This window comes from Eleutherodactylus coqui, chromosome 9, assembly GCF_035609145.1.
Source record: "Eleutherodactylus coqui strain aEleCoq1 chromosome 9, aEleCoq1.hap1, whole genome shotgun sequence".
In the NCBI taxonomy this organism is placed as follows: Eukaryota; Metazoa; Chordata; class Amphibia; order Anura; family Eleutherodactylidae; genus Eleutherodactylus; species Eleutherodactylus coqui.
In genome coordinates, this window is record NC_089845.1 from 84,043,373 (window position 1) to 84,115,461 (window position 72,089).

General features: G+C 43.7%; 1 protein-coding gene across 1 annotated transcript; it reads right to left on the reverse strand.

Moving 5' to 3' along the window:
* Positions 1-13,013: 13,013 nt before the first annotated feature.
* Positions 13,014-59,136, reverse strand: DSG2 (desmoglein 2). The gene is made up of 16 exons (XM_066579642.1): positions 59,071-59,136; positions 58,680-58,807; positions 42,253-42,288; positions 41,708-41,836; positions 40,946-41,107; positions 40,203-40,347; positions 34,970-35,127; positions 31,309-31,449; positions 28,859-29,044; positions 27,622-27,926; positions 25,660-25,802; positions 23,163-23,390; positions 21,560-21,790; positions 19,935-20,059; positions 18,794-19,141; positions 13,014-17,166 (listed from the first exon to the last, which is right to left on the reverse strand). The coding sequence occupies exons 1-16, from the start codon at positions 59,090-59,092 to the stop codon at positions 16,162-16,164; spliced, it is 3,492 nt and encodes a 1,163-aa protein (XP_066435739.1). The 5' UTR covers positions 59,093-59,136; the 3' UTR covers positions 13,014-16,161.
* Positions 59,137-72,089: the final 12,953 nt, after the last annotated feature.

The window sequence follows — 72,089 nt, forward strand, 5'->3', positions numbered from 1 at the left end:
GAGGACTGTCAGAGGCAGGCCAAATAGAATTTTTTCCCCCTTTTTTTAAAAAGGAAAGGCCCACTGACTATATTCAATCAAGTAACAAATGTGTTCTTTGGCCCTGCTGTGTGTCACAGAAGTGCAGTGTTATTAACTGCAGCAGAGCGGTGATTTCCCAGCCAGGAAATAAATTGGCGCAAGCCTGCAGGCCAAATAGAATTTTTGCCCTTTTTTTTAAAGGAAAGGCCCACTGACTATATTCAATCAAGTAACAAATGTGTTCTGTGGCCCTGCTGTGTGTCACAGAACTGCAGTGCTATTAACTGCAGCAGAGCGGTGATTTCGCAGCCAGGAAATAAATTGGCGCAAGCCTGCAGGCCAAATAGAATTTTTGCCCTTTTTTTTTTAAGGAAAGGCCCACTGACTATATTCAATCAATAATATATGTCTTCTGGCCCTGCCTACACAATTCTGTCCCTGTAGTATTACTGCAGGGCGCAATGCTCTGCACGGCAGATTTGGAAAAAAAAAAAGTGCAACACTGCTAACAGCAGCCTGCACAGTACTGCACACGGTTAGATGTGGCCCTAAGAAGGACCGTTGGGGTTCTTGAAGCCTACACTCACTCCTAACACTCTCCCTGCCTAACCACTTCTGTCCCTGTAGTATTACTGCAGGGCGCAATGCTCTGCACGGCCGATTTGGAAAAAAAAAAAAGTGCACCACTGCAAAAGGCAGCCTCCACAATACTGCACACGGTTAAATGTGGCCCTAAGAAGGACCGTTGGGGTTCTTGAAGCCTACACTCACTCCTAACACTCTCCCTACAGCAGCTCCAACACTATAGCACTTTCCCTCAGCTAACTCACAACGCATCTGAGGCGAGCCGCGGGAGGGGCCGATTTTTATACTCGGGTGACATCTGATCTCGCCAGCCACTCACAGCAGGGGGGTGGTATAGGGCTTGAACGTCGCAGGGGGAAGTTGTAATGCCTTCCCTGTCATTCTATTGGCCAGAAAAGCGCGCTAACGTCTTAGAGATGAAAGTAAAAGTAACCCGAACATCGCGTGGTGCTCGTTAAGAGTAATGAGCATCCCGAACACCCTAATATTCGCCCGAGCATCAAGCAGACTGGATTTATTGCCCTCCCACACAAATTTAATATTCAATGTACGTATGCAAGTTAAAAAGGATCTATGTAACTTTCAAGACAGAGTTTAAAATACACTCTTTGTAAAAAAATCAAGATGCTAGAAGGAGTTGTCGTTTTGCTTCAAAACTCATTATGCAGTTACATCTTAGGCAGATATGCAAATGTTGTGATGGGATTAGATGAACGGTCTTGCCACCTGAAGCCTTAAATGTGCTTCCACCCTGTGCGTAGTGGACCTCTTTTTCCACTTGTGTAGAGCTTGTTGACCACTAGATATGCCTTTACGATGCAATCAAAGACATTTTGCCCAGTTAACAGAGTTTGAGAGGGGGCACATTATTGGATTGTGAGACGCTGGATGTTTGTATCAACAAATTGCTTGCCAACTCAGGACGCCATTGACAGACCACAAGTAGAGGATCGTCTAACTGCCCAACAAGCACGAGCACCCTTAACTGGACACTGTTCGAAATGACAACAGTAAAAGATGCAAGCATAAAATTAGGACTGATAAGGACCGTGGGCAAAGCACGAGTATGGCTGAATCCCATGACATCTTGTTAAGTGCTCAGTAGAAGAAGTTCTTCAAATAGCATTTGCATGATGTTGGCAAGTCTGCCTCTGCAACTTCGTGCTAACCAAGTGCCACAGCTCTCTGGGTGGTGGAATGGGAAGAGAATGAAAGAAGGCCAGTCTGGGATAGCTATCATGAGTAGATCAAATGTATCCAGGAATTTTTAGAGATCTTCAAGATGTTTGAACGTAGCTGACTTGCCATCTTTCCTGGCTGTGAGTTGGAAATAGTACCCACATCGGTATGGAATGTCTTTCTCCTGGAGAGCTGTAAGAAGTGGTTTCAGAGTCTTGTGTAAGAGCATGGTATGCCTTGCCAGATCTGAAAGTATAAATGTAGGAGATTCATTGAAGGAGAGCCCCTCCGCCTTGCGAGCCTATTTAAAAATGGCTTTCTTGTAAAAATGAATTTTGCAGATAATGTCTCTAGGACGGGTGGGATTTGTGTATTCTGCCCATTACAATGAGCGGATTCAGTGAACACTTAAGTAAAGGCCCTTTTTTACACAATTATTGCTCAAACGAATGAAAGTGAGTAATAATCATTCAGTTTGAAAGTGAAACTATCGCCCACTTGTTGTTAGCGGTTTATTAAGCTGACTTTTCTATCCGCTTAAACAACCTCGTTGGCACTCGCTGGTTCGCAGGCTTCTCATGTTGTCTGAAAGCTCCCTGTACAGCGTTTCTCATTGGAATCGCTGAGCGGGAAGTGAGAAGCAGACGAGAAGCCCACGAGCGGCCACAGGACTTTCAATCTAAAAGCACTGCATGAGCATTAATGACCCTAGCGCTGACATCAGCGCTCGTGCAGTTACTGAAACGACTGTTGGCCCCAGAGGCGTAACTTGAAGCTTCTGGGCCCCAATGCAAAAGATGTAACAGGGCCCCCAACTATAATGCTTTATTCATAGTACTGGGCTCCCTTTACGAGAAGAGAGGCCTTATTGGCCCCCTAAGACTCCTGTGCAACCTCATCCCCTGCATCCCCTATAGTTACGCTCCTGGTCGGCCCGTCCTCAAGCTGAGAGTTGCTGACATCTTCACTAAGGCCCCGACTACGAAGGTTATTCCTTCTGTGCTGACTCTTAATATCATCTATGTTCGATATATCAGATATTTGAGAAGCTAGTTCCTGTATACTTCGTCTATAGCTTCTAAAGTTTTTTCTTGCTCCTTTTTTAAGTCCACAACCCTATGACCAATATGCTGCAGGTCTTTTTGCAAGGCCGCTATGTCTGTCTTATGGGAGGCCTTTAAGTTATAGACTAGGTCAGACACCTCAGACTTAGTAGAGATGGCCATTATATGGGCCTTCCAATACTAGTCCACATTGGAATTTTCTCCCAAGGATGATACTTACCCAGAGGGTGCAGGAGGAGGAATTGAGGAGTAGCAATAAGGTGGAGGGCTATGTGGCTGCTGCATCATATTCCCTGCCCAAAATGATGGTGCATCAGAAGAGTCTGCAGAAAAAAATGGCTGCATTGTCCTTTCCCAGGCATGTCAGTATATCAGCACGTGGCTCACAAGGAGAAGATAGTGGACTCTCCCCATGTGGATAGAAGGAGGACTATGACTGCTGCCGTTCTCCGTATCAGACGCCTGCTCTGTCTGAGGCTTCTGGCGCCTATTGCTCTCTCTCGAGTTTAATGGCTGGTGAGCCACCACTTTATGGTGGGAGATACTTGTCTGGGCCACCTGCTGATCTGCCCAAGCTAGGCTGAAAGGGGAGAAGCCTCTCAATGCAACCAGTGTTGTATCCAGAAGCTGGTCCAGCTTTTGCTTGGATTTTCTTGCATCCCATTCAGAGATGAATAATGGCAGCTGCCATTTTTTAATGCACGTATGAGGCAAGGATGTTCAGGAGCTCCTGCATAGTGCATCTCACTCTGCCATTAGCCTGACACCCCCTCTGCCCCTCCCACACACGCAAACAGTCTGGGGGGGGCTTTGGCTGCATTGGGGACTTTCTGGAGGGCAAATTAGTGAAACCGATTTTTATTGCCATTGACTCTAATGGGAGTCGGAATCGGTCATATCGATTCATGATGATTTTGATAAAATCACCCTATCCCAACATGAACGATTATTTCACTAATTTCTCATCACTAGTCATGTGTCCTTTTTATTTTTATATGATTCCTTGTACCATTGGTGCAAGTTCGTTTGAACAGAACTGTGGAGAATTGACTGAATCCCACCCGAGTACACAGGGATGTAACTAAAAAGTTCAGTATTCCTGCAGTGAGCACACTTGCCGGCCAAAGCACAGTAAAAAGCTCAACTTGTGAAATGATCAGAACATGCTAGCATAATGCTATCACACACAGTGACATGGGTAGAAAATACAGGATGGGGCATAGTAGACATCTAAGTCCAGATCCCAAAACAAATTTACACTAGCTCTTGCTTCTAGGGAACTTAGATGTGGCACAGCTAGATGTGTACGTCTTTAGATTTGTTCCATTAAGCCTGAGGAAGGACCCTGAGTGGTTTGAAAGCTCGTCATTAAAAAATCATGACAAACACCATTATATGCCAGCCATAGACGCCCTCACATTAGATTGTTATTGATATTTCTAATTAGTACGACCAACTTTATACTATATACAGTTGCAGAACTATTCAACCCCCACTGCAAATTAGCTTTATTTGCCAAATTTACAACATTTCAGCTAAATTGCAAAAAACAAACAAGAACAATTTAAATAGCTCAACACAAAGCATTTTCTCCAAATTCAACATAAACTGTCACTTTTTTTAAACAATAGATTTTTATTATAATTGAGACATTTTTTAACAAATGCAAGACAAAATGTAAACCTTGACATATGAGCTCATAACCTCGTAGGCATCATGACTTGAACTGTTACAAACATAACAATATATTTAGAGGTAGATATGATTATCGGTATATGACTTCTGAACTGTAAAATGACACTTTTATGAACTACTGCAGATTCTGAATTATTCCACCCTTTCATGAGGAGCATCTTTAGTACCCCGTAGAGCACCTTTTACTGTTATGACCCACTGCTGTTAGCTGCTGACATCATTCCTGAGGAAACTTATAATCTTGGGATATGTGCTGCAGCTGCCTTCTTCAAATCCTACCAAAGATTTTCTATAAGGTTTAAGTCAAGTGACTGTAATGACCACTCCAGAATCTGGTGATGGTGCACCTGCTGTAGTGCCACTAAGTAACAGTCCCCCCATTTTGCTCCCACTAAGTAACAGTGTTCCTGCTGTGATCCCACTAAGTAATAGTCCCCGTGTTGTGGTCCCACCAATTAATGGTGCCCTTGCTTTGATGCAGCTACATTATAGTCCCCCCGCTGTGGTCCAACTAAGTAATAGGACCTCTCTTTAGCCCACTTAGTAGTAAGACCCTTCTGTGGCCACAATTAATAATGGTACTCCGCTGTAGCCTCAATTACTGATATTTCCCTTCAATGCTTTAATTTCTCTCTCTCTCTCTCTCTCTCTCTCTCTCTCTCTCTCTCTCTCTCTCTCTCTCTCTCGAGAGAGAGAGAGAGAGAGAGAGAGAGAGAGAGAGAGAGAGAGAGAGAGAAAGAAATGAAAGCATTAAGGGAAATATCAGTTAAATATATATACATACGTACAAGTTTTTGGGGCTGCTCTTACCTGTTCCTAAGGGACTGGACGCTTCCAGAATTTACTGTACCTTCTAAATACACTCCCACTTGTAGGACCTGATGTCTGATGGAAAGCAGCCCCAGAGCATCACCCAGCCACCATCATGCTTCATTGTAGGCAAGGTGTTCTTTTCAGTTTATACATTCTTCTTCTTCTTCCAGACATGTTGCTGGTCCTTGATTAAGACCCATTTAGACACAATGATTATCACTCAAAATTCGCTCAAAAGCCCTCTTATAAGCGATAATCTTTGTGTCTAAACATGCCCATCTTTCAGTTTTCTGACGAACGACGATTCTCAGTTCGGTTTGAAATCCGTCTTTCAGCAGAACAGCAGATAAGCAGGACTGCACACTGTGCTCTGCCCGGGGAGAGCTGATTACAGCTGATTGCATTGTCTCAGCTATTCTCAGCTGTCAGCCCCACTGGCAGAACAAAAGGAATTTATTCAGAGAACAGCGGGCGGTCCTCTAAATTAATTCAGCTGCCAGCGGCTCACATGCTGCTAATTGGTACTGATAGGCATTAGTACCAATTAGTAGATTATGCAAAATGATCATTTAAAAGCCATCTTTTAAGCAATTATCTGTGTGTCTAAACGCACCTTTAGTTGCATCAGGTGTGCTTGAGACAACACCTAATTTGAAATACGGAGGGATTGTATTCAGGAGGTTGAATAACTCTGAGATTGTAGTTGAATTTGGATAAACCAGTTTATTAGATTGGTTGTGCTGAGATATTCAAATTGTTCTTGTTTGATACTTTTCATGCAAACAGCTGAAAATTTGTAAGTGTGGCAAATAAACCTAATTTGCAATGGAGGTTGAGTAATTGCAGCTGTATTGGCCAGACTCAATACTGATCCGTTATTAGCTAGTGAGACACCTTTTCATTTTTGCCTCCTTTTGAATCATATCAAGAATGCTCCGTAATGGAGTGGATTGGAGAACATAAGAACACATTAGTTTGCAGCATATAGATTCACAGATTACGTTTATTTATCTAAATGTAATCTGCTAAACCCATCAAAAGTACTTCTGTTCAAAGGTCTGCTAGAAATCAAACAATTGCCTGTTTTTGTGTGTGGATTAATACTAAAGCGTATATTTTAGAAGATTATATTGCAGGAGAAAGATAATATCTTTGCTCTAGGATTTGGTAACAAACAAGATATCAAAGTTCACTGCAGATAGTGAAACTTTATTATGTAATTACACAGATAATTTTATACACCATGCATATTAGATTTTTCTCAATGGACCATGGTAATTTGAATTCGATTTGCCCACACTATTGTCAAAGGAATGCATAAATTAACATCCATTAATAGAGATAAATGCTAATATTAATTAAGGCTGATGGAGTCCCTTAGGCACAACATTTGGTGAGGGGCCCCATGCCACCTGTAGGATTCAGATACCACTGATATCTACTGAAATTGTAAGATATTTTACAGAAGTTAAGAAGACAGCCAAGCCAGCTATTCCCATAGAGCTGTCTCAAACTGATCAGAAGTGGATCCTGTGTTATACTTTAAGGAAGGAGGGGATTACATAGGGGCGGAGAACTTTAGCTATTGCCTACTGCAGGCCCACTGCCTAGCAGCAGAAACTGAGTATGGCTGGCACTTACATTATAAGCATAAAGATGTTCTGCCTCCTAAAGAGGTGGCTGACGGGGCTCGGGAGTCTGAAGGGAAGAAAACGATCAACACAGCCATTACCTTATTAACCGCTTGATTCTGGAGGAACCTAGAGGCCCATTTACACGGGATGAATGTCAGGCAAACAATGCCTGACACCCGTCCCCGCACATACTCGCTCTCATGCTTCTGCATAAGAGCGAGTAATGCTGGCTCACCGCGGGGCAGCAGGAGGAAACTTCTCTCCTTGCTTTCCCCTGACCTTATCCATTCAGCTGAACGATGAGCGTTCAGTGTAAATAGCAGCAGTTCAGTATTGAACAGCCGCTACGTTAAGTGAATGGAGAGGGGTGGGGGAGAGTAAGGAGAAAAATCTCCTCCTGCTGCCACGCTGTGAGCCAATGATACTCGCTCTTGTGCAGCAGAACAGGAGCGAGTATGTGCAGGGATGAGTGTCGGGCATTGTTTGCCCGACATTCATCCCCTGTAAATGGGCCTTAAGTGAGCAGCTGCATGGGTTGGGCAGTGAGTAGAAAGAAAGTCTGAGACTCAGCAGTGCAAAAGGACCATACACAAGTGCAGACAGGATGTTAGGAGAGGTAAGCAGACATTATACTGGATTGTTTAGCTAAAGGCTAAAGCCCCATTTATACACAAAGATGATCGCTCAAAATTCGCTCAGAAGACAGTTTGAGTGACAGTTTTCTGATCCTTTTGCACAGCTACTAATGGGCACTAGTGCCCATTATTAGCTTATTAGCTTCATTTGCATTTAAATGAAGCTCCCTTTGCTGTATTCAGATAACAGCGGGTGGTCAGTTATCTGTGCACGGCTCCATTGTTCTCCCTTGGGACATTGTTATCAGCGCTCACGTGGGGAATCACAGCGTGCTGTCCCTGCTATCAGCTGGCCGGCCGAACAATAGTTTTTATGCTGAACTAAAAATCATCGTTCGGCTGAAAAGCAAATGATGGTAGCATTTACACGCAACGATTATAGCTCAAAAGACATCGTTTGAACAAATTTTGAGTGATTATCGTTGCGTGTAAATGGGCCTTTAGTCTTATGGCCATAGTGCAAAAGGTCAGTTTTCACCCCCTCCCCTATCAAATAATTTCTCTTTACTACTGTGACTCAGCTGTAAACTTCAGCATCATTGCTAGGATTGTTAAGTGACCCATCGATGCACCACTAGCAGCCACAGGTATTGCTACAGTCTCAAAAGATCAGTGGAACAAGCCTCAAAATCTCAAAATATAAGAGAGAGCCTATATATGCATCGGGGACAGCATATCTAGACAACTTTCATACCATGGCAGTCTCAGATACAGCTTCCTAACTCTAGTATACCCTGAAATAATACCAGTTATACACAATGATAGTGATTACAGTGCAGTTACCTCCAGTGATCACAGGGGATGTATTTGTTCACTTTTGCTTTTCTTTATCTGAGTCTAGGCAACCATGAAGACATCTTTCACCCATGACTTGTTTCACTCTCGGCTCTCTGCCACAAACTACCTACCCTGCAGCATCGTATGCCCCGCTCAGTGCCCCCTACACAGTGCTAATGTTCCATTTACACTGTACTAAGTAATAGTGTCCACACATAGTAATAATTTTCGCTCGGTTCGTACCACAAAATATTAATGCCTCTTTTGTGCACCCACACAGTAACAATACCATTGTTCTTATACCAGTAATAATTCCCCATTTATGTGCCCACCAAGTAATAATGGCCCCTCAATGCTGCAAAGCTAGTGTCCTTTTTTTCTCTGGAGAGTAATAATCTTCCTTTGTCCTCCTCAGAATAAAAATTTCTCCTTAGTGCTTCCCAGTTATAGTGCTGACACAAGTTTATAGTGCCTCCTTTGTTCCCCTATAAAGTAATAGTGCCCTCATAAGGTAATAGTACCTCCTTTATTTACCCATAAGCTAATAGTGTCTTCTTTGCGCCCAAATAAAGCAGTAGCGCCACTTTGTGCATTCATAAAGTAATAGTATCCACCGAAAGGTAATATTGCATCCTTTGTGCTCCTTATATGGTAACAATGTCCCTTTATGCTCCCCATAAGACAATACTGCTTTTGTAGTGTCCTATAGATTAATAGTGCCTCCTTTGTGTCTCCATAAGGTAAAAGTCCTTTCTTTTTGCCTCTGTAAGGTAATATTGCTCCTCTGTATCCCTATAAGGTAAGTCTCCCTTTCTTGTGTCACCCATAAAGTAATAAGGGGTTTAATGTATAAGTGCCTCCCCTTAAAGATTTGATGTTAGGATGTACCAGAAGAGCTACAGGCCATGGGCCAGATTATGCCTGCCACCTCATTTTATGTGGCCTGGCGGGTATGCAGCAACTTAACAGGCATTCAACTTACCCAGCTGAGGTTTGGTGGTGGCAGTGCAGAGTCTGTGATCGTTGAACTTTCCCTTGCCAATGTGTGTGTGTGCCATTCTGTATGCTGTGTAATGCCTGTAGGGATGCTGCCTGGCCAGAGGCCAATAGGGGTGGGGGATGCTATTGCTACTAGGACTACTATGAGGGTCACTTGTTATTATTGGGCCCAATATAGGGGACACTATTGCCTCCCCCGGCTCACTGTTATTACTGAGATCACTATTGGGAATGCTTACTACTGGAGCCATTATGTGGGACCACCACTGGCATAACTATGGGGGATGCAGTTGCACCCAGGCCCAGAGGCCTTAGGGGGGCAATAAGGTCTCTCTTCTCCATATAGGGAGCGGAGTACTATGAATAAAGGATTATAGCTGGGGACCCATTACAGCTTTTGTATTGGGGCCTAGGAGCTTCAAGTTACACCTCTGCATTAAGGAGTTGAGAAGTTTGGGGGCCCCCCCAAGATAAACTTTTGCACTCGCATCCATGAGCCTTTAGCTACACCCCTGGGGAACACTATTACCACTGCGGCCACTATTGGGGCCACTATTACTATACAGTCTTAAAATTACAATCGACCCTTTGAACGCAACTGTAAGGTTGATGTGGCCCTCAGCAAAAATGAGTTTGATACCCCTGGTCTAGGGGACTTGAGAGTTCTTTACCATAGCATCCCCACAAACAGACGTGGACTTTTCCACAAGGAATCCCCAAGCTGCTACCCCTGAAGTAGTCCCTGTGAGCAATAGCTAACATGTAGATGACCTGGAGACACAGTTTCGTGCTACCAAGGCAGCAGGCACAAATTTTAGTTGGATGGGCAAGGGTCATTGCAGGCATAGTACCCAAGTACTCCTCTCTATGGTAGACAGGCCTACGTCAGGGCAGGGTGAGCTACAATATGGTAGAAAGGCAGAAAGTCATCACATGGATAGATGAGGTCAGAACACAACATGGGTTAGAACCATTAACAGCTAACAGATACTTTATTTTATATCCCATCAAACTTGTCTTCCAGGATGCTATATTGACGGCCTTCCCTTAGTAAAGATCACCCATAAACACTACATGGCCAAATATACGTGAATGTGGCTCCTTCTAAAGTTTTAGTGTTTCAGCCACACTCAGCAAAAAGCTCGCATCCTTGCGATCTGTATAGACAAGCGGTAGTAGTATAGCTTATAAGGAATAGCTTAGTGCCTTTAAGAGTCACTTTCATAGAATTTCACCTTAACCACAAGTTAGACTGCAAAGATCCAGCAGATCAGTAATTTTGCAGTCAACTGTGCCATTATTGTGAAGTGGAATCATCTAGGACTAACTGCTCAGCCATGAAGTGATAGACCACACAAACTCAGAGCAGGGCTGCTGAGTCCCGAAGCGTGTAGCATGTAAAGATCCTGTTCTGTCGTATCAATCACTACAGAGTTATAAACTGCCTGTGGACATTAGCGCAAGGACTGTGCATTGGGAGCTTCAGATATACAAGGTTAAAAGCAACATGCGCATTGCAAAGCCTCAGCTGGAGTGGTGTAAAACACATCATCACTGGACTCTGGAGCATAAAAGCTCATTTACACACACCGATTATCGCTCACAATTCGTTCAAACGATGTCTTTTGAGCAATAATCATTGCGTGTAAATGCTACTATCGTTGGCTTTTCGAACGATGATTTTTAGTTCAGCATAAATACCATCATTCAGCCCGCCGATAGCAGGGACCGCAAGCTTCGATTCTCCGTGAGAGCATTGATAACATTGTTTTCAGCTGCTGTCCCACTGAGGAACATGGAGCTGTATGCAGATAACAGGCCACCCGCTGTTATCTGCATACAGCAAAGGGAGCTTCATGTAAATGCAAATGAAGCTAATAAGCTAGTAGCTATCAAAACTGTCACTCAAACTGTCTTTTGAGCGCATTTTGAGCAATCATCTTTGCATATAAATGGGGCTTTAAAATCATGTCCTGTGAAGTGATGTCACATTTCACTATCTGGCAGTCTGGTGGATAAATCTGGGTTTGGTGAATGCAGTCTAACGGAATGCATAGTGTCTACTGTAACATTTGTGGGAGGAGGAATAATGACATGGGGATAGTTTTCAGGGTTTGGGCTAGGTTCCATAAAGCATACTGTTAATTCTATACCATGCAGAGGCATTTTAAACAATTGTATACTTCTAACTTTGGGGCAACTGCACAAAGGGTGGTCCATAAATACAAGGTTTGACAAGTTTGGTGTGAAGGAAATCAAGGACTACACAGAGCTTTGTAAAGATAGGAGGCGCTTCATGTACAGGACTGGACAGAACATTCTATTGCTGAAATGAGTGTTAACTGCACTCCCCTATACTGGTTGAGTAATAGCGGTGTAATAGCGATATATCCAGGATGCAGCCGAGGTGGGTTTCAAGCTGTCCTACAGGGCTATCCAGCCTGTAATAAAGGCCACTATACATATTGTAATCAACAGTTGTCCAAACTCGCTAATTTCACTGAGACTGGCTGACTGTCAGATGTTATTGGGACCTCCTGGACTTTTTTGACAGATGAAATTTGACATGTTCATGTTTCCCTAACATCAACGACTGTTCCTTTTGTCTCCCCCTGGAGATAAGCCGCTGCCAGAGCTATACAGTTGCGGCTTTTTCCAGTGTCCCCAAGTAAAACAAATAAAGGGCTCATTCACACAGGTATATGAAATCTGCTGCCTTTTTACCGTGTGTATGTATTTGGTGTGTATGCTTTTTGCGCATGTATTTCATTTTTGTTTGCGAGTGTGAGGCAAAAAAAAAAAAAAAAAAGGCAAGGACCAATTGCGGTCCCCCCTTTTTTTTTCTACGCTGTCTCCTGGTTTCATGCATAAAAACCACAATGAATATGCATGTAACTGATTAGTGTCTGTAATGTGGACCAAAATAGGGCTTGCTGCTATTTTTATTCCCCGGCTGCACATGGGAGGGTCAGATTCTGCTTGGGGAATCCTGCAGCAAGATCTGACCCCATGCTCAGCCGGCATCCGCACGTACCCATCCTTTTATCTTCTCTGTACTGCGGATGGTTGGCACAGTGAGCCGTCAGACATGCGCAGTACAGATTTTTTTTAAACCTCTAGGCAATGACGCGGAATCCATGACCTTTACGCAATGTCATTGTGGAAGGGCCACGCATTGGACGGCTTCCATTAACTTCAATGGAAGCCGTCTGCGCGGATTCAGCGCAAAAATAGAGCATACTGTGATTTTTCCTCTGTGAGCGGAAAATCGCAATTGATTTCCGCTTGTGTAGAGAAAAAAGAAAGCATTTTTCAATAGCATGTTATGGACAGAATTTGCTACGGAATCCGAATGTGGATGCCCGCTCTGGATTCCACAATGCAAATCCGCTGGTGTGCAGTCGTAATGTGTTGTGGGCCTCCTGGGGAAAATATTTGAGGGTGGAGAAATAAAAAATGTTGGGTCATCATAAATGCTTGCAATATGAGCCATTTTCCCAAACACAAGCTTTTCCTTTAATTGTAGTAAAAGTAGTGAATTAAAAGCTAAAGCATACCTGTTAACCAATCTCAAAGTACAAGGAAAGAATATAAAAAAAAACAAAAACAACTTTTTTTTTTATAAGAAACTTTATTTGCTGACCAGAAATACAGAAAGGTGCAAGACCAGCTCAAAACATTATTTACATATAAGAATAAAATGTAGCCATTTTACAATCCTTTGTAATAAAAGTGTAGCTCAAGCTGTTAAAAGATTACTTATAAACACAGAGTCTCAAAGTCCAACATTGTATTATTCAGCAAGGCACCACTACTAATGCGGAGTTCTAAACGGAGTAGAAAAATGTTCAGACAGCAATAGTTAACTAATAGGGATGAGCGAGCGTACTCGGAAAAGCACTACTCGCTCGAGTAATTTGCTTTATCCGAGTATCGCTGTGCTCGTCCCTGAAGATTCGGGTGCCGGCACAGAGCGGAGAGCTGCAGGGGAGAGCGGGGAGGAACGGAGGGGAGATCTTTCTCTCCCTCTCGCTCTCCCCTGCTCCCCGCTGCGACTCACCTGTCAGCCGCAGCAGCACCCGAATCTTCAGGGACGAGCACAGCGATACTCGGATAAAGCAAATTACTCGAGCGAGTAGTGCTTTTCCGAGTACGCTCGCTCATCTCTATTAACTAACCATTCTAAAATTCACTCAACCCCTTTACATGTGTCTGATAAGCCTGGCTATTTTTGTTTTGGTGAAGATCCCATATAAAATGCAAAGTTTTAGCATTAGGGTGCCCACCCACTAGCGTTTTTTTACTGCGAAATTTGCAGCGTTTTTTTTCTGCAGGGGTCTTTGGGCTATGGGACATGCAAAGCTAAAATCGCGATATCGCGGTAAATCACGATTTTGCGCGATCGCGATTTTTACATTACAAGTCCCATAGACCCCCTGCAGAAAAAAAAAACCTGCGAATTTCGCAGTGAAAAAAAAACGCCAGTGGGTGGGCGCCCTTACACAGATGCAAAGAAAGAAATTGAAGAAAGCATTCAAATCTGAACAATGAAAAGTACCCATTAAGTACAGAACTCTCCCCCCCCCCCCCCCCCAGCTCCCTCCTGCTCACTCTCGCAACACAGCGCTCACCCCCGCCGGCACCCAAATCTTCTCACGAGTGGGCAGGTACTCGAAAAGGACAATACTCACTCTAGTATTTGTCCTTAACGAGTATGCTCGCTCATCTCTAATTACAACCCACTCAGCAGCTGTTACTGTTGGTCCTACCAAACAAGCATATCTGTCATGCTAGGGGTTAGTGGTCAATTTATACTGTATCCTATATTCCGTACCACTACTCAGGTTTTAATCCTAGTAAGCTTTTGAAAGGTGAGGTTTATTTGAATTTGTTTTCAGAAACAATACTATTCTAAAAAAAAATAAAAAATAAAAATAAAAATAAAAAATTAAAATGTATAAAAAAAAAACTCAAAAAGATAACTTCTAAAGCCATTATCACTCGGTTTCCCTCATTTTTTTAAATTTTTTTTTACAAAATTCATAGGTAAAAGATCTTTCTATACGATCATAGTTTCTAAAAGTCAAAGACAGTTTATGTCATATATGTACATCGTATGCATAGAGCCATTTTTGTAAAATTACAGTTAGTAGAGTTACCTTTTACAAATAAAGGTCTAGGCTTAAAAAAGTAATAAAGTGATACAAAAGTTACTAGAAGAAGCTGATGTAAACATGAAACAAACGCCTTTCACTTCTATTAACTCAATAAGTACTTATTGAACGTTTGAACATATATTTATTACAGCCATCATAGTTTTGGCAGACCTTGGCCTAAACAGAAATATGTGAACATGGCCCGCTTTGCAGATTTGTCAAGCCATTAGTTCCAAGAAGTAGGGTATAGTTTCACAGAGTGGAAGCCGTGTGGCTGAGACAATATATGGCTGAAAACAACAACATCAACATGAAAGTCTACCGTGGCTTCGAAGTTTGTTCTTTGCAATAAGCGTTCCGGCCATTAATAAACAATTTCTAACAGCTGAAAACCATGCCAGGCAGAGAGATAGTGTGATGTTTAGCCACGTCTTGGCTGCCGGGTTCCCACTCTGGAATTAGTTTTGCTGGGTGGTGCATTCAGGGTGATCGTTACACAACAAAAAAAATCATGTAAATGGTTCAATTGAATACAATATGTGAAATTATCATAATGCAGCATATTTACAGATCAGTGGCTTTATACATCCTGGAATACAACAATGTAGTTCATAAAAAAAGGCAGAAATCAAATTAAAAAAATAATAAAAAAAAGAATTGTACTGTTTTATTTGTCCTAAGTAAATCTAAGATAAAGCTTTGCTGCAGTAGTTATGAGGTGGTAACCAGAAAATATGTAGAATAAGAGCCAAGGATAAATCACTGTCCTACCAATAATGTATGCAAACAGTCGAAGATTAATATTAATTTTTTACTTTTCTGCTTGAAAATGTTGCATTGAGTCCTCAGTTGTTGATACCTGCTAGTTGTTGATACCTGCTTGGATTTAGGGGAGTCAATATTGATTTCCATATTTGCCCCACTCATTGCTTATTTATGGTTGGTCCATTGCGCTACATGTTACCTATTTTTTCTTCCTGTTTTGCCCATTACATGCCTTTACCAATTTAAAAGTCCTCTGCTTTATGTGACTGAGGATTATGACTGCAACCATAGCTCAAGGTTCCTGGGCCCGGGTGCAACCGCATCCCCTATAGTTACACCAGTGCCTGTGCATATATATTTTATGCAGGAGGAAAGCGTAGCGGTCATAGATTTCATTTTAACTCACTTTAGTTACCTCCTTTAGTTACCATCCGTGGTAGTACACATGGACATTTGTATATTGAATTTGAGAGCGATTTCACAGCATAAGCTTATTGAGTTTTATTAGAAAGTCTGAATTATTATACGCAATGAACTAGATACCATTTTGTGATATAACTGAGGATAGCGATGCAGCTGCAGTCTGTGCAAGAATGCATGCCTTGCAGTTAGGTAAGCAGCAAGAGTCTCAACCGAATGTCTCAGGAAGAGCCAGATCACTCAGTGGTAAAATTAGCATCATTAAAAGACATGTAGAAGGATGGAAAAAAAAGAAACCAAGACACACTTTCCTGAACTAGGTCTAATATACACCTACAGCTGTCTAAGGATGGGATGCAATTTTTTATTTCTTATTTAACGAAAAAGTTTCACTTTCACAAAGAAAGCGTTTTCCCCATTAGGAACGTGTATACTGTACAGTGCTGTATTTTGTCACCCTACTTGAGGACTTCTCTACATTATTATTATTAGCTGGGTGTAGCTGCTCCATTAAATAACCTCCCTGTTTGAAGTGTGTTTGTCCCTGCAGCCCACCATCTACGATGGAGACAGTTTCTTTTACTAGTTGTGGCCCCCCCGACACTTCTACTGGAATCACTGGGCTCCCATTAATTGCAGTTATAGGGGTGTAATGCCTCTCGGTCACTACTACATTCTGCCCCATTGACTGATCAGGAATGCTTATGGGGGCATTTAAAGTGGAGCTAGGGGCAAGAAGCCGCTCTGTTACCAGCATGTACTGCGAGTCACGAGGCTCACTCACAAAGCCAGAAAACCCTTTGTCAGACTTAATCACCCTCTCCGTTACCATAACATTATCTCCCTCAGCAACGTCAACCAAGTTATTTATGCTCGAGGCAGGACGAATGATCCGCTCTGTCACTAAAACATTCTGTTGACGTACTGGCTCAAGAATTATTGTGGGAGCAGTGGTGTATGATTTTTCGGTCACAAGCACATTACCTCGCATTACCGGTTCTTGTACGTATCTAGAAGACACATAAGACCCCTCAGTCACCATATTCTCTCTAACCACACTTTCAGGTTCTACCCTCTGAACCTGGGATTCTGAAGACATATGAGACCTGTCCTGGTAACGTTCTTCCACAGTCCCTATATTTTGGATTGCACTGAAATCTGCGGTGGCTTCGGCAACTTTGTTAAACTCCTCGTAGGATTCATTCTGTGAAAACTGCATGCCACTAGCTGCACCTTGACAAATATCTGCCAGGGTCTTGAACTTCAGGCCTAAATCATCCAGGTAGTCCTCTTCAAATTCACTTTCAATTATACTGCAGCAGCCAACGGAACCAGCAATTGAGCCCGTCCCTTCCTGTGAGTAAATAAGTAGGCAATCCTTTGATGCCTGGGCCAAGTCTTCATCGGCAATCCCCATGACTTTCTATATAAATGATAAAGAGCAAAGGATTGTTAACTGTAATGTTGATGTATTAAGAAACTTAAATCACGTCTAGAACTTTTTTTTTCTGACAGAGCTACATATCTCATTGTATAGCATAGCCCTTTAACAGAGTAGACCTAAATATAAAAACTAAGTTTTATTAGGATAAATACTTAAAAACACATATTCAGGGCACAGGTGGCAAGTGGTAGGCGCACTGTCACAACTGGTGACTAGATACACTAAAGACAGGACATATCTAGGATGAACTAGTTCTCTGTGTGGTTGCTACTAATAAAATGTAAGTTTCTCCCAAACTACTGCAGAGATAGACCAGGCTCACCCGAGCAGGTTGTAAAACGCTGCGTGTATAACGTAATGTTTTACTGCTGTGTAAGCCGGCGTATTGCTGCGTATGGCAGCAATTTTTCACTGCATATGACATCGTATCTCAGGCATACTGTCATGCGCGTCTGGCTTTTTTCTTATTTCCTGCTCGGTAGCTTAGCGACATTGCATATAAATGCCACACATACACAGTGTACTTGTGTATTGTAGAGGGGCAGTACAGAGAATGGCCTGTAGGGGGCTATAGAGATGCATTCTGGTGCCTGAGATGAAGGAAAACACCCTGGGTGTGACAGGAGGTAGAATAAAGGTGTCAGTTCCTGTGACATGCAGGGGAGAACGTGGGCTGAAAGCCAGAGAGAGATGTCCAGAGAAGGGACCTGGATATTGAAAGACACCTCGAGTGCCTCAGGAAAGCTGGGTGAAGTTGCCCTGGAAAGCTGAGTGGGACCTGAACTAAGGACAGCTGTGTGAGAACCACAGTTGGACCTTTTAGCATTGAAGCCTGAAGTAAAGGACATTTGAGTTAGTTGCTGAGAACTGTGCTGAAGCAAGCAGATATTGCTGTGAAGGTGTAAATAAATGAGAATTGGGATTTTAACCTGCCGGTGTCTACCTGTGATGTGAGCGAATGATCCCAAATTATTACAGTATATACAGCGATTATTATATGCCAATAGAAAACAATAGGGCTACATCGTGCGCAATACTTGGTAAAGTAGAACATGCTGCGTTCTCTTTTATGCACATATACTCAATGACTATACACAGGTGTGAGTGGCTCAATGAAAATCAATGTACTTTAGTTGACTCCATCTGCCGTATATGTGTGGATAATACGCTACTACATTACGCTCGTGTGAGCCTGTCACTACCTTATAGTGTGTTCAGTCAGGGCTACCAAAAAAATAAAATAAATGGTGACAGATTTCCTCTAGACTCAGCAGCATGATCATCATCTTACAGAAGTGCTCTGTATTATTTCTGCCACATGTATGTTGTCTTTATTAAAGGCTTTAAAAACACCCCTACGACAATGTCCTAGAGATCATACAACACGTATATTAACAGAATAAGCTAAGCTGACCTCTTTGTGTAGGGAGGCTAAAGATAATGAGAAGTACAAAAACATTTAACTATATGGCTGTGTGACTCAAAGTAGTTATTTCTATCCTGTACATAAATTAAGAAGTTAATCAGAACATCATTTTGGACATTTTTCAAGTTGTAAACCTCTTAATTCAGAAGCTAGAAAGTAACACAACATTCGTTTACTTACATTGTAAAAATAATCACCAATGAATTCTTCATTCAGAGCTGCTAGATTCTCAGCGGTACCACCAGCACTGCCATAACCATATCCCGCTCCTGCTGCAGCGCCGGCGGCTGCGCCCCCAATGCTGATCATTTTCAGGTTGCCACCACCACCATCAGCTCCAGTTGTCATTTCTCTTCCACTCAGAAAAGTCCGATTTTCTTCATAATGTCCATTCATCACAACATTAGAATGGTACATATCGTTGTAACCATAGCCATAGTCATCTCTTGTGCCAACCCCGCCTCCAGCACCGGCTCCAGCTTTAACTCCTGCAGAGCCAACTGTTCCAATTGCAGATGGAATAGCAGCCTGTGGCAGTAAAAGAAATTCTACATAAATTTATCGAAATTGTATTTTCTATCTGCTAAGGCAGAATTAGTAAAAAGGTAAAAACAAGTTAAAAACTACATTTTTCATTATTTTGAAAGTTCATAAAAACAAAAAGATACTTTTTCATATATTTGAGGCATCTTCAAAGAAGAATATTTGTACTATAATGTATAGAACATCATCAAAACTATTAACTAAAACTTTTGCTTGCTACCACTAGTTTGCCCTAATGATATTGGCAACTGGGCTATTAACTGCCTTGCTACAAATGGAAAAAGCAGTTGATCCAGTGGTAGTGATGGCGAGCAGAGGTCGACATCGCTGCATGACAAATAGTTAACCATCAGGCTTTCAAGAGCAATATGAAGACTCTGTTACCAGGCATCGTTCTCACTAATTTGTCATTACTGAGCACTGGCATACATAACAGGTAAATACGAAGATGTACCCCCATTGGGGTGCTTCGTTGTCCAAGTGTCAGAGCCACAAAAACAATTTTTGAACGTCTTGTTTGTGAATAATGCCATTCCTGCGGAAGGGGTGGTCCTGCACTGGCCGTCACCATGTAGTTGTGCAAGGGACTGGAAAGAACCAGAGCTGAGCCCCATACCAGGTCCATGGATTTTGCTTATGATATGTGCATTTAGTAGTGGGTTAACAAAGGATTAGCACATAGTTGTTAATAGCAGGCCTTAGGGTAGTGTAAACATTAACTAATTAGATTACTGGTTAAACACAATTTTCTAAAAAATTGACTTAAAATAATACTCACTGCATCCACAGGTTCTGGCCCTTCTTTATTGTGTATGAGCATGGACTGCTCAGGGCCATCTACAGCCAAAAATCCCTTTTCTCCTCCTGAACCACAGAAGCATATGAGCAACAAGAGGGGCAGCACTAGTGAAACAAAAGAAAAGTGATATGCTTATACAGAATTTGTGATTTATGCAATAACACTAAATTGCTTGATTGGTCATTTATGTGTAAAACAGTAATGGAAGACAACAAGGACTGCAAAAAAGTCATCCATATTAGCCCCTTAAACATCAAGCCTGTTTGTGCCTTAAAGGGAATCAGTCACCTACTTTTTGCCCTATAAGCTAAGCTTATGGACTGTTAGGGCCAATTTACATGGGACGATTATTGCTCAGATTCCGGCGCTATAGGGCTAAAAGTAGGTGACAGATTCCCTTTAATGACACCATCCTAGTAATTAGATTAGCGTTTTATATCACCTACTGTACTTTATTGAAAAAAAAAACAACAAAATTCACACCAAATATGCTCTAGATATGCACCAAAATTGGCTACACGTGAACATACCCTTATGAATTTATTTCTAGATAAAATTATTTAAAAAAAATTATACAAATGACCTATACTAACCAAATGGTATAGGTCATTGTAATAGAAGGAGTTAATTTGGGACTAATATGGAGTTTCACAGTACTTCAGCTTCTCTCTCCTCCGATCTCACACAGACATGAGAGCAGGGAAGAGAGACTATTGCAGTGCCTAAATGCCAGGAAAGTTTGTTACAACAACAAACTTTCCCTGCCAGTGCTACCGGTAGCAGTGGTTGCTACTCTGATTACACCATTGGGACCTGAACCAAACAGGTCGTTATAGCGGCACCAGAACCACAGGCTATTAGTAACAGCCTATTTTGGACGTATCACCCTTTTTGGGGTATGATATTACCCAAAGAGTGAACATAAATTTATATGTCACTGCTGCAGAGCCCAGAAGCAGCAATGTAAATTGACAGTGGGTGGTCATGAAGTAGTTAATCTCATGGTAAACATATGTTGCCACATGAAAATACAGAATTAATCTTATGAAAAGGCATGCATAATGTAAATTTATATCCGTCTCAGCACTATTCTTTTCAGTGTAAAGTGTAGTTCCATTTTAGGCATTTATAGCATATCCACAGGATGTGCCATAAATGCCTGATATGTCATGGGCCCTCCTCTAGGCCCTGTATCTATTTTGTGATCAGGGAGTCCACTAACCCCCCATTCTCTGCTTGCTTCTGTAACCCTCAGACTTTGATTGAGGAGGCTACACACACATACAATGCAGTGTCAGGGAATTGACATATGTGGGTCACTGCATCCCTCATTCACGATAGGCGGGATCCCAAAAAAGTTAGACTAGAGTCTACCAAGCATCTATGGTATACCTCGTGGATAGGTCATAAATGGCGAGATGGAAATACTAAGTCCTGTTTATTAATCTGGATAAACATTTTTTCCCACTATGTAACAATTTAAAATAACTTTTAATTAAATTCACCCAAGTAAACTTTGCTTTCAAGTTCATTGCAATTATTTCACATACCACACTACCGCCATCGCAAAAGAAAAAAAAGCAAGGCCATCATTGTGTACTTACATAATAACAGCAGACAAGCAAGAATCATGAGAGCAATCGCACCACCTCCTAGGCCGACAGCACTGTCACTCCTCATTTCTTTGCATGCAAAATCTCCATTACTGCAAGTGCAAACCCTCAGTTTCAGGACTTGTTTTTCTGGGCAACTTAATCCTTTGTTATCAGTTATTAGTATTTGAACGCGATGTGGCCCCTCCCACAGATCTTTTGGAATCAGTTGTGCACTAACATCTAGGATGAAAAGAAATGTAACATGTAAAGAGATTAGAATATATACACAGAGCGGATGTCTGGAAACCATACGAATGAGAGGTCAGAAACATAAGAGAAGGTCTGCTGGTCTGAAGAGTCCGACATGGCCCCAGCCAGTGACTGGTCTTAGTGGAGACACTTGTAGTATTAACATCAATGGGAATAAAATAAGCAGAAGACACAGCAATGTGGAGATTCTAAGCTTCCAGCCTGATATAGAACATCCAATAATAGGGCTTCCCTTCCACCGACGGTTGTTGACCATGATTAGCGCGGCGTTTTCAGCACCACGCTAATCACGGTATAACGCTCCTATTGTTTTTAAAGGGACCGCTCAGACAGCCGCTCACTTTCCAGCACCGCGATTTTTGAGCAGTCTGTTCTATTTTTGAGCGTTTAGCGCTCCTCATCAATGATGAGAAGAGCTAAAAGCCATAGTTGGCCGCAGCATCGCTGCAGCCGCAGACTACAGTAAAACGTGATGCTTACTGCAATGCACGTGTGAGGAAGGTCCAAGTCTGCAATCCCCAGTTCTTCGGCTTTAGGAATGAAACTTCCAGATCATGACGAACTTTGGTGCACTTCTATTGTATTATTATTACCCATTTTAGATAGTAGACTATATAAATAATTTTTTATTTTTATTCATTTTTTTTGGACACGTGATGCATGCTAACTCAGTGGAAAGAGAAGATCCGGATGACAAAGAACAAGATGACTAGATACAATCAAGCCCATCACCAACATGTCAATGGAATTGAAAGAAGCCATGAAAGACAGAAATGCACAGAGAACATTGAGCTATGGAGTGACCGAGGGTCGGATGTGACTGAACGGATGATGATCATCATCATCCATCACCCTCATCCCGCAATTTTCTAATCTGGAAGCTTTTCTTGAGCATGCCCAAGTGGGGGAAGCCCTGGGATAAGCACCAGTCTAGTGATCACCTTCCCTGTCCATTACTCCCATGACGTGTAAGGGGTAGATTTTCTGTAGTCGCCACTTTTTATATGCGCCTGATAAATAAACCCTTCTGAAGTGCCCGGAGAAGGGAATAGCTTGTAGAGCTACAGATACAAAATCCAAAGTAGAACCACACTGCAAACTTTAATAATATTTGATAATCATTCGACAGTAACTTGGCTTAACCGGAATACCCCTTTAAGTTAGGACTTATTTCCTTACCGTGTATCTTACTGTAGAAGGCCAAGAACCACTGAGGTAATGACAACAACTATGGCTAATAACAATGACATAATTCCCACACTCCTCACAATTATAATACCCACAGGTCTTTATATTTTGCCGTCAATAAACAAAGACATAGGTAAAAAAAAGGGTTTCTTACCATCAGTTTTTCCAATTGACCACAGCTTAGTGTTCCCAGGGGGTTCATCTACCACCAGGAATTTCAGAGGAGCAGCATAGGGATCGCTGTCTAAATCCATTGCTGTCAAGTTGATGAACTCTACATTATTACAAACGGTCTGCACCGGATTTACTAGAATGGGACAGTTGTCATTCGCGTCTTCTACGGCTATAGCTATGGTTCCGGTTGCGGTTTTTGCTGGAACATCTGTAAGAAATTTCTTTTTTTGTAAAATAAAGGTTTTAAGAAGGATCAGCCCTATATAAACAAATGACAAGTTCCATATGCATTTATATACATTTACAGCACCGCTACTAATTTAGAACTACAATTAAACTCTGCTCATATCTCATTTATTCTTCCTATGGAGTTTTATGTCATGGGTATTCCCTACTTGGTATACTGTTGTATGGGCATACAGGGTCAGATGTCTGTCATTGACTCCAATTGTTAAAAAAAAAAGGAATAAAGCGTAAAAGGAAACTTTCTTGGCATATACTTGGTACATGGGGACCTATGGATATGTTCAATGTGTGCGGCTAGAGATTTAAAAAAGAAAAAAAAAAAAAAGTGAACAGAGCCTTAAAGTTTCTATTCAATGTTAAAGCGCAGATGCCCGACAAGTCGTCCCAGCAATGATCATTCCCATGCTTTTACACAGGAACAATCATCGCCAGTGAGTGGAGGCAGAGTGGGTTGTGGATTTCCCAGGATTATGTTCTACGGTCACTTTAATGATTACATTTTGGAATATACTTCAGCAGATTTTACAAATACATTAATTTTGCTATATACTCTCCCCTTTGGAGGAATCTTAAATTGCCTTTTTTAAGGATGGAGGGGTTTTAACTGTGGGAGGAGAGAGGTTAATTTTTTTGGAACCTGTACATTCTGGGGGGCTTATTCAGAGATTTTAATAATTGAGAGCTCCATAATGTTCCCCCATAGCTCAATTACGACACACGTTTGTTGCTCGGGCTCAGTCAGTATCTATGCTTACGGGTAACACCCTTTGGTGAATTTTATTGGGTGTTCTGGAGTGACAAAGGGTGTAAGGTCTTATTTATATAGACAGTTTCCTATTATTTACAACAATTCCAGAGATGGCAACGGACAAAAATAGGAAAATGACTAGAGATGAGCGAACGTGTTCGGCCCCGCCCCTTTTCGCCCGAACACCGAACTTTGCGAGGAATTCTGTGCTCGGGCGAAAAAAGTTCGGGGGTCGCCGTGGCAGCGCGGGGGGGGGGGGGTGCGGCGGGGAGTGGGGGGCGCCTCTCCCCGCCCCCGGCGCCCCCCGAACCTTTACGCGCGAACACTGAAGTCCTCGGAAAAGCCGGTGTCCGGGTGCGTAAGTACTCTTTAAGAACACGTTCGCTCATCTCTAAAAATGACGGATCAAATTACTGGTGATAACTGGGCTTTAGTGTTGCATATTGGTACCAATGATATCTATCCGAAAGTCAAAGGGTATCACAGTTATATTTAGTGCATAAAGTTTATCGTACTCCATTAAAAGTTGTTTAATATGGGTATCACATTACACTCAGACTGTCCGAAATATATGGATGGTGCATATCTAATGCACATGGTCTGGGATTGTGTAAAATTACCTCAATTTTAAAATATGGTACTAGAGATAATTAACGAAGTATATCTTGCTGATATTGGTATTAATCACAGATTTTGTATATGAGGGCTTGATGGGCACACTCTTTTGGGAATTCAAAGAACTCTATATCAGGCATGGAAGTCGATTAATGCTCGTTGGATTCAGCCTGCATGCCCCTGACAATAGGAGATTTTATTGCAAAGATCAGAGTGGTTGTATCTTTTGAAAAATTAAAAAGGAGGTTATTTGAAAAAGTTTGACAAAATTTGGGAGAGGTGGGTGGGGGTTGATGGGTTTTTATGTATAGTGGATAGCTAATATTGAATGCTGATTGCATAGAGGTACTGTAGAAAAGGTTATGGGATTTAGAGTGGGCTATGGGGGAGAAGGTGGAGAAGTGTTAGTCTTTAAGGCTGTTTTTTTCTTTTTTCTTGTATGTGTTGAAGTATGTTTAGCTGGTGATAGTGGAGGTTATTAGGTTTCAATGCATTGTTGGGGTAAGAATATGCTTAAAAATTATGGGGTATGTATTAAAATAACTAAAAAAAATCTAATTTAATAAATTTAATTTAATAAAAAAGATGGGAGGGAAGAATATCACAGGAGGGACACTTTAAAGTTACACTATGTAAATTATGTGCCTCAAATTTATTGTGCCTTTAAAGTATGCCAGTTGTAAAGTGGTGTAAGCGAGAGAAAGTATACAACAGGTTTTCAGCTAAATTGTGTCAAAATGTATAGTTGCCTGCACCATTTTGATAAATTTGGTGCAATTTTCATCTGTTTAACTCTAATAACACTGCAATAAATGTGCCCCATTAGATCTGGGGGAAAAGAAATGGTTGTGCGGGAAAGGACACTTACCTTCACTAATAGCTAAGATTTTTGCTATGTAGGTTCCGTTGACTACATATATGGACTCCCGATCAGGTACTTTTACAAGTCTGATTTCAGCGGTTGTAGAATCAATCATAAACCAGTTATCTGCATCATATTCTTTTGCATACCTGTTACAAAATAATAAATAAATGAAGGTAAACCACATGCATAAAACACACTAAACCATACAAAGTTCATGAGCTAGGGGGCGCTATTTCTGCAAAGCTCAACTTCTGCTAATGACAAATGCTTACAATAGATAATACAAGCTTGTCCTATACCACCCTATCAGTAATTCCAGGATGATATCATAAGTTAATGGTTTGTGACAACTTGCATGACATGACTGCCTTAGGTTCATGCGCATGGCTGCATTGTGGCTTCGTTGTAGTGCCATGCCATAATAGAGCTTTCATAGAGGTTTGAGGTCTCTACTGTGTTTTCACCGGAGTTGGCCTTTACGTTTGGATATTTTAGATTCCATGGTGCTGTCTGCAATTCATCTCATCCACAATGGCATGGTATACATGTAGTTTGGGGATATATTGCTACATTCTGGTGATATATAGTATTTGGGAGGAATGCTGCATTTACATGGCATGCAAAGAGCAGCGGAAATAGTGGTTTACACTTGTCATACAGCCGTGGATTTCATATATTTCAGAGACTGCAAACAAAATACTGAATTGCAAATATACACTCATTGCCAAAAAAAATGCAGCCAGATAGAAGTGTCAGATTGCTTCAAAACTTGGCACGTAGTTATATCTCACGCAGATCTGTAAATGATTACGGTTGTGGTCTGATAAGACAATGGGTCTTAGGCCGCCTGCACACGGGCGGATTTGCATTGCAGAATCTGGAGCAGGCGTCCGCCTCCTGATTCGGCAGCAAATACCGCCCATAGCATGCTAAGGAAAAGTGATTCTTCCTGTACACGAGCGGAAACCAATAGCATGCTCCATTTTTGCGTGAACTGCTTCCATTGAAGTCAACGGAAGCCGTTCGATGCGCGGCCCGTCCGCAATTAACATTGCAGAAAGGTCATGGATTCTGCACCGTTGCTAAGCGATGATGCGGGAAAAGCAGGAGTTTAGAAAGAAAATCCATACTACACATCTGCATTCTCTGTACATGAGGTGAACAAGAACCGGGTTAAGGTTCAAAACGCGTTCTGCCTGATTGATCCTGTTGTATATGGCACAAATAAAATAAAGGGGAGCACTCTTTTGCAAAGAATTCCAACTCCTCATTCCTTTGGATTTTAGTGCTGCAGGACAACATACGGAGCCTGTATGCTTCCATGCCTGACCATAGCTATCATGTATCAAGGCTAAAGGAGGTTCAACAAGGTACTCGAGTCTCCTTTGAACTGTTCAATTTTCCCCAATATACATCCTTTCCCTCAAATATTGTATTCACCTACATATATCATCATTATATTCACACAGTTTCATTCCATTCCAACAACTTCTTCTTGATGCATTTTTTTTGTCAATGAGTGTATGTAGACACTGGCGTAACTATAGGGGATGCGGTTGCAACCGGGCCCAGGAGCCTTAGGGGACCCATAAGGCCTCTCTTCTCCATAGAGGGAGCCCAGTACTATGAATAAAGCCTAATAGTTGGGGCTCCGTTACAGGTTTTGCATTGGGGCCCAGGAGCTTCAAGTTACGCCTCTGTATGTAGACATTATTAGAATGGCACAGTAAGATACAAATCGGGGGTAGTAGAATTCAGTTTGACTGTGGCACTAAATACAAAAAAATGTCTGACAATTGCCAAAACTGCTAAATTGCCATCAAGGTCTGTTTATGCAGGAAGTTAAAACTGGCCTTTTGTACCAAAGTTTGAAGCAGGTATTTTATTAGCTTTGACTTGGTTTCAAAAGATGGAAAATGTGTATATTTGTAAGAGTTTAACAAAAAAAAGAAGAAGAGCACGTACTTGATATGTTCAGCAATTTTCCCAGTGTCCGAGTCATATGCTTGATATGATCCAATGACTTGATTTATTATAAATTTTCCTCCTTCAGAAACCGAAAAGGTTTTAATCTTGGGCTTAAATACAGGACCCTCACGAACATTCTTCACCTTTACTTTAATAGGGATAACTTTTCCGCCGCCACCACCTCCTCCACCAGCTCCTCCTCCTCCTCCACTAACCAGATGCCTAATTGAGCTGTGGTACTCGGCTCGGTTTGAAACAACGACTTTCAAATCAGCACTCTGCATCATTTCATAGTCGGCTTCCTAGAAAAACATTAATATTTTACAGGGGAGAAAATTATAGATGCCAGAATAGTAATAGGACTATTGTAGACAAATTAAGAATGTAGATTTGTGAATGTCTAAAGGTCCATTTACACGGGACGATTGTCGGGCAAACGATGCCGGACACTCATCCCTGTGTTTCCTTGCTCCCGTGCTCCTGCTCAGTACTATCTCAATGGAGCGGCCAGCAGGGAGGCAGGGCAGTGTAGGAGATTTCTCTCCTCTCGCTCTCCCGCCCCGCTGCATTGAGATAACACAGCGGCTGTTCACTACTGAACGGCCGCTGTTTAACCTGAGCAATGAGCTCACTGCTGATCTTTTGTGCTGCATAAACGATGAGCTCATCGTTTAGTTTAAACAGCCGCCGTTCAGTAGTGAACGGGCGCTGTGTATCTCAATGGAGAGGGGCAGGTCGGCGAGAGGAGAGAAATCTCCTGCACTGCCCCGCCCCCCCTGCTGGCCGCTCTGTGAGAGGAGCACGGGAGCGAGGAAACACAGGGATGAGTGTCGGGCATCGTTTGCCCGACATTCGTCCCATGTAAATAGACCTTAAAGCAATCAGTTAGGTGTGTGTAGGTGTGTATGTGTAAAATTTATGATCATCAATGTTAAAAGGATTTCAAGACTTCTGTAAATAAAGCTTAAATGGGTTTTCCCACGTTTTCCCATATCACTTTTCATAGCTCTATTCAAACTAGTGACAGGGGACAATGGACCTCAGTTCTAAAAATCGTTACAGGTCCCAGCAGTGAAGTGCATAGCAATCAGACACATATCACCCATCCTGTGGATGGGTGGTAAGTACTGTTCATGGGAAAACCCCTTACCAATAAAAAGTTCTGCAACTTTGTAATACATATACAGTAAATCTACATAACTAAGAACTGTTTTACTCTGATGGTTCCCATTACCTTCACCATCATCAGAACTCCTTCGTTGGTTTCCTTATCCGTTATGATTGTAAAGTGGTTGCCTTCATTGCCGGACACAATTGTAAAGTTCGCATACCAGTTATCGGTGAATTCCTCGTCACCGTCAAACACAGTCATACGTAATATTTCAACATTGGCAACATTTTCCTCAATAGCTCCTTCGTACTGAAATAGAGATGAGATAAATCAGACCAGAAACTTCAGATTAGACCAATAGCAAAAGGATAAAAACAGGGTTTATTTTGAAAAACTAAATATACAAAATTTCTCCAGTTTTGTTTTTGTTTAAACGTTTCTGGCTGCACACAAAACACTTCTTAGGCTGCCTGTCCACGGGCGTTGCGGTATCCGCGGCGGATCTCCTCCGCTGGAGCTGCCGCCTGGGAGCAGGAGCCGGCAGATGGATCTCCGCTGTCAGCCTGTCTAACAGATAGGCTAACCGCAGAGAATTATGGCAATTCACAGCACGCTGCGAATTGCTGGCCGCGAGCGGACAATCGCAATGATTCTCCGCTCATGGACAGGGGGCCGGCGCTTTCCATAGCAACGCTTCAGACTGCGTGATTGGCCGGCAATATCACACCTGTGGACAGGGGGCCTTAGGGACCTTTAACACATAGCAGAAGATTTCGCATCAGTGTTGTGGAATATTGAGCCCCAAAATTTGCACTGCTAACGTGCAAATTTTGGTGCAGAATTCAGTGACAACATATTCCACAATGCTGTTGTGGAATATTCCGTCCCGTATTAGAGGTACCTTAGGTTCATTTACACCATGTTTGCAGTGCACATTTAGCGTTTATAGCAAATACATAGTCTGGGTGTATGCAACTGCACACGATACTGGATTAGGCCTGAGTCAGACGGGTGTTTTTTCGCGCGATTTGCGCATGCGTCCGGCGATTTTATAACACCATTGCTTTGCAATGGTATCGGACACATGAGCGCTTTTTATGCGCTCGTCCGATAAATTATAGAACAGAAATCGCAGATCGCACCTATCTGCGCTCTGCGATTCCTGTTCTCTTCTCTATATGCGCTCAATGGGGCCGGCGGCAGCAGCGCCGACCCCATTGAGAACATATAGAAGACAAATCATTCTTCTCTGCCACAGCTGTAACAGCTGTGGCAGAGAAGAACGCTGTTTGCCCATTGAATTCAATGGAGCCAGCAATACAGCCGACTCCATTGAAAGCGATGGGCTGCCGGCGTGCGCGGGGTGAATTGTCGGGAAGGGCTTAAATATATAAGCCCTTCCCTGCAATTCATCCAGAAATGTGTAAAAAAAAATTATATATATATATATTAATATATATTAATATATATATATATATATATATATATATATATATATATATATATATATATATATATATATATATATATATATATATATATATATATATATATATATATATAATATACATATACTCACCTTGTCCCGGCAGATGGAGTTCAGAGCGGCCGGCCTGCAGTGGGTGTGAGTCAGACTTGCCCCTAATTGGCTCAGCGCTGAGCCAATCAGAGGCAAGGCTGACTCACACACCCTTCAGCCAATCAGGGGCAAGTCTGACTCACACCCCCTTCACACCCACTGCAGGCCGGCAGCTCTGAACTCCGTCTGCCGGGACAAGGTGAGTATATAGATTTTTTTTATTTTTACACTTTTCTGGATGAATTGCAGGGAAGGGCTTATATATTTAAGCCCTTCCCGACAATTCATCCTGCGCTCGCCCGCAGCGCATTGCTTTCAATAGAGCCGGCTGTATTGTCGGCTCCACTGAATTCAACGCGCTGGACAGCTCCAGCCCGTTTCTAATGAAACGCGGCTAGGAGCAGATTTTTCGGGCGATTTTTTTCGGCCCCGGTCATGCGATCCGCAAATCGCGCGAAAAAACGCCCGTGTGACTAAGGCCTTAAACAGACTGAATAAAAGAGGTAAACTATTGATTGTCTATCTTTAGGATCAACTATCAATAGTAGATTGTCAAGAGTCTACCAGTGGGAAGTTCTGATGATTACTTGGCAGCCAAGCCAATGCGCTTGTGCACAAGCTAATTTATGCTCGAAGCAGACAGCTCCGTTTTCACTGCAGTGGCCAAACTTGGTATTACATGCAAAGCTCCAACTGAAGTGAATGACCTGTAATACTGAGCCTGGCCACTGTAATGGGAATGGATCTGTTTGCTTCCTGCAGAAATCAGTTTAGTGCACAAGCATGCCATGTTGGCAAACAGCTGATCAGAGGGGGTCCCAGGTGTCAGACCACCCCCAATCTACCATTGGTGGTCTAACCTGCAGACAGGCCATCAGTACTTTACTGGATAACCCCTTTAAGTTACGTTATATCTTATACATGAACACACTAGATGTTTGTTGGCCATGTCATAGCAAGGACATTGAGTCAGCCAGTGTTTCGCTTACTATACCTCTTCGCGCTCAAGTATAGGAATGTTGTCATTTACATCCGTTACTTTAATTCTAACAGAAGCAGTTGTGGATAGGCCTTGTGAGCGATCATCACCTCCTCGATCTCGCACTTCCACCAAAAGGATGTAGCTGCTTTGTGTCTAAATAGAAGAAGAAAATGTGTCACAATTCCATCTCAGACTATATTAAAAGTGTAAGAGAAAATTTCAACAAAAATTAAAATTTTCACAACAGTTGTCAGTGGTGATCGGCATTCATGTGATCATAAGAATAGTGGCATTTCCATCTGTACTTTAGAGACATCATAGTGTTCTTCATAAAAGTGGATGAAAGGTTAGCACTTCCTTCTAATATAGGGATATCATTCTGTGTTGCGTAGAGTAATCACTTCTCTCATAGAACCCATGAAAACAGAGCAAGGGGTAGAGGAAGGGAGCAAGATTTGGTCATAGAATTCTATTTCCATGGCTTGTGATGGGGCATTTCATCTTCAGTAGTTAAGTGAAGAGTTAAAGTTAATGATCATTACACATTATTATTCAGATTCCAGATATAACACTTGATCTAGAACGGATATGGTCAAACTGCTTTCAGGTACAGCAGTATTGGTAACTGTGTACCCGGGTCCTGGATCTAGTTTATAGCAAACATGTCCATCTAGCTCAGCTTACTCTTCAGCTCACTCTCACACTGGACGCTTTTTACCACGACTTGAGCAGCGTCCGGAGTGCCGCGCCAACCGCGGTTCAATGGCTCCCTTGATTTCAATGAGGCCTCACAGACCAGCGCTCAAACGTGGCGTTTCTGATGCTGTGATTTTCGAGCACTGTCTGCCCTATTTTCTTGTGTTTTGTAATGCACCTCATCACTGATCACAGTGATGGGGTGCGTTAAAAAATGCTGTGACATGCATTCAAAACCGCCTCTCCAAATCGCGGTAAAATGTTGCAGTGGTTTGTGAACGCATGTGTGAGAGTGGCTTCAGGCAACATTTCAAATACATTCAACAGCGTTTAACGCACCCCATCATTTCAATGGGTGATGAGGTGCATTCAAAAGTGCTGAAATGCACTAAAATAGAGCAGGCTGCGTTAGAAAATCGCAGTGTTAGAAATGTTGCATTTGAATGCTTATCCGAGAAGCCCATTGAAATCATTGGAGGCGTTTTACAGTGTTAACAGTGGCTGCGCTTAAGAAAGACGTCCAGACCCCTCTTAACCCCTTTTTTACTCTGTAAATTTCTTACTTCAGTTTGTAATTTTTTTTTTTTACCATCTATGTCCTCGATGACGTCAACCAAGACCTCTAAGGGAACATTTATATTTGTTTTTTTTATTTGACACTTTTTCACTGTAGCTGTGGTATCCATAGGAGCCCTAGTTACAAGGAAAAAAATAGTCACTGGCAGAGCTAATCAGGGTTCGCTACAACCCTACAGCTCTGCTGTGCCAGGGAATCCTGGAAGTCACATGACCGCCGGCTCGCTTAGAAGAAACACTTCCACTTCTTAGTACATAGCGCTCATTGAGCGCTGTGTACTCAGGAAAGGAGAAGGCAGAAGTGGTTAAAAACCACTTCTTTCTTCTCCTTTGGGTTCTCAGCTGTGACTAAATAGCTGACAACCCAACCTGCTTCTGCCTGATTGCAGAAGCAGGAGCTTTAATTCCCCACCGTATTTTTACTATCCGCTGAGATTAAAGCTCAGGACCAAATGCTGTATATTTACAGTGCTTGCTCCTTAATGGGTTAAACTCTTTTAGCAATTTTGCCATCACCACAACCTCTGGCAGAGAGTTCCATAGTCTCACTGCTCTTACAGTAAAGAATCCCCTTTCTATGTCGATGTAGAAACCTTCTTTCCTTTAGACATAGAGGATATCCCCTTGTTACAGTCCAGGGTACAAATGGATCCCAGCACTGTTTTGTCAGGTATAGATACCCCTTTTAGGTTATCATAATGAAAGACTTCATGATTCTACTGATTTTGAGGCAGATCTGTTTCTTGCCTGAATTCACATACGGCAGATATGCTGCAGAAATTTTTGTGACTGAAGATCTACTAAGGGCTCATGTCCACGGGGAAAAGAAGAATTAAAATCCGCAGCGGATTTTAACTCTTCTCCCGCGCGCGGATCCGCACCCCATAAGGATGCATTGACCACCCGCGGGTAGATAAATACCGGCGGATCGTCAATAAAAGTGATTTTAAAAAAAATGGAGCATGAAAAAATCTGGACCATGCTCCATTTTCATGCGGGTCTCCCGTGGGGACGGCTCCCGCGGGCTTCTATTGAAGCTTATGGAAGCCGTCCGGATCCGCGGGACACAAAAATCACATTTTACTTACCCGCTCCGGTTCTTCTCTTCGGCGCCGCGCCATCCTCTCTCAGCCGCGGCCGGATCATTTTGCTTCGGCCCGGCGCATGCGCGGGGCACGTCACCGACGTCATCGTGCACATCCGCCGAGCCGAAGAATGAAGATCCGGCCGCGACGAGAGAAGATGACGCCGCCGCGAAGAGAAGAAACGGAGCGGATGGGAGGTGAGTTTATTGTCATTTATTTGTATTTTCAGCGCTCATGTCCGCGGGGCAGGAGGGACCCGCTGCAGATTCCGTAGCGGGCCCGATTTTCCCCGTGGACATGAGCACTAAAGTCATCTAAATTGGGTTGTTTCAGCAACAGGCACATGGATACCTACAAGCCCCATTCAAATAAATGAGACAGTCTCATAAATAATCTGCAACACTAAGGGGCCATTCAGACGGCAGATTTTCTAAACCAAGTGCTTTCCGTGGTTTTCACGGACAGAACTCAGACCCATTATAGTCAATTAGACTATTTATATAAAAGTGTTTTTTCATGATTGTTCATGTGAAAAAACTCACAGCATGTCCTATTCTGGTCCAATTGACGGATGAGTGTAAGACATGTATAGTGGCCCAGTGTTAGTGGGGCCCCACTATGTTGTATGTCTGTCTGGTGTCAATGTCTTGTTTGTGGTATACATTTGATTTATGTTGGTTGGATGGCTGCAGGACTAAAAGGATTAATGTCTGGTATGTCCTGTCTTGTCTACAAAATGTATCGTTTTGTGAGTCATGTGACTATGCTTTATATATGTGTTTGCAAGCATGCAAGGTAGTAGCTGTTGGTTAGTCTGAGTCAGTCAGTCACACAGACTCTACATAAATTGGTCTGTGTGGAGAGGATGGAGGAAGCCGAGTGACGACTTTATGCTCGGTCTGGGCCCATTCTACCCAGCAGACCTTGGTGCTGCTACTGAGCACTGGGAGTAGGACAAGCTGCTTCACAGTGAGGTGGGGTAGAGTAGAGTAGTGCGCGCTCCAAATAGGATTTGACTCACAAACCTCCAATGGTGCAGTAAAATATAGGTGAGGAACAGCACTCAGGAACTCAATCAAATCTTCATTGGCATAAAAGAAGTAGCTTTATTGTCTCAATCAGTAAAATATGCTGCAACGTTTCGATCCAAGTATGTCTTTGTCCATGGATGTGTGTCCGTGGCTTGTCAGATGCAAGTTGCATCCAAGGATCTTGAGTGTAACTTGCACTTGGCCATCTGAATTCGGCCTGGAAGTTCCTATGTATTCATACATGATAATCGAATGCAACAACAATACTACATAAACGGTTATTACCTCTCTGTCCAGTGCGGTTGTAGTCGTGCGAATTTCATTTTTAGTCAGAGAGAAATGAGAGGACCTGGGTTCTTGAGATAGAATTCTGTAGATGAGTTGAGAATTTGCGGTATTGGCTTCATCTGCATCAGTGGCATTTAGGATCATAATAAGTTTATCTGTGTAAAGGTAAAGCAAAATGTGTTTGCAGTGAGATTTTAGTAGGTTTCTTAATTTATAAACATAACTTTTCACCTGAGGTGTCATTTTTCCATTAATTATACAGTTAGGGCCAGAAATATTTGGACAGTAACACAATTTTCGCGAGTTGGGCTCTGCATGCCACCGCATTGGATTTGAAATGAAGCCTCTACAACAGAATTCAAGTGCAGATTGTAACGTTTAATTTAAAGGGTTGAACAAAAATATCTGATAGAAAATGTAGGAATTGTACACATTTCTTTACAAACACTCCACATTTTAGGAGCTCAAAAGTAATTGGACAAATAAACATAACCCAAACAAAATATTTTTTTTTCAATATTTTGTTGCGAATCCTTTGGAGGCAATCACTGCCTTAAGTCTGGAACCCATGGACATCACCAAACGCTGGGTTTCCTCCTTCTTAATGCTTTGCCAGGCCTTTACAGCCGCAGCCTTCAGGTCTTGCTTGTTTGTGGGTCTTTCCGTCTGAGGTCTGGATTTGAGCAAGTGAAATGCATGCTCAATTGGGTTAAGATCTGGTGATTGACTTGGCCATTGCAGAATGTTCCACTTTTTTGCACTCATGAACTCCTGGGTAGCTTTGGCTGTATGCTTGGGGTCATTGTCCATCTGTACTGTGAAGCGCCGTCCGATCAACTTTGCAGCATTTGGCTGAATCTGGGCTGAAAGTATATCCCGGTACACTTCAGAATTCATCCGGCTACTCTTGTCTGCTGTTATGTCATCAATAAACACAAGTGACCCAGTGCCATTGAAAGCCATGCATGCCCATGCCATCACGTTGCCTCCACCATGTTTTACAGAGGATGTGGTGTGCCTTGGATCATGTGCCGTTCCCTTTCTTCTCCAAACTTTTTTCTTCCCATCATTCTGGTACAGGTTGATCTTTGTCTCATCTGTCCATAGAATACTTTTCCAGAACTGGACTGGCTTCTTGAGGTGTTGTTCGGCAAATTTAACTCTGGCCTGTCTATTTTTGGAATTGATGAATGGTTTGCATCTAGATGTGAACCCTTTGTATTTACTTTCATGGAGTCTTCTCTTTACTGTTGACTTAGAGACAGATACACCTACTTCCCTGAGAGTGTTCTGGACTTCAGTTGATGTTGTGAACGGGTTCTTCTTCACCAAAGAAAGTATGCGGCGATCATCCACCACTGTTGTCTTCCGTGGACGCCCAGGCCTTTTTGAGTTCCCAAGCTCACCAGTGAATTCCTTTTTTCTCAGAATGTACCCGACTGTTGATTTTGCTACTCCAAGCATGTCTGCTATCTCTCTGATGGATTTTTTCTTTTTTTTCAGCCTCAGGATGTTCTGCTTCACCTCAATTGAGAGTTCCTTTGACTGCATGTTGTCTGGTCACAGCAACAGCTTCCAAATGCAAACCCACACACCTGGAATCAACCCCAGACCTTTTAACTACTTAATTGATTACAGGTTAACGAGGGAGACGCCTTCTGAGTTAATTGCTGCCCTTAGAGTCCATTGTCCAATTACTTTTGGTCCCTTGAAAAAGAGGAGGCTATGCATTACAGAGGTATGATTCCTAAACCCTTTCTCCGATTTGGATGTGGAAACTCTCATATTGCAGCTGGGAGTGTGCACTTTCAGCCCATATTATATATATATAATTGTATTTCTGAACATGTTTTTGTAAACAGCTAAAATAACAAAACTTGTGTCACTGTCCAAATATTTCTGGCCCTAACTGTATATCCACCTTTACCTATAGGATTAGGTACATATACATATATCAATACCCACATTAAGTTTCATTGGTAACATGTTGGTAAAATTCCTATAAACTAACATACATTCAGTAGCAAACCTTAAAGGGGTTGTCCCGCGATAGCAAGTGGGGTTATGCACTTCTGTATGGCCATATTAATGCACTTTGTAATATACATCGTGCATTAAATATGAGCCATACAGAAGTTATTCACTTACCTGCTCCGTTGCTGGCGTCCCCGTCGCCATGGTGCCGTCTAGTTTCAGCGTCTAATCGCCGGATTAGATGCGCTTGCGCAGATGGGTCTTTTACCTTCGGCTCCCTCCGGCAGCAGCGGCGTTCTGGCTCCGCCCCCTTGTATGCACCATCGCGTAGCTCCACTGCCGTCACATGTGCCGATTCCAGCCTCCTGATTGGCTGCCGGAGGGAGCCGAAGGTAAAAGACCCATCTGCGCAAGCGCGTCTAATCCGGCGATTAGACGCTGAAACTAGACGGCACCATGGCGACGGGGACGCCAGCAACGGAGCAGGTAAGTGAATAACTTCTGTATGGCTCATAATTAATGCACAATGTATATTACAAAGTGCATTAATATGGCCATACAGAAGTGCATAACCCCACTTGCTATCGCGGGACAACCCCTTTAATCACCATCTAATATTATGCAGGTAGTGTAAAGATCATCTGCTCCTCTAAAAGTTATTATAAAATAGCGCTAATCAATACAGTATTGAAAAGAAATCAAACACTGGTTCTGGAAAGCAATAATTATAAAATTGCAGGCTGCTCAGCCTTAACCCTTTCCAATCCAATTTGTATCCTGGTTTTCCTAGGGGGCCTTACTCTTTTTCTGCCGTTATACAACTGCGCTATCTGCTGGGTAAAGCCAGTACTGCATGAGGTGACATGTTGGATAGGCTCCGACAGTAGAGAGGCTGGCAATATACAGTAAGAGAACCCCGACGGACGTCTTCCAACATCGGAGCTGTACAGCCTTAAATTATTATGTATTCAGAGGTCAGACAGTGGATTGGAAAGGGTTAAAGGCTCATTGTCACTGTATGAGTATGTTCGTGTTGCATGTGTTTTTTTACGTTTGTAAGCCATCTGTGTGTCATCCATATTTCACATGCATAAAAATTAAATTAAAAAAAAAAGCTTTTTTAAAAATTGTTGTCTAGCAATATGCACAAAAAAATGCAGTGCAAATATGTGCAACATCTGCCGCGTTTTCTTTTTTCTTTTTTTGTTACATGGGCAATGCCCATGTAAACAGTCCAATTTACTTTAATGGAGCTGTAAATTAAAAACAGCACACAAATGGGTAAAATGCGTGTGTGTGTGTGTGTGTGTGTGTGTGTGTGTGTGTGTGTGTGTATTGGCGCTTACATTTGACTCATAAAGAGCTTTAGGCTGGGCTCACACGTACGGGTCGAATTCTGTATGCGGGACCGTAGTGGGCTCGCTTCTGCGAGCCCGGCAGTCACCCTGCGTACCTGATTTATCTGTATTGTGGATTACTGTGGCAGCTTGCCGGCCATCATGTGCAGTACAAGTTTTTTTCTATCGTTTGTATTTCCCGTGCTGTCGTTAAGCAATGATGCAGATACCCGCAACCCATACGCAATATTAATTGCATAAGGGCTGCAGGTCTGTCATCTTCATTGACTTCAATGGAGGTCGTCCGAAGCAAAATAGAGGATATGGTGATTTTTTTTCTGCTCACATTTCGTATCACGACTGTTAAGGAAAGATTGAAAACTCATGCCTTTCAGTGCCTCCGTATGCTGCAGATCCTCTGCACGGATGGCGATCGCGGTTTTCGCAACTAGGATCCGTCCGTGAGACCACCCCTTAGACTAGCAGCACACTCGTATTAAAAATTGTGACCATTGCATCCACAAAAAAACTGATTTTTTCCCATTCCTGTGCCGTTCTGTGTGACCTCCGTACGTGTACAGGTTTTCTTCTGTTTGCTATCTGTTTTTCATGCCAGTGTCAAAAAAAAAAAAAACCACGAGCAAAACAAGCCATATTTTTTTTCTTTATGAAGATATGCAGAAAAAAAGAGATGACCCATCACACACACGGCATCCGAGTGCTATCTATTTTTTTGTTCTATTCCCATAAGCTTGAATGGGCGAGCCCCATCTGTAAGTTGGATCAAAATAGTGCATGCCATGGGTTTTTTCAAGCAACCCATGTGTGTAAAAAAAACAAACCAAAAGTTGTGGTGTGTCGTCACATTGAATAATATGGTTCGCATGCTGTCTGTGTGGAATCAGATTTTTTTTTGTTTTTTTTTACATCGATTCAACACAGATATGGAAAAAAAAATGCAAGTGTGCTGGAGGCCATAAAAATGCTGTCTGCACACCCCATTATCCCCAAACACACATTCTGGTTCTAAAAATTGGACCGGTATCATTATGTGCCTTTAAAAACCAAGTTCTTTGGCAAAGTTACAGGCCAGATCCCTCGGATGAATTCCTAACACAAAGCTATGTTAAGAGATTAGCATGTGTAACGTGAAGTGTAAGACACAATGATTATCGCTCAAAAGAGGTCTTTTGATAACCGTCGTCTCATTTACAGTGCAAGATGATCGATCAAATGTTGAGGCCGCTTGTCTTCTGCATCCAGCTGTTCCCCGCTTGGAGCGCCCGGCTGTTATACAGCTGAGCGCTCCGAGCAGAGGATTCAGAGGACAAGCGGGGTGTTCCCGCTTCTCTTCTGCATCCAGCTGTTCCCGCTCTGAGTGCCTGGCTGTTATACAGCTGAGCGCCCTGAGCGGAGGATGCAAAAGACATGCGGGGTGTCCCCACTTGTCTTCTGCATCTAGCTGTTCTCTGCTCGGAGCGCTGGGCTGCTATACAGCCGAGCGCTCCATGCCAGGGTTGGAGAACAGAGCTGGACCACTCTGTTCTTCATACCCAGCCTGTCATCAGGGAGCAGGATACAGCAGACAATAGTATCAGCTGTATCCCGCTGTAAATCCCTGATAAGGCTCGTCGTTGTCTTTCAGCACGCTGAAAGACAACGATGAGTGACGGCTTAACGAAAGCTGCTCGATGTCAGTGCAGTTACACACAACGATTATCACTCAACAGATGGCTTTGGAGCAAATTTTGAGCGACAATGGTTGTGTCTAAATGGGTTTTAAGTCACATTTACACAACCTTTTATTTACTCTTTTCTATGCTTTCACTGCAGTATAGAACAATTATGTATAAAATAAGACAGGTAATTTAACCAAATCTTAATAGTAGACATATATGTGAATAAGCCGACGGACTTACTTGTTGCGCTCAACTCTTCTATTGCTGCATCAAAGATTTCTTGGGTAAAGACAGGAGCGTTATCATTGATGTCAAGAACTCTGACTCGGAGGTCTATGGGTTGCTCAACGTTCACATTGTTTTGGTCTCGGGCATAGCCTTTTAACTGAAACAGATTAAGATATAGAACATTACTTGGCAAGATTCTAAGCACCTTAACATGGGACGAATCCCGGGGGCTTCAGCTCCCAGCAGTCGCCCCAGTGATAATTGCTCCTATGCACACTGGAGCGAGGATCGCTCACTAAACGGAGGAGGCAAGAGATCGCTTCCAGCCGCCCACCTTCATTCACAGTAAACAGGCAGTCATTCATAGTTGAATGACTGCCTGTTATCACAATCCGATCATCATTTGATTTTTATGCCTGCAGAAAGTAAACGACGAATAGTTTATCGTTCGGTCATTGAACAACTGTGGTTACGATTCCCGTGAGAATCTGAATGACTATTAAAAAAAAAAAAGGGCCCTAGATGGAAATTCATTTTGGCCTGTGTAATACAGAATGGAATTGTCAGCAATTCCCTAGTAAGACTTCTATTACTCTTTTGGAACTGGTTATGCTGCAGCTATTACACCTCCCCCCTCCCCCCCACCCAAAAAAAGTGGGAAACTTCATACTGTGTGAACTTTTGCTTTCAATGGAAAGACATTTGTGGCATTGTATCAATTCAAAGAAATCTATGCTGTTTGGTGCTCAACTTACAAAGAACATTGGGGTTTCTTCTCGGTCCACGATTCCAGTCACATTCAGATCACCGGTAAACTCATTTATGACAAATATACCTAGTGGAGGTTCAGTAACGCCTTGTCCAGTGATTGAATAGTGAATTATGCGGTCTCCATGCAGTTTGCTGTCCGATTGTATCTGGGAAGGACAATATGGTAAATAAATCATGGAGTATGGACATTTTCGATTGCATTCAGACACTTTTATAGCTCCGATGAATCTATATAAGGGCTTCTTCACACAACCGTATTTGCGTGTGTAAAACATACGTGCGCAGAACACAGGGAAGAGAAACCATTGATTTCAATGGGTTCATTCTCATAAGCGCGTTTTGTGTGCACAAAAAAAAAAAAAGGTAGGACCAGCCCTATCTTTCTGCGAATTACACAGCAAAGACCCAGTTAGAAGTCAATGGGGGATGTGCAAATAATCCCCCCCCCCCCCAAACAAAAACAAAACACTTCTGGTCCTCATTAGGCTAAATAGCCTTTACTCTCCGGAAGGGGTGTGATGCTCACATGAACTGGCCCTATATATGCAAAAATACAAAACTATATGCAGACATACGCGAAAATCAACCTGCACAAACTCATTCACGCACAAATACATGGTGATGAGGTGAGACTATTCACACAGACCCTCGTGTGAAGCCGCCCTAAAGTGTATGGAATTTCCACTATTCTTTTTGTTTTTAAACCCCACATCTATGTGGAACACAGTGCAACAGTCTGTACTTACTCTTGCAATAGGATTTTTATGAGAGTTGTCCTGTCCTTCATATATTGAAACTGGTGGGATGATCCATTCTCGTTTATGCCTCACTAATTGAGCCGCTCGATCACCCGGTTTTCTGTTTTGCGTCAAGATCTTTAATTGAACAAGAGAAGCAAAGGCATGCCAATTAATTTAGAAGATGCTCAAAATCTATTTATTGCAAATGAACTACATATTGTGAAGGAATTGAAGTTCTGGAGACAAAACATACATTTTATAAAAGCACTAAACATATTCCGACAGCAGGGGGCGCCAGTAGTTTGTTTTATAAAACAGAGGAGCACTAAAATGATGCACAACAAGAGATTTGAAAATGTTGACATTATTTACTTAAGATAATGAAGGTACTTGGGAGTCCTATTAGTACTATGGTCCCCTATGATGCCCTTTTATATATGGCAAACGGCTTATGCACAGCGCTCGTAAATCTATCCTGTGAGCGCATATGCCTGCCACATAAAAGATCATTTCAACTCCCCCAAAACAGACTGCCAAAGTTGGTTCCTTACCTCTAAATGGAGGCAGTGTCCAAAACCAAGCAGGACCTGCATACAAAAAAAGAGCAAACCGTGAATTAAGCAGAGTGCGAAAATTCTGAAAAAAAAAGAAATAAGTCACAAATTGGAAACAAAGAAATAGGGACACATTCTAGTCGCCAGGCATTAACTTGGATTTAGAGTTCATGATTTTTTTTAAGTCTTCAAAACAAAGCAAAATAAATATCTGACTTAGGGGCCACTGACAGACGATTATCAAGCAAAATTGGTTCAAATTAATAAAAAGGCGCGATAATTGTTACGTCTAAATGAGAAACCGTTTACTTTTCGATTGTTGCTTACTTTCAACCACGATAAAAATCATTGCTGGATTCTTGCTGCATAGAAACGTTGAGCGAGAAGTCAGCGGTGATCTGCATGTCTAACGGCTCTGCACGAGCGCCAACAACGTAGCGGTGACGTCAGTGCAGTCGTTTAGCTGCCAGTTGTCTCATGTAAACCCAGCATTAGGGATTAGAGATGAGCGAGCATACTCGATAAGGCAAATTACTCGAGCGAGTAGTGCCTTATTCGAATACCTGCCAGCTCGTCTCTAAAGATTCGGCTGCCGGCGCGGGTGACAGGTGAGTTGCGGCGGGGAGCAGGGGGGAGAGAGGGAGAGAGAGAGATCTCCCCTCCGTTCCTCCCTGCTCTCCCCCACCGCTGCTGGCACCCTAATCTTTTGAGACGAGCGGGCAGATACTCGGCTAAGGCACTACTCGCTCAAGTAGTTTGCCTTATCGAGTATGCTCGCTCATCTCTATTAGGGATCCTTCACACAGGAGTATTTGTGCACATATTTGCACACGCAATGCAGAGAGAATAGAACCCACTGATATTAATGGGTTCGTACACGTTTTCTGTTTTTTTTGCGCAAGAGAATGTGCAAAAAATAGGGCAGAACCACAGGGGAAAAAACCATCTGGACCTTATTAGGCTAAATAGCCTTTTAAATCAGGTGGGGCCTATGCTGTGCGTGCGTATGAATAGGCCCTGCGTGCGTAGCAAAGAACAGCACAAGCTGCAAACACGTACGCAAATCAACCTCATTCATAGCGCAAATGCGCTGCATTGAGGAGTGCACATCCGTATGAAGGAGCCTTTTACACGGAATGCTCGCATGAGCGGATAGTGACAGAGTTCGCTTGTTTACTTGTGCAGCCCATTTATACAAGCAGATATAACGTTTGCTCGTTCTCGAACAACCGAATGATCAGTAATTAAACTGAAAGATCAGCGGATGAACCAATGATGACATTCATACTTGCATGAATTGAATGATGAACGACAAACGAACATATTATCATTTAGCTTTCGATCGTCTGACACATTTACATTGAACGATTATGGTTCAAATTCAAACAATCACTCCGTGTAAAAGCACCTAAAATCTCACCCGCTAGATTACATAGGTCTTTCCCCATGCATTATTCATGTACATGTCAGCACACGTGTTATAAGTAAGGCCTTGTGCATATGGCTGCAGAGACATAAAGGGTTATTACAGGAGTGTAATGTCACCAGTCTGTATGTATTGGTTCTAGCAGAATACCTCTGCGCACACGGAGCCTAACACCGCCTGCAGGGCTCTGAACACGCTCTGTAAACAGGTCCCTGGCGTGTGCATGAACCCGTAGGTCATGTACACATGACATCATCTCATCTGCCATATAATCCACAGCAGGAGTCTGGGGCTGAGCCTGGGATTCCTCGCACGAACACGCACTTACAAACACCACAAAATCCACCTGAAGAAGTAACGTCACCATTCAAATGAATGGGGCGCCAACTTGCCACGAATTCGCATAGAATGCAAGTCAACTTCCGTCACGTGCACATGGGTTTATGCCATTGGAAACATTCAGGAGCCTTAGAATAAAAACCTACTAAACGGAGGTCGAGAGAATGAGCAAATTATGTCACCGTTTGCTCATTCAGTTTAGACACACAGATTTAAAAAAAAAAAAAAAAAAAATGAATGAATTTATCAGGATCATTCAGCTGCTCAGTTCACTGAACCAGTGACTGAGAACAACTGAATGATTTGTGTTTAAACTCAACGATTAGTGAATGAGCCAACGATGGTTTTCATGCTTGCATGAAATGAATGATGAATTATAAGTGAACTATTGTTCATCGCTGGCCGTGTTTACACTAGGTGATTATCGTTTAAATTTTAATAATCCAGCGATGTAAATCGTTCTGTGTAAAAGCACCCCAAGACAGAAAATGGTCTTCGTATCCCAGACAAGGAACAGTCATGTTAATGTTTACATTAAATTACCTAGATGCTATGGTGATGATGAGTGAGTGTGAGGCAGAGCGTGTAGTTACATAATGCAAACACATGAGGGCAGAGTTGTTTTGATGATAAACACCACCATATCAGGCTAAGGTGTTATATTAGATATACAGTATTTTTTTTCTGAGGGGTTGAGGGGTGGGCATGGCCAGTAGCCACGCAGAGAAACAGCGCGGCTATGTAAGTTGAACTTTTACACCTGGACCCATGAGCTTTTAGCTTAGCCTTTGTTTAGCAGTCATTTTTAAGAGCTATGTATGGACTCAATATGTAATAAGACAGTTTTTCAGACAGTAGCAGAATTAGGGTTCTGTCACACAAGTGCAAAAATGCCCTCTCTTGCACAATGTATTTGCGCAGTGAAGGATCCTTTTTTGCGTGCATGCCTGTGCAAATACTGTGTGCACCGCGCATTGACATGGGCAGGGGAATCATTCCCCCCATACTTTAAATAGCTATTAAGACAAACTAGGTTCCGGTATTTGCGGGTATGCAGTGTGTTTTGCGCGTACATATGTGCATGTGCATCTCCAGAGACGCACAAAAATAGAACATGTCGCTTTTTTTTTCTGCACGAGCAAAATGTGCGCACAAAAAAAAAAAAAAAGGAAAAGAACACAGCGAATAAACTCACGGAAAACAAATGGTTCTAATCTCTGCGTACTGAGTGCACAAACACGCCTGTGTGAATAAGCCCTTAGGCTGCCTGTCCATGGTCGTGACGGAATATCGCTAGCGATATTCTGCCACAGGGGGGAGAACTGACAGGTCTTCGCGATGAGCCCATCTGATAGATAAGCTCACCGCGGAGAATGGCGGCAAATCGCAGCATGCCGTGAATTGAATCCTGCGAGCGGAGGATAGCCATGATTCTCCGTTTGTGGATAACGCAGTGACATATCGCCCGTGGACAGGAGGCCTTAGGCAGCATGCATTGCTTTCATTAGTTGTGTGAACAGAACCCAGCTCAGGGAAAAAAAAAAAGGAAAACATTGAGGATTTTGGGAATGTTTCCCTTATGAAAGTTTGCATACACCTTAAGGTCTTTCTGTGTTTTTTTTTTTCTTAATTTACCGCTGTCTCTTCGCAACGGCTGATATGAACATACAGTGTAATTGAGCGTGTACAGCATTGATTAAACGCACATAGAGAACAACAGGGCTCCATCATGCGCAATATGCGGCAAAATAGAAAATGCTGCGCTCTTTTTTGTGCGTATATTACATGCAATGAATGTTCCCAAGTGTAAATGGATCAATGAAAATGAACGTTCTTTCATTAAGTCCATTCACCGTGTACCACGCGTACGTACATCAGGCGCATAATAAGTAGTGAAATTACTCGTGTGAACCCGGCCTAACATTTATATTATCACTACGGAAGCAGCGTAGAAAGAAAGTGCAATACGGCCAGACTATGGTGGTTGCGTTTTTCACTTTTAGCCGTTTCAGCATCCATTGAACTTCTTAATGGTCGTATTTACTGACTGGTGGTTTTCTTGTCAAAAACAGAACTAATTCTCAGCAAAATGAAGCTGTACTAGATCATCCCCGAAGGGGTTTCCTTGCAATCTGCTTTAGTGAAAACAATATGGCTGGAATATGGAACTCAATATGACTATTTCTGCATACACCTCTCTGCTGTTCTGAGAATGTAGTTTATAAAGGTATCCTGGATAATATAGCCATGAAGAAAGCCTGAATCTGCTGATAGTAATTGCTAGAGATAGTGACTAAAAGTGTAGCTATGTAGGAGTTTGAGACCAGATAGAGGTTTAATCCTTATCACCATGTTGCTACAGAAATCCTCCCTTCGAGGTTGCAGACTTTATACAGAACTTTTCCCATGTAATCAGGCTTCTGGAATCCCACCGCACGCTGGGCTCTGCACACTCCCTTGCTCTCATGTCTTGCTAGGTCGTGTGGGTGTGGAAGGGGCTTTGTTCAGTTCTCACATGAGGAATACTTGTAGGATCTTACTAACTTTTTTTGTCCTTTGCCCAATTCAACTGCAATAAGCACTGGATATGAGATTTTATGCTAAAACATTCACACCAATGCTGTAACCCCCCCACCTCCTCCTCCTGCTCACACAAGACCTTTATCTACATGATTAAGCTTGCTCAGCCTGTTTTCTTCCAAGGAACTTGTAAAAACTAGTCCCTATTCACATACAGTAAAGAAGAAACCATATCCTTTATTCAAAGAAAATCACAGGTCTGGCAAAAGACTTGTGGAAATGATTTAGACAAAGGAGTTGGGTAGAGAGTGAGGCGAGAGAACATAATCCTCCAGCACAAGGATAGGTATCAGCTATGGAGGGCTTCTTTTCAACAAAAACAAACGGGGCATTTACTTTCGTCAATCACCTGCTATGACTTTTGTTTAGTGCTTATTTGGGTACAGTGATCCCTCAAGCTATAATCGCCTCAGGTCAGACTCCACATACAACGTCTTAAGCCCCATTTACACGCAAAGACGATCTCTCAAAATTTGTTCAAAAGATAGGGAAAATGAGTTTGAGCGATCATTTTGCATAAGCTGCTAATAGACACTAATGTCCATTAGCAGATTATTAGCTTTGTTTGCATGTAAATGAGCCGCTTTGTAGTGTATGCAGATAACAGCAGGTGGCCTGTTATTGCATACAGCCCCTTAGTTCTGCCAGGGGACTGCAACTGAAAACAATGTTATCAGTGCTCCCATGTAGAATCACAGCCTGCGGTCCCTGCTATCAGCTCTCTGGCCGAATGATGGATTTTAAACTCAACATAAAATCATCGGTTGGACGAAAAGCAAACAATGGTAGCATTTACATGCAACGATTATCGCTCAAAATACATAATTTGAGTGAATTTTGAGCGATAATCATACCTTGTAAATGGGGCTTTAGACAGTCCAGATCTATGGTATGTGCAATTCTCTGAAAGATCCAGCCAGTCAGCATAGGCACTTCACTGGTAAAAACACCTGTATTACTAAAGAGCATGCACTGATTGGCTGTCTAGTAGCGCCTCTCTACAGTACAGTATGGTATTATATGCCTTGTACTGCTCTTTACCCATGCCAAGGTGAGCTGCTCCTTTGAAAAACAGATAAGAGCGCGTATGTAGTACCTGAAAAGCACAGAAAGATCTACCTGCTAATGGCCCAACCACACACAATTGTATTTCGGGCCATGTGCTGTCCATGTTATTCTGTGGACCACATGTGGATACACTTGACGGGCTTTATGTATTATATGGATTATTTATAGACCGGGTATAATACAGTGATATATTTTAGACATTTTTGTTGACCGATGTCAGCATCACTGGGACGAGTGTTGAGCATCGTCGGCCCGATAGCTCGTCCCAGTGATGCTCACTCCTAGGCTGTTACACAGGAGCGAGTATCACTGGCATTGCTCAGACAACTGCCGGCATGGAGGTGGAGCGGCCGGGGAACGTTCTCCTCCCGCCCACCTTCATTCACAGTAAGCAGACCACCGTTTAAAAGTGAACGACTGCTGTATACACTGAACGACGCGTTTAGTTTTTTGAATGCAGAAACTGAACAATTCTCGTTCATTCGCTCCATGCGTTTACACAGGATGATTTAGTAATTTTCCCGTGGAAGTGTGGGAATCTGAACGATTCTAAATGATATTCGTCCCGTGTAAAGGGGCCTTTACTGACTTCATGATACTATGACAACTAACTGGTTTGGAGTTATAGAACACAACAAAAAAAAAAATTTAAAAAGGCAGTCACATGTTGATTTTTAACATCTCTTTGAAGAAAAAGAAAATGTATCCATAGAGGCCTGTATTTGTCTCATCACTGCAAACCCAAGGGCTTGTGTGTTAATTACACTTGTAACATTTCCAGAATGTTGCCCGTTTTTCATGCAGTTCAAGTTCATAGTGTCTAGTTCAAATGCCAGATCTTTAAGAGCACCACTATGACTTGGTTAACAGCACACAGTTAAACTTGAGAGTAATTAAATATTTGCATTTCTTTTCTTGGATGCCACTTGAACCGTTTCCAACTTGTAGAGGGAGGTAAACTTCAAACGCTGATTTCCATATCAGTAATCCCCTGGTGTGGTCACCACAATCCTTTCCTCCATTCACAAGCCACTGCACACTCCCAGTCTTAGTCACTAATGACCTATGACAAGGCCACCGGTAATCAATCCAGTTACTAATCTTGTTGGGGCTACAACAATGTTCCTGACGGTATTAGTGTACCTTGACGCCACCAGGAAGTAGTGCTGGAGAGAGCACTGACAGCTCGGTGATGCCCCCAGTACCTTATTAGCTGCACAGATGTCAAACCCCTTGCTTCCGCTGGCGTCAAGATACACTAATACCGTTCCTGACAGCACCCAACCAGCATCTCTCTTAAAACAGCCTCTGACTATTTCACATCCCACCGGTGTGCTCCTCTGTGACTACCTAGGGGCAAACCTCTGCCAATCTCACAGTAGGTCTCACCATCTTCATAAGCCTTCTGTGCACACTCACACCAAAGTCGCCAAGCACACAGTTATATGAACGCATCTTAACACCATCTACAGACACTGCGGAACATTGCGTCCAAAGCTGCAACATCCGTTGTCAAGTCAGGCACAGGGCACCAGCAATGGCCCCCTTTGACAGACACCTTGAACTGTGGAATGGCATTTAGCTCCCACTCTTGGGGTGCCTGGACTCTTGGCATGAACTATTCAGTCTTTTCTGCATATTCCAGCACTGACTTTTTGAGATGAAATTAGCGGTAAAATGCTTTTCCTCACTGCTCTCCCTCCCACCCCAGAGGCAATACTCTAAATTCCATTTAATACGAGTACGACTTTTGCTTTTAAAAAAATTACATTATCAGACTTTACTAATAGAGATGTGCATATTAAATGGAAATGGCTAATAAATTCATATAAGCATGTTTGGACATGGAACTTTGTCTTCACGTCAGTCTTTTCTACAGAAAATTCATTGGTAAGAGAACTTCACTGGAAGAAATTAGCATAACTGAAACCTAAGATACGGGAAGAGATGAAAGAAAGAAAAATAAAGCAATACCAGCACTCTTTGTGGGGTGTGAGGTCAGGCAGATAACGTATTAACCAATGGGTATATCAATATGACAGGCGTGTGCCTATGACCGCCCAGAATATGGACATAACCTTTGTGATATTGCAGAGTATATCCTATCCTCTATCAGAGTTTTAACATTTGAGTCCCATCTTCCTCCTATTAAATAAGACACTTGCATCTGAGAAGGTGCTGTCCATTTATTAGGCAATGCGCTACTAATACAAAGGATCTTCTCAGTTTGCACTATGAATTTCTTGCTATCCAGTTGCTGAGACCTCAAAGTTAAGCAAACCGCTACCGACCATGTATATTTCCTGAAGAGAATACACTGGAGGAGCCCTACAGTCCTAATCAACAGTCATCAACAACCACAAGTTCAACATAAAGGTGTTACCCACGACTCATTAGCAACAGGTTCTCTTCAAAAGAGGTAGTGCATCTAAACTTAAGTCCCGTTTAGACATACAGATTATCATTGACGACCAAAAATGCATGATAATCATTACGTCTGAATGCGAGCCATCATGCACCTTTGTTCATCGTTCAGTTTCAGCCAGCATAAATATTGCCGGCTCGCTCACTAATTGCAGCATGTCCTTTCTTTGGCCATTCGCTCGGAACGCCTCGCCCATCGTTTTCAATTTGGCCGGCAAAGAATCGAATACTGTGTGGGATTCATGCGAGTGCGATGAAATACAAGGTTTCCCATTTAAAACACCATGGGAAACACCTGCCGAACTTAGAGAACGATGAGCCCTATCAGTAGCGCACGCTGTGTTCTCAGCGGAATACCGCTCATACTATTGTTTCAGCTGGTATCCCGCTTGGAGAACACAGCCGGAGTATGACTGCAGCTGTGTTCTGCATATCTCACTCGGAGTGCTCAGCTGTCTACGAACTGAGCGCTCTGAGAGGACAACAGCTGTATGCAAAAGATAGTGGTCCCGCTTGTCTTCTGCATACAGTGTGCACCTTCATTTACACACTTATACAAAGTAATCACTCAAAACTGTCACTGAGATGTCTTTTGAGCGATAATCGTTGTCTAAATGGGCCTTAAGACAGGTTCATTCAGATGCAGCAGACTTTTTGCTGAAATTTTTGTAACTGAAAATCAGTTACAATCATCTTGATTTCCACAAGTGGCATGCTGTGCTTTTACTGCAACAGATTTGCATTTGGAAAATCTGCAGTATTTTACAGTTGTAGTCCGTAGCGGGGGAATCCCTTCATCTTCTTTTGCCGGCCAGCTCGCATAGTCTCCCATAGGAGTCTAGGGACACTCCTGCACTTTACACACCAAAGATAGGTCAGGACTAGAGATGAGCGAACGTACTCGTTTCGAGTAATTACTCGATCGAGCACCGCGATTTTCGAGTACTTCCATACTTGGGTGAAAAGATTCGGGGGGCGCCGGGGGGAGGCGTGGCGGAGCGGGGGTAGCAGCGGGGAACAAGGGGGAGCCCTCTCTCTCTCTCTCCCCCCCACCCCCCGCTGCAACCCCCCACATCTTTTCGCCCGAGTACGGAAGTACTCGAAAATCGCGGCGCTCAGGCGAAAAAGGGGCGTGGCCGAGTAGGTTCGCTCATCTCTAGTCAGGACCTATATTTTGGCGTAGCAGAGAATTTCAGTTGCTGAATTTCAGTCACTGATGTCCAATTTTTTTTTTTTAGGTGCAATTCTTTTTTGCGTGGCCAAAATTCCTTCATCTGAATCTTTCCACAGGAAACTATTGGCTTTAATAGCTGTGCTTTTTTTGCGCATTCAAGTTAGCTGCACAAATTCCCTCATGTAAATAAGCCCTCAGGCCACTTACACACATGGGTTCACAAAACGCTGTGTTCGAAATCACGCCATTTTACTGTTATTTTGAGTGGTGTTTTTGAACGCATGCCACGGTCTTTGACCACGATTTTTTTTAACACACCCCATCATTGTGATGGGTGATGAGGTGCGTTAAAAAAAGCAAAAACTCACAAAAAAATAAAATAGACATCACTCAAAAATCATGGCGTTAAAAACACTGTGTTCAAGCGCAGGTCTGCGAGGCCCCATTGAACTCAATAGAATCGCTGTACCACAATTAGCACGGTGTTCAGTGTGAGAGCGCCCTAGGCAAGTTTCACATGAGCATATAGTCATACGTCCGTAATATGAATTCATGATACAGATGTGTTACAGAAGAAGCTGCAACCATGTTATTAGTATTTTATCATTGTTTGATCTGTATTTGCCACATATGAATCCGTATTCGTCTATGGCCACTCTCACATAAGTGTTTGCCTGTGTGTTTACTGTGTGTGAATAAATACACTGATTTGTATTAACTCCGTATTATGGTCTGTAAAACATTGAGTACATACGGAGTAAAGGATGCTTCTATGAAAGTTATAAATTCAATTCACGACTATCTGTTGGGCAATGTTAGATTATGATAAGCAACAGCTGAAGTAGAAAGATTTTCCTAAAAGTTGCGATCAGAGAGGCGATAGTGAAAGCTTTATAGAAAGATGTAAACATGACGGAAGTTCAAGTGCAAAATAGACAAACACAAATGGCTAAAACTCCTATGAGAATGTACTGGAGGACCAGAAATAACAGGATGTAAAGAATAAGGCTCTTTTCACGGTTTTCCATCCAGCTCAGATTCCATCTCGGTTATTCATTAGAGATGAGCAAGCGTACTCGGTAAGGACAGAAACTCGAGCGAGTATCGTCCTTACCGAGTACCTGCCTGCTTGCCCGCAAAGATTCGGGTGTCGGCGGGGAACCAGGGGGGGGGGGGGGGTCGGCGATCTGTTCACCATTTTGCATGGTTCTTTGCGTTACCCAGAAAACACCACGGGGAGGTAAACATGCGGCGTTTCCTTTATATAAAATGACATCAGGAAGTGAAAGAATTAGATTTCGTACGTAACATGTGGACGCTAATTCTTTTGCGCTTAGAATTGAACAATTGAGTTGGGACCCATTAACTTTTCCTATTTATGACATCATCAATGCCCGTTCCAAATTTCATGTTTCTATGACACCAAGAAGTGAGAGAATTAGATTCCGTACGTAAAATTTGGACGCTAGTTCTTTTGCGCTAGAATTGAATAATCGAGTTGGGACCCATTAACTTTTCCTATTTATGACATATTCAATGCTTATGGCAAATTTCATGTTTCTATGACATTGGGAAGTGAGAGATTTAGATTATGTACGTAAAATTTGGACACTAATTCTTTTGCGCATAGAATTGAATAATGGAGTTGGGACCCATTAGCTTTTCCTATTTATGACATAATCAATGCTCGTGCCAAATTTCACGTTTCTATGACACCGGAAAGTGAGAAAAATACATTCTGTACGTAAAATGTGGACGCTCATTCTTTTGCGCATAGAATTGAATAATCGAGTTGGGACCCATTAGCTTTTCCCACTTATGACATATTCAATGCTCGTGCCAAATTTAAAGTTTCTATGACATTGGGAAGTGAGAGATTTAAATTATGCACGTTAAATTTCGACGCTAATTCTTTTGCGCTAGAATTGAATAATCGACTTGGGACCCAATTACTTTTCCTATTTTGGAGATAATCTATGTTTGTGCCAAAATTTATGTTTCTATGACATCGGGAAGTTGGAGAACTTTCGATTAGGATAGAGATAGAGATAGAGATAGAGATAGAGATAGAGAGAGAGATAGAGAGAGAGATAGAGAGAGAGATAGAGAGAGAGAGATAGAGAGAGAGAGATAGAGAGAGAGAGATAGAGAGAGAGAGATAGAGAGAGAGAGATAGAGAGAGATAGAGAGAGATAGAGAGAGATAGAGAGAGATAGAGAGAGATAGAGAGAGATAGAGAGAGATAGAGAGAGATAGAGAGAGATAGAGAGAGATAGAGAGAGATAGAGAGAGATAGAGAGAGATAGAGAGAGATAGAGAGAGATAGAGAGAGATAGAGAGAGATAGAGAGAGATAGAGAGAGATAGAGAGAGATAGAGAGAGATAGAGAGAGATAGAGAGAGATAGAGAGATGCTTCCTGCTCTCTGAAACGCGTTGCACCCATGTTTTACCTGTATCCTGTATATATTGACTGTACCGAACTTTTGTGAGCTTGGACTCTAAAAAGACGCTAGTGTGAACGATCGATCGCTCAGTGTAAAAGCGCCCCAAGTCTCTTCTATGTACATTGATTGTAACCTGAGTTTTACTCTGACCCCATTTGACTCCTGGAGTTTTGGGATTTATTTTCATTAAGAGACTGACAGGGATAGAAACTATTTTAAAGGGTACCTGCTGGTACATTTAAGTCTCATAAACTCTTATGGGGCTCATAGCTGAGGTTATGAGAGCTCCAAGGAGTAGCTTTTATACTCTCTGGATTCCCCGTTTCAGCACTGTACCTCAGAGAATCCAATGTGCGCACACAGCATGACTCTTTTCAGACGGTTCTGTGTGCACGCTCTCTCATGGAGATCAATGAGATGAGAAAGTGCAAACAGAGCCATGTCACAATGTGTGTGAGACTTATTGGGGGCACAGTGCTGGAATGGGAGTAGAAAAAGCAGCTCCTTGGAGCCCCAAAGGTGCTGACAGGTTCTTTTTAAAGGGGGCCAAGGAGGTCTCCGACTCATACATTGATTCCACCCAGATTCCGTCTGGGCTCCTATCCCTGCAGTATTTAGCATAAAAAAACGGAAAATATAGTACAATGTATTGGAGCGTTCCCTCGAGGCATCACCGATAGTCCTAATCAACAACTGTTACAAGCCTGGGAACTTTAGAGGGGATTAAACATGCAGCTCTTGTACAGTTCTTTGGGTGGATCCAGGAGTGGATCCACAAGCTGCATGTGTATAGGCGGCCTAATGCACACAGGCAAGTTTTTGCTGCGGAATCCGCGGTGGGCGTTTGCCCGCGGATTCCGCAGCAATGTCTGTCCATAGGTTGCAATGTAAAAGTGATTGTTCCACACACGTGAGTGGAAATCAACTGTGATTTCTGCTCGCAGAGCGGGAAAAAAAAACAACCCAAAAAAACAATATAAAATCGCAGCATGCTCCATTTCAGAGCGTTTTACACATGGACACCTTCCATTGAAGTCATTGTACGCTGTCTGATCTGTAACCTATCCGGAATGACAAATCGGAAAGGTCCCGGATTTCGCGTCATCGCCTAGTGACAGCACAGGGAAATCTGTACTGCTCATCGCTTGGCACATCCATAGTACAGAAGAAAGACGACACGGACAGGTACGCAGGTTGGCCGGGCACGGGCGGATTCTGTGCGTGTTGTGTGCATTTGGCCTAAGGGCAGTTTCACATGACTGTATTCTAGTCAGTATTTTGCATCAGTATTTGTAAGCCAAAACTAGGAGTGAAACAAACAGAGAACGGTATAATGAAAACATTTGCATGACTTCCGTGTTTTGGACTCAATCCTGGTTTTGGTTTACAAATATTGATGCAAAATAAAATACACTGCCGTGTGAAAGTGGCTTCATGCTTCCTTCTCAAAGGCTTTTTGTGGCGCTTTCTCCCTAATAAGACCGCCTGCAGACGGCCAGGTCAGATCCCGCTGTGAGAATTCTCGCAGCGGGATGCGGACCCATGCCCCTGCACAGCCCTGTGGCTCACCCGCTCCCGGCGTCTTCCATCGCCTGCTATGCGCCGGCTGCCGACCAGCCGGCGCATGCGCAGAGCGGAGCCAACACGGCACTACTGACATTTCTGTGCGGGCCTCTGCGAGACCCACACAGAAATAGGACATGCTGCACTTTGTTTTCTGCATGGGGTTTCACGCGGACACATTGCGGCTGTGTGCATAGGATTGCATTTTGCAATGCAACCCTAGGTAGGCGGGCACGAGTGGAAATTCTGCAGGAAATCCCGCTACAGAATTTCTGCCCGTGTGCAGGGGGCCTTAAACACAAAAAAGACAGTGATTTTTCAAGGGATACATGCTTTTTATTAAGGAGTGTTTGGGTGGCATTTTTTCCCTCTTTTTTAAACATACATGCATTTTTTCTGGCTTTTTAACATATAGTGAAGATTGTGGGAAAATGTTGGAAAACTAACCATAATATGGGGCCACTGTAAATTCCAGCTCCCCTGTCATAAAATCATATACTCACCTTTCCCTGCTGTGTCCTGCCCCGCAACATCGTCCATGCTCCTGTTGTTGGTTTACAGACTGCAGTCCAGCCTGTTTGCAGGACGTTACAGGCTGCTGCAGCTAGTGACAAGGCTCAGCGCTTGATCGTTGGGCTTAGTTATTGGCTGCAGCAGCCTGTGATGTCCCATAAATAGGCTGAGGTATCCTGTAAATGTGACATCATAGGGGAGACCTGAACCAGCAGCATGGGACATAGCAGGGAGCGAGAAGAAGTTAGTATAGGACTCTTTGTTGTTAAATGGCAGGGCGAGTTGGGTTTTATGGAAAAAAAAAAGGATCTTGGACAACCGCTTAAAGATAACAGACACCTCAGTATACTTACCTTGTCAATTCTTCAATGTTTTCTTGCTATTGCTGTTTACATCCCCAATCATATCTCTGTTTACACTCTTGAGTGATGACATATCATCCATAGGGGCAAGATGTGACCCATGCAAAGCAGTCACAGCCAGCTATAGTGATGTCACTATGAGTGAAATGTCACCGCAGCAAGCCCACTCACCCCAACAATGTCAGTGAGGAAATAGTAAAGAAATTTGTTTTTTTTTAATTTTTGAAAAATCCCTTTTAAGTATTAAAAAAAAAAGATGCTTTTAAAAGGTTTTCCACATTTCTTTTAATATGCTCGCTCACACTGCACTGTCCACAGCAAGTCGGTAATGCCCTCGCATTTCTGATGATGCACCATTTCACCATGCGAACGGTACGCATATAGATTGTACCGTCACGGCCCTCTCCTGTCGCACTGACATCCAGTATACAGGTCATATAAGCTAGCAGATGAAACTTCTAGCCCTGCATACAGGAAGTCACAAATGATGTTCTGATTAGCTGGGCTGCAGGGAAGACATTGCCTACAGAACTCACAGGTACATACAAGTATGTTAACACTGCAGCAGCCAATGTAAACATAGACTGTCCATGAGGATGGGAGCAGCAGGCCATTAGGAGGGGACCAATGGTTTTCTTATGGAGCATAAAAACCGTTTAATGTTCAGTAGTAAAACACCTGAGTCGGAATAGGCACGGAGACATGGAAAAAAACCCCAGAAAAAATAGACCATCTTTAAAAACTAAAAGCTTTGTTTTTAATCGGTAGTATATATTGAGGGAATATATATATTATCTGATAAGTGAACCAGCCTTGCATTGATCTCTGAACTTGAAGCATGTACCTTCCTGCACAAATGGCAGGGAGACAATTTATTTTCTTTATTTATATACAGGGTAGGGCCGGATTCACATGAGCGTACTTTTACACGCAATATGCAGAGAATAGAACCCATTGATTTCAATGGGTTCATTCACATTGCAGCATTCTGCGTTTGTCGCACAAAAAAAAAAAAAAAAAAAAAAAAAAGCATGTTCTATCTTTCTGTGTATTTACACACCAAAGGTTCTCACAGAAGTCAATGCGGGGTGAGCAAATGCATGCCCGATATGCAAACACAAGCGTGGAACACTGTGTAATTCAGCTGGAAAAACACTATTGGAACCAATTTGCTCATTTGTTTGCTGCGCACAAGTAAACCTGCCCTGCGCACAGAAAAAGTGCAGTAAAATATGCAAGTACATGCGCAAAACGCAGCGCTAAGGTAGATACAATTGTGCTTACGCTCGTGTGAAGCCAGCCTTAGCTAATTTTAATTTCCCCAGTTCAGAGGCCTCTGGATGGCATTCTGCTGCTCAAAATGAGATGAAATTCAGTCAACGGCTGCTTCAAACAATGTGCTTGCCATGTGGGAAAAAGAAATATTGCAAAAAAGGTCACCAATAGGTGGCGCTGTAATATGAAAACTCTACTACAAATAAATCCCCCTTGGCTTTCAATAATGCTCTCTATTCACAAAACCATGTTTTCAACCTCGAACACAGTAAGTCGTTACAACATGCCAACGAATACTGTTCTTCAGATCTGACAGGTAGACCTGGTTTGCTACAGCGCCACCTATCGGTGATTAATTTTACAAAATGTTTTTTTCAAAAATGGCAAGTGCCTTGTGTGAAGTGGCCATTGTCCAAATTTTGCGTGATTTGGATAAGCAGAACACCCTCCAGAGGCCAGTTGGGGGCGTTTAATTTAGCGAACTCCAAACATTCCTATCTGGACACATAGTAGCCCAGATATTGTGTAAATAGACGTGATGCAGTGTATAATAAAAGTAAAGAAACAAACAACACAGGAGAATAGCTGAACAGCACAGCCAGTAAAGAAGAGACTACAAAGTATCAGCGCTCTTACGGCCTTTGTTTCCTGGCATTCCTTGCATTTTTCACAGGAAGCAACAGCGATTAATGACAAAACAGTATCAATGCAGAGACTAGAGACTGCACAGACCTCCAAGGACGTCAGGGCCAGAGCTGCATACACAGAAATACTGAGAAAAGGTCATTATTAGGGTCTGCTATCAATATTACTAGGTATGTGGCTGCCAAGAGAATCCTAGTAAGGTTATGGACAGAATGGTCAGAAGATTATTAGTTGGATCTGACAATCCTGATCTACTATATAATCTGCTGAGAAAAACAAGATAGATATTTTCCATGTTCCTGCCTTAACTATATCTAGAGGTCAGTCTGATGGGGGGGGATGGGGGTAGTCCAAGGACTTATGATACAATAGGATGGTGCCCATAACTTTTTACAGCCACAGTAAGAGCCAAGTCCACAGCTGAATGTACAGTAGATATGTGAGAACTAGGGAGCAGGGTGCAGGCATGGCAGCCATCACACTGAATGATACATTGTATAACTTTACCATCTGCAAAGAACAGACACAAGATCAAGTGTGAAACTACTACTCCCAGCATGCCCTGACAGCCACCTGGCTGGTGACAGGGTGAGATCTAGTGGGCACTTACCATCAGCAGTAACATCAGGCCTCCTCCTGTAGGTGTCCGCTTCATTCTCAGCTCCTCTGAAGGTGAGAGTCCAGGTCCAGGTGCCGTGAGGAGTCCGGCACAGTGCACAGACGAAAATGGAGCCCTGTCTGTTAGAGGAAGAAAGGTGTAGTGACTGTAGGGGGCAGGGAGCAGAGAGGAGGCGGGGCAGCAGTGGCCGGGACCGGCTCTTCCCCCCCACCCCACTGTGCTACAGGTAACAGTCCCCTCCCAGCCTGATGTCATGCATGTCGTATCACAGGTGTGTCACACTGGAGGGGCTCAGCACTGTAGTGCTATCTGCAGGGCAAGAATAATTCATGACGGCTGCTGTGTGATCAGTAGATCAAAGTCCATCCCTGCAGTGCTATACCTGGTGCCAGGTGTGCCTCCATGGAAGGTGTGCCTCACCTCTGCAGGGTGGGCAGCAGAGAAACATGAGCATGATAAAACACCTATCTATATAAGAAGAGAAATGATTAGAATACTCATGAATTAGAAATGATTAGAAATGATTAGAAATGATGAAAATACACAAAATAATACATTCTGATGATGATGATGATGATGAAAATAGATATGTATAATACTAATAGTAAATAATTCTAAAAATGGTGAACCTACACATGTTTAATAATGAGAATACACATGCAATATTATAGTATATTATAATGTGATGATACACATGTATAATAGTAATCACAATAATAATACACAAGTCTAATTATTATATAACAGTGATGATGGTGGTGAAAATACACATGTATACCAGTAATCACAATACCTGGCTCCGTAGCCTATGAGCGCTCACTGGAATGTATCCACCTTCCAACTACCATCTACGACATCTTTCCCCCTTTCCCCCCCTTTTTTTCCTTCTCTCTGTCTGTTGTGGATTTTCTGCTTCTTTTTATACTTAAAATGTTGCTCCAGTTATGAGTGTCTGACATTTTTGGTAATAATGTATCTTGTATAGAGATGAGCGAACGTACTCGTCCGAGCTTGATGCTCGGGCGAATATTAGGGTGTTCGGGATGCTCGTTACTCTTAACGAGCACCACGCGCTGTTCGGGTTACTTTCAGTTTCCTCTCTGAGACGTTAGCGCGCTTTTCTGGCCAATTGAAAGACAGGGAAGGCATTACAACTTCCCCCTGTGAGGTTCAAGCCCTATACCACCCCCCTGCAGTGAGTGGCTGGGGAGATCAGATGTCACCCGAGTATAAAAGTCGGCCCCTCCCGCGGCTCGCCTCAGATGCCTTGTGAGTTAGCTGAGGGAAAGTGCTGCTGCTGGTGCTGCTGTAGGGAGAGTGTTAGTAGTGAGTGTAGGCTTCAAGAACCCCAACGGTCCTTCTCAGGGCCACATCTATCCGTGTGCAGTACTGTGGAGGGTGCTGTTAGCAGTGCTGCACAATTTTTTTTTTTCAAAATCGGCTGTCTGCAGAGCATTGCGCCCTGCAGTAATAGTCCAGGGACAGAAGTGGTGGTTAGGCAGGGAGAGTGTTAGGAGTGAGTGTAGGCTTCAAGAACCCCAACGGTCCTTCTTAGGGCCACATTTAACCGTGTGCAGTACTGTGCAGGCTGCTGTTAGCAGTGTTGCATATTTTTTTTTTTCAAAATCGGCTGTGCAGAGCATTGCGCCCTGCAGTAATACTACAGGGACAGAATTTTGTAGGCAGGGCCAGAAGACATATATTATTGATTGAATATATGCAGTGGGCCTTTTCTTTTAAAAAAAAAGGGAAAAATTCTATGTGCCCTGCCTCTGTCAGTCCTCAGCGTTCTGTGTACGTGTGTGGTGGGTGGAGATAGTAAACAAATCATACGCAGCCAGCTACGTTTAACAGCAGGCTTGCGCCAATTTATTTCCTGCCTTCCTGGGAAAAATCACCGCTCTGCTGCACTTCATATAACTGCATTTCTGTGGAACAGATTTCTTATCTGATTGAATATAGTCAGTGGGCCTTTTCTTTTAAAAAAAAGGGAAAAATTCTATGTGCCCTGCCTCTGTCAGTCCTCAGCGTTCTGGGTACGTGTGTGGTGGGTGCAGAACGTTAACAAAAAACATACGCAGCCAGCTACATTTAACAGCAGGCTTGCGCCAATTTCTTTCCTGCCTGGGAAAAATCACCGCTCTGCTGTAGTTAATAACTCTGCAACCCTGCAGTTCTGTGACACATTTGCAGGGCCAGAAGACATATATTATTGATTGAATATACGCAGTGGGCCTTTTCTTTACCAAAAAAAAGGGAAACATTCTATTTGGCCTGCCTCTGACAGTCCTCAGCGTTCTGGGTACGTGTGTGCTGGGTGCAGAACGTTAACAAAAAACATACGCAGCCAGCTACGTTTAACAGCAGGCTTGCGCCAATTTCTTTCCTGCCTGGGAAATCAAATCACTGTTAATACACCATGCTGAGGGGTAGGGGTAGGCCTATAGGATGTGGACGCGGGCGAGGACGCGGAGGCCCAAGTCAGGGTGTGGGCACAGGCCGAGCCAGTGCGGTGGCCAGGGGTAGAGGCAGGGCCAGACCGAATAATCCACCAACTGTTTCCCAAAGCGCCCCCTCGCGCCATGCCACCCTGCAGAGGTCAAGGTGCTCTACGGTGTGGCAGTTTTTCACAGAGATGCCTGACGACCGACGAACAGTGGTGTGCAACCTTTGTCGCGCCAAGATCAGCTGGGGAGGCATCACCAACAGCATGCGCAGGCATATGATGGCCAAGCACCCCAGAAGGTGGGACGATGCGCGTTCACCGCCTCCGGTTTGCACCACTGCCTCTCCCCCTGTGCCCCAACCTGCCACTGAGATCCAACCCCCCTCTGAGGACACAGGCACTACTGTCTCCTGGCCTGCACCCACACCCTCACCTCCGCTGTCCTCGGCCCCATCCAGCAATGTCTCTCAGCGTAGCGTCCAGACGTCGCTAGCGCCACAGTTTGAGCGCAAGCGCAAGTACGACGCCACGCACACGCACGCTCAAGCGTTAAACGTGCACATTGCAAAATTGATCAGCCTAGAGATGCTGCCGTATAGGCTTGTGGAAACGGAGGCTTTCAAAAGCATGATGGCGGCGGCGGCCCCGCGCTACTCGGTTCCCAGTCGCCACTACTTTTCCCGATGTGCCGTCCCAGGCCTGCACGACCATGTCTCCCGCAACATTGTACGCGCCCTCACCAACGCGGTTACTGCCAAGGTCCACTTAACAACAGACACGTGGACAAGCACAGGCGGGCAGGGCCACTATATCTCCCTGACGGCACATTGGGTGAATTTAGTGCAGGCTGGGACAGAGTCAGAGCCTGGGACCGCTCACGTCCTACCCACCCCCCGAATTGCGTGCCCCAGCTCGGTGGTGGTATCTGTGGCGGTGTATGCTTTCTCCACTAAACCACCCTCCTCCTCCTACGCAACCTCTGTCTCGCAATCAAGATGTGTCAGCAGCAGCACGTCGCCAGCAGTCGGTGTCATGCGGCGTGGCAGCACAGCGGTGGGCAAGCGTCAGCAGGCCGTGCTGAAACTACTCAGCTTAGGAGAGAAGAGGCACACGGCCCACGAACTGCTGCAGGGTCTGACAGAGCAGACTGACCGCTGGCTTGCGCCGCTGAGCCTCCAACCGGGCATGGTCATGTGTGACAACGGCCGTAAGCTGGTGGCGGCTCTGCAGCTCGGCAGCCTCACGCACGTGCCATGCCTGGCCCATGTCTTTTATTTGGTGGTTCAGCACTTTCTGAAAAGCTACCCCCACTTGTCATACCTGCTCGGAAAGGTGCGCCAGCTCTGCGCACATTTCCGCAAATCACACACGCACGCTGCCACCCTGCGGACCCTGCAACATCGGTTTAATCTGCCAGTGCACCGACTGCTGTGCGACGTGCCCACACAGTGGAACTCTACGCTCCACATGTTGGCCAGACTCTATGAGCAGCGTAGAGCTATAGTGGAATACCAACTCCAACTTGCGCGGCGCAGTGGGAGTCAGCCTCCTCAATTATTTACAGAAGAGTGGGCCTGGTTGGCAGCCATCTGCCAGGTCCTTGGAAAGTTTGAGGAGTCTACCCAGGTGGTGAGCGGCGATGCTGCAATCATTAGCGTCACCATTCCTCTGCTATGCATCTTGAGAAGTTCCCTGCAAAGCATAAAGGCAGACGCTTTGCGCTCGGAAACAGAGCCGGGGGAAGACAGTATGTCGCTGGATAGTCAGAGCACCCGCCTGTCTATATCTCAGCGCGTTCAGGAGGAGGAGGAGGAGGAGCATGAGGAGGATGAGGAGGAGGGGGAAGAGACATCTTGGCCCACTGCTGACGGTACCCATGCTGCTTGCCTGTCATCCTTTCAGCATGTATGGCCTGAGGAGGAGGAGGAGGAGGAGGATCCTGAAAGTGATCTTCCTAGTGAAGACAGCCATGTGTTGCATACAGGTACCCTGGCACACATGGCTGACTTCATGTTAGGATGACTTTCTCGTGACCCTCGCGTTACACGCATTCTGGCCACTACGGATTACTGGGTGTACACACTGCTCGATCCACGGTATAAGGAGAGCCTTTGCACTCTCATTCCCGAAGAGGAAAGGGGTTCGAGAATGATGCTATACCACAGGGCGCTGGTGGACAAACTGATGGTAAACTTCCCATCCGACAGCGCTAGTGGCAGAAGGCGCAGTTCCGAGGGCCAGGTAGCAGGGGAGGCGCAGAGATCAGGCAGCATGTACAGCGCAGGCAGGGGAACATTCTCCAAGGCCTTTGCCAGCTTTATGGCTCCCCATCAAGACTGTGTCACCGGTCCCCAGTCAAGGCTGAGTTGGCGGGAGCACTGTAAAAGGATGGTGAGGGAGTACGTAGCCGATTGCAGCACCGTCCTCGGTGACGCCTCTGCCCCCTACAACTACTGGGTGTTGAAGCTGGACACGTGGCCTGAACTCGCGCTGTATGCCCTGGAGGTGCTTGCTTGTCCTGCGGCTAGCGTCTTGTCAGAGAGCGTGTTTAGTGCGGCTGGGGGAATCATCACGGATAAGCGTACCCACCTGTCAACCGACAGTGCCGACAGGCTAACACTCATCAAGATGAACAAAGCCTGGATTTCCCCAGACTTCTCTTCTCCACCAGCGGACAGCAGCGATACGTAAGCAATACGTAGGCTGCACCCGCGGATGGAAGCATCGTTCTCTCTCACCATCCAAAACGGGGACATTTCTGCTTCATCAATCTGTGTATAATATTCCTCCTCCTCCTCCTGCTCCTCCTCCTGAAACCTCACGTAATCACGCCGAACGGGCAATTTTTCTTAGGGCCACAAGGCTCAGTCATATAATTTTTCTAAACAATTTTTATATGTTTCAATGCTCTTAAAAGCGTTGAAACTTTAACTTGAACCAATTTTTCGTTAAACTGGGCTGCCTCCAGGCCTAGTTACCACTTAAGCCACATTAACCAAAGCGATTAATGGGTTTCACCTGCCATCTTGGCTGGCCATGGCCAATTTTTTGGATGTACATTAGTACTGTTGATACAGCAATTTTTGTGGTCCCTCGCCTATAGTGTAATCAAATGAATTTTTAGCCCACCTGCATTACAGCTGACGTTACATCCGCTGTGTTGGGCAATGCAATGGGATATATTTATGTACCGCCGGTGGCTTCCGGGCACCCACCCATGCTGTGGGTCCACAGAGAATTATAAATGCATCTGTTTCCACTTCTAAAGAACCCCAGTCAGACTGGGGCATGCAGTGTGGGCCGAAGCCCACCTGCATTAAGCACAACATTACTACCTCAGCTGTGTTGGGCAATGCAATGGGATATTTTTATGTACCGCCGGTGGGTTCCAGGGAGCCACCCATGCTGTCGGTCCACAGGGACTTCACAATAGGGAGTTGTACCTGCCTGTGTCTATGAATTAAAAACCGCGGTCTGACTGGGGCATGCAGACACCTTGACAGAATGAATAGTGTGTGGCACATAGGTTCCCCATTGCTATGCCCACGTGTGCAGCTCCTGATGGCGGTGGCACAGGATTCTATTTCTCATTGCTTCTGTACAGCATTGTGGGCTATCGCCCCGCCCCTTTTAAAGAGGGTCGCTGTCTAGCCGTGCCAACCCTCTGCAGTGTGTGCCTGCTTTTCCTGTGGCAGACGCACTTATAAATAGACATGAGGGTGGCGTGGCATGAGGGCAGCTGAAGGCTGCGCAGGGACAGTTTGGTGTGCGCTGTGGACACTGGGTCGTGCAGGGGGGGTTGGGCAGCATGTAACCCAGGAGAAGTGGCAGCGGAGTGTCATGCAGGCAGTGATTGTGCTTTGTTGGAGGTAGTGTGGTGCTTAGCTAAGGTATGCATTGCTAATGAGGGCTTTTCAGAAGTAAAAGTTGTTGGGGGGGGGGGGCCCACTCTTGCTGGTATTGTGGCTTAATAGTGGGACCTGTGAACTTGAGATGCAGCCCAACATGTAGCCCCTCGCCTGCCCTATCCGTTGCTGTGTCGTTCCCATCACTTTCTTGAATTGCCCAGATTTTCACACATGAAAACCTTAGCGAGCATCGGCGATATACAAAAATGCTCGGGTCGCCCATTGACTTCAATGGGGTTCGTTATTCGAAACGAACCCTCGAGCATCGCGATCATTTCGTCCCGAGTAACGAGCACCCGAGCATTTTGGTGCTCGCTCATCTCTAATCTTGTACTGTTTCATTGCTTTATTTGGCCTTGTATGAACATGCTAGGTCACATTCATGCAGGTGTATTTGAGCGCGCAAAATTTATGTGCGCGATATGCAGAGAATAGAAACAATTGATTTCAATGGGTCCGTGTTCGTTAACATGTGCGCATTTTTCCTGTACATTTCAGTTGTGCAAGAAACCCCCCCCCCCCCCGTAGTACACTCTATTTTCCTGTGCATTTGTGCACAAAAAATCCCCATAAAAGTCAATGGAAAGGCGCAAATGCGTGCAAAAATGCTAGGAGGTGCATGAAACACTGCATAATTGTGCAGGAAAAAGAACACGTCTAGAACTCATTAGACTAATTAGCCATTTCACTAGGTGCATATTTTTTTTGCCCTGTGAAGACGCACAGGCCTAGCGCATTGAAAAAGTACAGTAAAATACGCTAAAAAGCATTTTTTATTCTGCAAAAATACGACGCTCGTGTGTGCCTAAATACGCATATACTTGTGTGAATCGGACCTTCTACACTGTTTCTAGCCATGTTATGCTATTTACTGGATTGTTTCATAAAAGTGACTGAACCATAATAATAATATTACAGAAATCTAATTATCAAAATACCAACGACCACCTGTCTGTGAGTGATGAGTGACTGTGTTAGTTACATGTGATGATGTCACCATCATGTGAGCAGTCACCGAGGCTCTGAGCTTTGCCCCTGATCACATGACGGTGACATCATCACAGGTCCTTCATCCCTGTGCACTGAATGAGGGATTACAGGTGGACCACATCCCCCACAAACCCCTGCAGCCTCAGTTGCTATGGAAACATCAGTACTCAGTCTGGCAGTTTGTAGCTGGTTTTGTGACAGCTAGACACCTATGTGGAGACTGCAATAAATGACACCTCCTAAATGTCCACATACATAGCTGGCGGTGCATGTTGAGCAACAACATTATTGAAGCATAGTTCTTCACCACGATCTTCACATCTGAATGTGCTATCATGTCATCTCAAGTGCTAATGCCACCAACACTAGTCCAGCCTTCATCTGAATGTGAACCGTTGTCCAGCATTGAAACAAACTCGCTGTCCTACAGCATGTTACCACAGAGGGTTCAACGCCACAGTGAAGCTAATCCAGTTTACATGATACAGCGGCAAGCCACAATTTCACCTCAGTGAGCAGCTGAAGTTCATAAAACACATGCAGCTTATATGCTAAAGCAACGAACGAACATGTCTCCTCAGCAGGCAGCTGAAGTTTGTAAATCACATTCAGCTTATATGCAAAAGCAACAAGCAAACATGTCTTCTCAGTGAGCTGCTGAAGTTCGTAAATCACATACAGCTCATATGTGAAAGCAACGAGCCAACATGTCTCCTCAGCGAGCTGCTGAAGTTTGTAAATTACATGCTGCTAATCAGATGCGTAACTTGAAGCTCCTGGGCCCCAATGCAAAACCTGTAACAGGGCCCCCAACTATAATGCTTTATTCATAGTACTGGGCTTATTATATACAGAAGAGAGGCCTCATGGGCCCCCTAAGGCTCCTGGGCCTGGGGGCAACCGCATCCCCTGCATCCTCTATAGTTACGCCACTGCTGCTAATATGTTAAAGCAACGAGCCAACATGTCTCCCCAGCAAGCAGTTAAAGTTCAGAAACACTGGTAATAGTAATAATATAATGATGATGATGATGATGATGAAAATACACATGTATAACAGTAATCACAATAATATTAACAATACAGGTCTAATTCTAATAATATAATGATGATACACATGCGTTATAGTAATAATCAAAATAATAAGGTACAATAATATAATGATGATGATTATGAAAATATGCATGAATGTAAGGGCTCTCTCACTTGAGTGTATGTTACCATGTATTAAGTGTGTGGGCTTTGTGTGTGTAGTAAATCATACCAATCTTCACATTGACCTTCACTTGCGGTTCTCACACATAGCGCACAAAATTTGTGCATATACGTCAAGATAGTGTGTGGGGATTGTCTGCACACTTGCTGTGTACTCCCACATGGAAGATGTGCAAGGTATGCTCCAAAAAAAAACAAAAAAAACACTTGTGTGAGAAAGTCCTAATGTAAGCAGGTATTCTGATTAGCTCTTCATTACCATAATCTCTGCATCATAGCCTGTACCATACATCCTAAAAGGCCCTTTTGCACACAACGATTATCGCTCAAAATTCGCTCAAAAGCCATCTTTTGAGCGATAATTCTTATGTGTAAATGTGCGCCCATCGTGCACTTACTATGTCCATTTGCACTATGTCCATATGCACTTTTTGTCCATCGCTGAGTTCAGGTCAGCATGAAATCTATTGTTGCTGATTAGACGGACCGCATGCTGTGTTCTCCATGGGCAGCGCTGATAACAGCTGATAACATTCTTTAACAGCTTTTAACAGATGCTGGAGAACAATAGGAAAGTATTTAGAGAACAGACCACTCACTCTTCTCTAAATACATTGACATGAAGTACTAAAGGGCTGAATAGTACCTATTGTGAGACACGGGAAAAACCAGGGTGTGATGTGATCTCCAGCAAAGGTAGTTGCTGTAGATGTTTTTGTAAAACATGTTTGGGCCTGTTTTTTTTTTGTAATGGATGGTAGGCTCGGTAGTGGGGCTGTCCATTCCACTCCCTCCACTCCAAGTCCTATGGTATAGTGGCCAGCTGCTCAGGTGAGGAGGCTGTACAATTAGCTGGTCCATAAAATTTGCAAGGCTGTAGACAGAGAGAGGCCAGGTGCAGCTAAGTATGCTGGAAGCTGCTGGTCTCAAGAGATGCTGGGTTCCTGACCAAGGTCAAAAGAAACTGGTCTTTGCGCAAAATGCTTTATGTCCATGCGGCTGCAACTAGCCGTAATGTATAATCAGGGAATGACTTTGTTTAGCTAGTGCTGGAGAAGCAGGATTTTGTTTATGCCTAAAGCTAAGGCCGCCTGCACACGAGCGGAAATCCCGCCGCGGGATTTCCCGCGGGATTTCCGCCGCTGAAAGTCTGCATAGGAGTGCATTACAATACGCACTCCTATGCAGACGGCCGCGGTTTGGCCGCGCGAAATCTCGCGCGGCAAACAAACCGCGGCATGTCCAATTTTTGTGCGGGGCACGCAGAGCCTCCCACAGCTACGTCACTCACCCGGCCGCCGGCTCCGGTCTGCGCATGCGCCGGCTGCCAAGCAGCCGGCACATGAAAGAGCTGGGGCCACCGTGCGCGGGTGAGTACGCGCTCGTTCCTGCAGGCGCTCGGGTCGGATCGCGCGGCGAGAATTCTCGCTGCAGGATCCGACCCGCTCGTCTGCAGGCGGCCTAAAGGTTGTATTTTGTGAACTTTTTAATAAACGCAGGCCAAGCCTGTATTGGACTATACCTGTGTCTGGGTCTCTGACTGTCATTCACACTGCAATCCCATGCTCTACCTGAGCTGACTCTCCCACACTATGCAATATGATCGCTCAAAACTGTCAGTTTCTGACAAATTTTGAGCGATCATCTGTGTGCGTAAAGGCACCATTAGGGTTCATTAACTCAGGTATCTTTAGTTTCGGTCCATGAATACCCTGCATATTTCACAGACCCAAACTGTGCATATTCAATGCATATTCTGACCTTTTTGCTGTTTTTTTTTGCATATGTAATTTCCTCAGGATAGGCCACCAATAGTAGATTGTTAGGAGTCAGCTGCTCAGAACCCCCTGGTGATCAGATGTTTGCCGCCCCGAAGAGCTGCTGACTGGAGCTGATTTCTGCTAGAAGCAGAAAGACTGCATTTATCCAGTTATTACATGTGGACCCCAACACTCCGGGAGCCCATGGTTCATCCACGTACATGAAGGAGGAGATAAATGTCTGACTGCTGGGGGGGGGGTCTGATGACTGTGACCTCCAGCAATCCTCACATCTGCATTCTCCATGTAAATGGAGAGCCGGTCTTCATGTGTGACCATTACTCCACTCATCTCGATGGAATGGAGTGAAATCGATGCGCATGGCAATCTTCCTGCATCACACAGAAGTGAATGGGGTGGTTCTCATTAATGCACACACCACTCCATTCATATGGGGAACTTGAAGTTAACAGATGTCGGGAGTGTTGGGAGTCTCAACAATTGGACCCAGCAATCAGACATTTATTTCTTATCCTGTAGGAAATCCCCTTTAAGGTGGGGCTCAAATGAGTGTTTGGTAAAACGCTTGTATAAGGCAACGTTTTACCGCTGTTTGAGCCTGGGGTGAGAAGGCATATTGTCGCGTATGGCAGCAATATTGCATATGCATGACAGCGTATCTCACACATGCTGTAATGCACAGTCTTCCTGGTTTCATTTATTTCTTTTATCTGACGCATAGCGATGTTGCGTATAAACGCTGGACATACGCAATGTAATTAAGTATTACAGCATTTAATAAACGCCCATAGAGAACAATAGGACTCTATCGCATGTAATATGTGGTGAAATAGAACATGATGTGTTCTTTTTTTTTTTCTTCATTCACTTTTATTGCAACAATTGGAAAGTGTTACAATTTGCACCAAAGTTACGCTAAAGCACAACTTCTGTGCATATTTGAGTTGCAGCTGCATTGCATTATAGCCTTTATAGATCCTTACTCCTGTCACTTTACATGGACATTATGTGTCTGAGAGACTGATCAGTGATGGTCTTTATAAATTTCTGTTTTGCACTTAGTATATGTCACATGTGTCACACTCAACCGAATATCATTTATTTTCTTACACCTAAGCGGTGAGTCATGAGCAGAGGTTATTGCTATATTATAGACTCAAAATTATAGTAATAACCTCAGTTCATTACTCAAGAAACAATTGTACCACGCACAGGTGGAAGAAAAGAAATGATATTCAGATGCCTTTAAATATTGCTAATTATCATCCTATTACAATAGCCGATATTGGGCCTGAACCTTCCTCCTAATGCTTTGTCACCTGAAGTTCTGCGAGTCCTGGATTGCCTGGGTAGCCTTTGGTAGTGCGTTCCAGAGGACCGGTGCTGCTCTGGAGAAGTCTTGGAGGCGGGAATGAGAAGTTCGAATTAAAGGGGCGCTCAGTCTGGTTTCATTAGCAGAGCGGAGAGCCCGGGCTAGGTGATGGATTGAGATGAGGGAGGCAATATAGGGTGGCGCTGTACTGTGGAGGGCTTTGTGGATGATTGCAACGTGTTGCAATAATCGAACCGTGAGTGGATGAGGGCAACAGTAAGCGTTTTTAGCGTGTCCACAGTGAGAAAAGAGCGGATTCTTGTGATGTTCTTGAGGTGCAGTTGACATGTTCAGGCGAGAGATTGGATGTAGGGGGTAAATGATAGATCAGAGTCGAATATGACCCCAAGGCAGTGGGCATGTTGTCTAGGAGTTATGGTGGCGCCACACACTGAGATGGAGATGTCAAGATGAGGTTGATTAGTGGAGGGTGGAAATACCAGTAAGTCAGTTTTAGAGAGGTTAAGTTTTAGGTAGAGAGAGGACATGGTGTTAGAGACAGCGGACAGACAGTCGGTGATGTTTTGGAGGAAAGGTGCAGAGATGTCATGGGAAGAGGTGTATAGCTCTTATCTAAAGGATGCTTAGGCCAATCTCACACATCCGTTTTTAACTGCGATTGCTGTGGCTTTTTAACGCTGCGGTATTCGTGGTATAACGCTCCCATAGATTTCAATGGAGCCTCAAAGACACATACTCGAATGCGGCACTTTCTAGCACCGTGATTTTTGAGCGCTGTCCGCTCTATTATTCAGCGTTTAGCGCACTTCATCTCCTATCACAATGATAGGTTGCACTAAAACCCGCTGTCAGGGGTAGGAACCTGCCTCCAAAAGAGAAGCAACATTGCAGCAAAGCGCTGCAATCTAAATTGCAGCAGTTGCCATCAGCATGTGTGTGAGTGGCCTTGAGGCCCATTTAGACACAACGATTCTCGTTTAAAATTCCCTCAAAAACAATCTTTTGAGTGATAATCGTTGCATGTAAATATGCCCATCTTTCAGTTTTCTGCCGCAGGATGGATGTCAGTTCGGCTTGAAATCTGTTGTTCAGCACAACAGCTGATAAGACAAACCACACGCTGTGTTCTGCCTGGGGGCCGCTGAAAACAGCTAATTGCATTGTCTCATCTGTTTTCATCTGTCAGCCCCGCTGGCAGAACAAAGAGAATTTATTCAGAAAACAGCGGTTGGTCCTCTGAATAAATTCAGCTCCCAGTGGCTCACAAGCTGTTAATTGGTAGTAATAGGCATTAGTACCAATTAGTAGATTATGCAAAATGATCGCTCAAAAGTAGAGATGAGCGAACGTACTCATTTTGAGTAATTACTCGATCGAGCACCGCGATTTTCGAGTACTTCAGTACTCTGGTGAAAAGATTCGGGGGGCGCCGGGGGGCGGGGGGAGGCGTTGCGGCGCGGGGGGTAGCAGCGGGGAAGAGGGGGGAGCCCTCTCTCTCTCCCTCTCCCCCCCACTCCCCGCTGCAACCCCGCACTCACCCACAGCGCCCCTGAATCTTTTCGCCCGAGTACGGAAGTACTCGAAAATCGCGGTACTCGGGCGAAAAAGGGGAGTGGCCAAGTACGCTCGCTCATCTCTACTCAAAAGCTATCTTTAGACAAGAGGATTAATGGGGGGATTTATTGACATAAGATGGTAATACACATTAAATGTATATCAGCTGAACCG

Excerpts from the sequence above, each read along its gene's own strand:
- DSG2 (XM_066579642.1), bottom strand. The coding sequence starts at position 59,092 with ATGGAGGCACACCTGGCACCAG. Across the intron at positions 35,128-40,202 it reads AGAAGAGTTGAGCGCAACAA|ATAAACTTATTATGATCCTA; the intron begins GTAAGTCCGTCG and ends ACCTTTACACAG. Across the intron at positions 20,060-21,559 it reads TGCTTGTCTGCTGTTATTAT|TGCTGCCCCTCTTGTTGCTC; the intron begins GTAAGTACACAA and ends TTGTTTCACTAG.